The sequence below is a fragment of the Elephas maximus genome, chromosome 24 (assembly GCF_024166365.1).
Source record: "Elephas maximus indicus isolate mEleMax1 chromosome 24, mEleMax1 primary haplotype, whole genome shotgun sequence".
NCBI lineage: Eukaryota > Metazoa > Chordata > Mammalia > Proboscidea > Elephantidae > Elephas > Elephas maximus.
The window spans coordinates 35,672,848-35,744,936 of NC_064842.1; the positions used below are offsets into that span (position 1 = coordinate 35,672,848).

The 72,089-nt window shown below is 40.4% G+C and overlaps 1 protein-coding gene and 1 pseudogene across 2 annotated transcripts; one reads left to right on the forward strand and one right to left on the reverse strand.

Moving 5' to 3' along the window:
- Nucleotides 1-10,490: 10,490 nt before the first annotated feature.
- Nucleotides 10,491-11,246, forward strand: LOC126067065 (serine/threonine-protein phosphatase 2A 55 kDa regulatory subunit B delta isoform-like; annotated as a pseudogene).
- Nucleotides 11,247-30,931: 19,685 nt separating this feature from the next.
- On the reverse strand, nucleotides 30,932-51,038 carry TNFSF4 (TNF superfamily member 4). 2 transcript variants are annotated; one of them, XM_049868665.1, is made up of 3 exons: nucleotides 50,765-51,038; nucleotides 33,239-33,290; nucleotides 30,932-31,746 (listed from the first exon to the last, which is right to left on the reverse strand). In XM_049868665.1, the coding sequence occupies exons 1-3, from the start codon at nucleotides 50,915-50,917 to the stop codon at nucleotides 31,397-31,399; spliced, it is 555 nt and encodes a 184-aa protein (XP_049724622.1). In that variant the 5' UTR covers nucleotides 50,918-51,038; the 3' UTR covers nucleotides 30,932-31,396. The 2 variants fall into 2 exon arrangements, with proteins under 2 accessions (XP_049724622.1, XP_049724623.1); XM_049868666.1 differs by having other exon boundaries at nucleotides 33,239-33,280; nucleotides 50,758-51,038.
- Nucleotides 51,039-72,089: the final 21,051 nt, after the last annotated feature.

Below are 72,089 nucleotides of genomic sequence, written 5' to 3' on the forward strand. Positions count from 1 at the left end.
TGTGAATGCAATTCAATCCATAACAACTTCCCATGCTTGATACATGCTGTTTCCACAAACATTTGTGTAACCGTCACATTTGAAATTAGGACACCACTGGAGAGTAAGTTTCTGAAAAACCATCCAAAGTCATATGATCCAAGCTTTGCCACTCTCTCATCATGCACCCACTCCTACCTAGTGCCTTATCAGGAGCTGGCCCACAGAATGTACCCAGCTCGGTCCTTGCTTGCCACTCCCATGTCTCAGAGTCACTGCCCACTCAAATGCCGATCCCCAAAGCACTGCTAGCTTCCAAGTTCTTGTTCATGATTTCCTGAAGGAAGATTCCTTAACACCAAAGTGTAAGTAATGAGGATGGATCATAAATGAGCTGCTGATGTAACTTGTGACATTAGATATACAATGGTGGTTCTGAGGAGCTCTTGAGACCAAGGTGAACCATCACCAGGTCTGGACTAGCATTGATGACCCCTTCCTCTGTAAGTTAGTCTGTTCTTCCTCATACGAATTTCTTCTAACGTACTGTACTTGTACTGGAGTAGTGTAAAACTGGACTAGTATAAAAACCAATTGGCACTGAGTTGACTCTGACTCATGGTAACCCCATGTGTGTCAGAGTAGAACAGTGCTCCATAGGGTTTTCAATGGCTGATTTTTTGGATATAGATCACCAGGCCTTTCTTCTGAGGCACCTCGGGACGGACTCGAACCTCCAACCTTTGGTTAGCAGCCAAGGGCGTTAACTGTCTATATTGCCCAGGGACCCCTTCCTAACAAGAGGGAAGTTACTCTGCTGAGTATGGTGCCTCTTTTTTGCGGTGTGGCTTTCCCTTAAATGTTTGCTCATCTTTGTATTTGGGAGCTTGTTTTTTGGCCTGCCTATTCTGGTTGCATTCACTTGCCTATGGTGATCATGGGAGAAGAGCAGAACATGAATCCAGACCTTGCCTTGCTTCTCTGCTTCCAGCACACACACAATGCTTTACCTGTGGGCAGATGTCACTGCTGCCCACTGCTTAGCACAGCAGCCTAATTAGTCCAAATACAGCAAGCCAATTCAGGATCCTGATGAAGACTCCAGCATCCCCTCCCACTTCTCGTACCTGTGGACTCTGGGCTTAGAGGCCCCCCAACCACTCTTATCTCCACAGTTATTTTCTCCTGCTTATAATTTGGTTTATAAGGATGGGTTTCTCTGTAGTTTGGATCAAGTATGCATTTTATCTTTCTAATATATCTATCTTAAAATTTCATGCCCACTGAACGTAGTAACTATCTCTGTCTATCTGGCTAGTGTTTATTACGAATCAGTAGTCCCTTAATCTCTGGTTTTCATAATGCTTTATAATTTATAAAACTCCTTTGATTATCTCATGTAATTCTCACAATAATTATGCTATGAAATTTTACAAATGAGGACAGTGCAATTCAGAGAGGTTTAGTGGCTTATGCAAAGTCACAGACCCATAAATGCAGGGCACTTTATAGTGTATGTGTAGGTCATAGAATGCTCAGAATGCACAGAGTCAAACCCATCCCTGCTTCCCACTAGAACAACTATCCTCCCAGGAAGACTCACATTCCAATTAAATTAACCCCTCAACCATGTTGACTAAAACTCCTAATTTAAGTCTCTCTCCATAGTTAAATTTTCAGTACCCCCAATGCTTCTTTCTATAATACTTTAGCTACAAAGAACTCTTCTTTATCTTACTAATGCCAATCAATTGTTAGCATCTACCTGGAGCACTAGGTTAACAAGGGTTATGAAGCTAACTTGGGCACAGCAGCAATGTCTGATCAGCAATGTCTGCCATGCAGTACAGGGGATGGTGACAGTCTGAGACACTTAGACCTACTCTTTCCCACTCACCCTGCCTCCATCTTTCCTCACCATCAGGTCAAGTTTCCATCCGTGGGTGTGGGACTCAAATATATTGGGTGGATCTGATGAAAAGAGTACAACCTACTTTTCGACTTGGCATTTTTGCCTATTGTTCCACAACAACTTTTAAAGGATTTGGCTGACTTTGACCATATTTGCTACAGCTTCAAAGGAAACAAGGCACGTGATAAACTTTATTCATATCTCGGTCTTTTCTGACATTGGCCAGGAGGGGAGGAGTGGGTGACTGTTGATAAAACCTTTACAATTTGTACATCTTCAGGAATTTTTAAAGAAACATGAGTAAAAGCTGATATATAAGTCTTCAATATGCAGTTTCCCTGGTTGTCAGTTCCAAACTTAAATTTTAAAATTTTAGAATTATATCTGAGTACCTGAATTTTTTCCACCTTAAAAGGGGGAAGTTTAGGAAGTATTCCTTTATATGGTGGCAGAACATAAAGTCAGAGAAATGAAGAACTGATTTTTCAAACTCTTAAAACTTACCTGTTTTGTTTGGTCAGTCGTAGAGGGTGGGCATTTCATTCCTAGGTCAAATCATAAGAATCACTGGAAATTCCAGGGCCTCTAAGTAACATTTTTTTTGTGTTATCTTAAACTCACAAAATCACCCAAGTAAATTATAAGCAGTATAGATCACTCTGGAACAACAAATATTTCAGTCCCTCGCTAGAAGCGGACCCCAAGATAGGCTAACTTTTTTTTTTTTAATAATTTTTATTGAGCTTTAAGTGAACGTTTACAAATCAAGTCAGTCTGTCACATATACGCTTATATACACCTTACTCCATACTCCCACTTATTCTCCCTGTAATGAGTCAGCCCTTCCAGTCTCTCCTTTCGTGACAGTTTTGCCAGTTTCTAACACTCTCTACCCTCCTGTCTCCCCTCCAGACAGGAGATGCCAACACAGTCTCAAGTGTCCACCTGATACAAGTAGCTCACTCTTCATCAGCATCTCTCTCCAACCCATTGTCCAGTCCCTTCCATGTCTGATGAGTTGTCTTCAGGAATGGTTCCTGTCCTGGGCCAACAGAAGGTTTGGGGACCATGACTGCCGGGATTCCTCTAGTCTCAGTCAGACCATTAAGTCTGGTCTTTTTATGAGAATTTGGGGTCCGCGTCCCACTGATCTCCTGCTCCCTCAGGGGTTCTCTGTTGTGTTCCCTGTCAGGGCAGTCATCGGTTGTGGCCAGGCACCATCTAGTTCTTCTGGTCTCAGGATGATGTAAGTCTCTGGTTCATGTGGCCCTTTCTGTCTCTTGGGCTCATAGTTATTGTGTGACCTTGGTGTTCTTCATTCTGCTTTGATCCAGGTGGGTTGAGACCAATGGATGCATCTTAGATGGCCGCTTCTTAGCATTTAAGACCCCAGACACCTCATTTCAAAGTGGGATGCAGAATGTTTTCATAATAGAATTATTTTGCCAATTGACTTAGGAGTCCCCTTAAGCCATAGTCCCCAAACCCCCGCCCTTGCCCCACTGACCTTTGAAGCATTCATTTTATCCCAGAAACTTCTTTACTTTTGGTCCAGTCCAGCTGAGCTGACCTTCCGTGTATTGAGTATTGTCCTTCCCTTCACCTAAAGTAGTTCTTATCTACTAACTAATCAGTAAATAACCCTCTCCCACCCTTCCTCCCTCCCCCATCTTGTAACCACAAAAGTATGTGTTCTTCTCAGTTTATACCATTTCTCAAGATCTTATAATACTGGTCTTATACAATATTTGTCCTTTTGCAACTGACTAATTTCACTCAGCATAACGCCTTCCAGGTTCCTCCATGTTATGAAATGTTTCACAGATTCCTCACTAATCTTTATCAATGCGTAGTATTCCATTGTGTGGATATATCACAATTTATTTAACCATTCATCCGTTGATGGACACCTTGGTTGCTTCCAGCTTTTTGCTATTGTAAACAGAGCTGCAATAAACATGCGTGTGCATATATCTGTTCGTGTAAAGGCTCTTGTTTCTCTAGGGTATATTCCGAAGAGTGGGATTTCTGGGTTGTATGGTAGTTCTATTTCTAACTTTTTAAGAAAACGCCAGATAGATTTCCAAAATGGTTGTACCATTTTACATTCCCACCAGCAGTGCGTAAGAGTTCCAATCACTCCAACAATTACTATTTTGTGTTTTTTGGATTAATGCCAGCTTGTTGGAGTGAGATGGAATCTCATCGTAGTTTTCATTTGCATTTCTCTAATGGCTAACGATCAAGAGCATTTTCTCATGTATCTGTTAGCTGCCTGAGTATCTTCTTTAGTGAAGTGTGTGTTCATATCCTTTGCCCACTTCTTGATTGAGTTGTTTGTCTTTTTGTGGTTGAGTTTTAACAGAATCATATAGATTTTAGAGATCAGGCGCTGGTCGGAGATGTCATAGCTGGAAATTCTTTCCCAATCTGTAGGTGGTCTTTTTACTCTTTTGGTGAAGTCTTTAGACCAGCATAGGTGTTTGATTTTTAGGAGCTCCCGGTTATCTGGTTTCTCTTCGTCATTTTTGGTAATGTTTTGTATTCTGTTTATGCCTTGTATTAGGGCTCCTAACATTGCCCCTATTTTTTCTTCCATGATCTTTAACATTTTAGTCTTTATGTTTAGGTCTTTGATCCACTTGGAGTTAGTTTTTTGTGCATAGTGTGAGGTATGGGTCCTGTTTCATTTTTTGCAAATGGCTATCCAGTTATGCCAGCAGCATTTGTTGAAAAGACTATCTTTTCCCCAATTAACCGACACTGGGCCTTTGTCAAATATCAGCTGCTCATGTGTGGATGGATTTATAAGATAGGCTAACTTTTGACAAGTTATTATTTCTTCAGAAAGGAGATGAAGAGCATGAAAGCGTGAGAAACTACGGCAAACTAGAAAAAGGTCAACCTTGCGCAAAGTTTTAGTAATATCAGCGAGTGTCTGGCACAGGACAATGCACTCCTCCAGACCAGTTACTCAATCCTGAAAAAGCCAGATGATTTGGGTCCCATTTGGTTTAAATTAGAGACAATGTTTTCTCTGAAGAAATACTCATCCTGACTGAATTTCCCTCTAAGCCATGGTGTGTGGGAGAACAGGAGGAAGAGTGGAGAGTGGATTCGATAAAGACAAATCACAGACAAAAGTGGAAATCTGCCACCTTCACCTACCTCTCAGGAATAGGAGGCTATCACGCAGTATCAAATGAATAGAAAGGGCCATCCATTTCTTTCATAGGAGCTAAATTCTGACTCCTTTTTATAGGCACAATGGTCCATTTAGAAGCAGCTCATTGGGATGAATCCATGGTTTTCACTCTGGTGTGAATTTATCCACCCTTTCATTCATTCATTCACTTTTCACCATATATTTACTGAATGACTATTAGTACCAGGATTCCTACTGAATGTTAGGGATAAAGTTGTGGGCACACTACAGCATTTGCCCTCACTGAACCTAAGACCCAGTGAAGAAAGATAAGTAATTGAGACATTCCAATTGATACTAGACAAGACATAAAGTACAGGGTGTTTTATGGGATTATAAAGAAAGGATATCTTTCCAGGCCTAGAATAAAAAAGAAGCCTTCCTGGAATATGCAGAAATTAAGACTCGAAAGAAAAGCAGGCATTAACCACTCAGAGGTAAAGAAGAAAATATTTTAGTCAGAGACAACAATGTACAAGTTTGTGGAATTGAAAGTGATTTATTCTGCTTGAGATGTAGGTGTTCAAGGATTGAGGGCAAAACTGGGTAAGCACAGTAGAAGATGAGGCTGAATAGATCAGCAGGAACCAGGCCATGAAGCCGTGGGTACTATTTAGAAATCATATGTGGCTATGAGAAAGAGGAACCACCAAAACAATGATCTATTTTTCCTTCATGTAGAAGTCCAGGAGTAGGCAGTCCAGCCTACCTCCATGATGAAGAAACCATCAAAGATCCCAGTTCATGCGAGTTTTCAGCTCTGACATCTTTAATGCAAGACTTCTCTTCATAAGACTACTTTATGGTCTCAAGATGACCACTTCAACTTTAGTTAATATTCCTTCCAGGCAAGGAGATGGAAGAGGAGAAGACCAATAGGTTACAGTTCCCCCAAGTCAATCCCCTTTTAATGAGCTTTTCTGGATGCCACATTCAAAACTTTGGTTTATCTCTGATTAGCCAGAATTTAGCCATATAACCATTCTCATCTGCAATGGGTGTTGGGGAATACAGTCTCTTAGATGAGAACAATTGATTTCCCTAGCAAATTCAGGATCATTTTAGCAAGAAAGGGGGAGAAAAAGATATTAAAGGGAATTAACAGTCTATGCTATGCCACACTATGTTAACTTCTGAAGGCAATAGAGGGTCATTCAAGCATTTTAAGCCAAGAAGTGGCATTGTCAAATTTGTATTTTTGAAAGTACATCTTGATTGCTGCATAGGGACAGGACTGGAAGGGACATATTTGGTGGCAGGGAGACATGTTAGGAGGAAGTTAAATAAACTCAGGCAATAGATGGTGGTGGCCAATAAACATGATTTGATAGGAATAGGAAGTGAGACCAGGAGAAAACAATGAGCATGAAGGAGTAAAGTCTTTGTTGACACCAAAGACAAACCTCATCCACTGTTATAGATTGATTTGTGTCTCCAAAAAGATATGTTGAAGTCCTAACCCCTGTACCTATAAACGTGACCTTACTTGGAAATAGGGTTTTTCTTTTGTTTCAGTTAGGTTAAATGAGGTTGGGGGAGGGGGGACAATAGTGGTTCAGTGGTAAAATTCTCACCTATTCCTGGCCAATGCACCTCATGTATAGCCACCACCCATCTGTCAGTGGAGGTTTGCATGTTGCCATGATGCTAAACAGGTTACAGCAGCACTTCCAGACTAAGATAGAAGGTATGAAAAAGAAGAAAGTAGATTTATGGTATGATTCCTTGGTGCTCTGAGATTATAAACTTGGCGAGTGGCTCTATGTATAGTCGATTTCTCGTTCTCACCAAGTATATTAGTAAGACAATGTTAGCTACTGTAAAAGAAAAATCTCTGTATCTCAGTGACTTAAAATACTGGGCATTTCTTGCTACTTTGGCCCAAACAGATGTTCCTTATTGGTAACTAAAGAGTTTGTTGTTTAAAAACTCAAGCTGAAGAAGGCTCCCAACTTGCCCTTGAGGTCAATATCCAGGCAGATAGGAGAAGTGCATAGAGAACTTCAAGTGGAATGGGCCACACCTCACATTCCATTGGCTAGAACTCTGCCACATGGCCACACCTAACTGCAAGGGTGACTGGGAGTTCAAGAAAGAAAATAAAACAGATTTAGTTATAAGCGCATAGTCTCTACTATTGTAAAACTTAGTTTTCTCATTTGTAAAGCAATGTCTGTTTTTTTGTTTGTTTGTTTTTTAGCTTTAAGTCCATAGCATTTTCAATAATAAAAAGCTACAGACTTGGCACTTCATACAGGACATGGAGTCTTCACTGTTCGCTAATAATATAAGATACTCCATTTAGCTTATTCATTTTGCTTGCAAAACCATAAACTCGTGTCTCTCTCTACTTCCTTTAGAGGTTTTCATGTCTTTGCTTCTGTGAAATAATAAGATCCTATAAAACAGAGACAGCTGTTTGTATGGATAGTAACTAAAAATTATTAAACACCTTCAAAACATCATGAATTGCGAACTGTTTGGTGCCTCATGTAATCCTCACAACAATCCAATGAGGTAGGTTTCATTACCCCTATTTATAAGGAATCACATCACCAGGGAAGACCAATCCCTAGAAAAGGGTATCGTGTTTGATAAAGTAGAGGTCAGCAACAATGAGGGAAAGCCTCAGTGAGAAAGATTGACACAATAGCCACAACAACGGGATCAAACATACCAACGATCATGAAGGTGGCGCAGGACCAGGCAACATTTTGTTCTGGTGTACACATGAGTCGGAGCCAACTTGACTGCAACTAACAACAACCTATAAGGATGGCAATGTGAGGGAAGGTATAAGAGGGGAAGGGGCTACAGTTTAGTAATTAACCAAAGGACAAAGCTGATAAAAAAAAAAAAAAAATTAAGTGGTGGTAAATGCCCAGCTTAAACTCAAGTTTTCATTGATTCCAAATCTTGGATGTTTTATACCAACTATATTATCCTGCAGCCTTTCTACTTCCTAGAATCCTAGAACGTTTTGTACAGTGTTGGGCACATGGCGAAAGAAATGGAACAAATATTTGTTTCAGTACATTGCATTTTATATGCCCTCAAGTTCAATAAATCTCTAGTGTAAATCTATGTTCTTTAAGGTCACTTATATTGTCCTTTCCTTGATTTCTGCTCTTCATGCTGCTTTGTGTTTGCTTCTCCCTCACTTGCATTCATTCCCTTGTTCCTTTTCTTGATGCTTCCAATGGCCATCCCAGCCCCTCACCCTCTATCCCAAGGAAGAAGCTTTCATTTAGAAAGTTATAGTCCACCTTATGCCACCGCTTAGCCTATTGGGAATGTCTGGCAAAGGTCCTATGAAGAAATTTACTCTAATTTGAGAGAGATTCTCATCTTATTTAACTTTATGGAAAAAACTATTAGTTCAGAGCCAGACATTGTGGAACGTGGACCTGGGCCCAACTGTCTTCATGTCTAGACTTACTTGGGATATAACTTTTTCCAGGCTCATTGGCTAGATTTTATTTCTTCCACCAAGGTGCCTGTTGAATGGTACATGAGTTCAGTTTTCATCTGACACTAAACTCACAGGATAATCTGCCAAGCCAGCAGAAAGTCATTTTTTTTTTTGGTCTAAGACCAGCTGGCTGCAGCCTTCTCTCACAAATGTCTTGTGTTGTAAACAAATGACTGGGCTACAGATTCAAAATGAATACTACAGCTTCCTTGTTACAGGTACCTTGTTCTGTGTATAAGGAAGTTGTGGTAGGTAATTATTAATGATGTAATTGCTTCTTTGTGTGTAGATAATCATGGTTTATGAGGCTTGACTAACAAATTATATAATAAGAACTAACTACATTCAGAGAACAGTAAGATCATGGGCACTTTGGGAGCTATTTCCACACTGCAAGCCGATGGCGCAAATGGTTAAGTATTTGGCTGCTAATCAAAAGATTGGCAGTTCAAGTCCCACCCGGAGGTGTCTGAGAAGAAAATCCTGGAAATCTACTTCTGAGAAATCAGCCTCTGGAATCCCTATGGAGCACAGCCCTATTCTGACACACATAGGGTCTCCATGAGTAAGAATATACTTGACGGCAACTAGTAGTGGTTAAAAAAAAAAAAAAAAAGTGCTATCAACCAAAAAGAGAGTCACCAGGGGGCAGGACCTGAGCTTACAGAAGGAACACTTCTCTATTTAACGAAGAGATATTATTAACGGGGATACTCTATCCTTCAGATGTTACATCACTTTGGGAAAGAGAAAATGTCAGCCCAGTATAAGAATTTGATTAACAATATCAATGTTCTATCTCTATACCAGCTAGGTATCTGCAAGATAAATCATTTATTTATTCACACACACACACGAAGAAAAAACTCTTGGGGAACTTTATGTGTTTGAAGATGAGAAGCTCATCTTCAAGGTTCTTGAGAAAAAAACTTTCATCAAATCATCCTCTAAAATAGAAGGCAATTAGTACCATAAATGAGGTACATGATGTGTAATGGGAATTCAAGGAAAGGGAAAGACTTCTTCTTCCTAGTGGAATTAAAGATCGCATGGAGGAGTTTTGTCTGAGCTGAAACTTGAATAATGAGTAGGGTTGGAAGATACTGAGGTAGGGGAAGGTGATTTTGGCAGAAAAGAACAGCAAGAACAAAGGTATTGAATCAGGCAAGTGGGAAAGGGGTATGACCAATAAAAAGTAGTACCGTTTCCTAAATGTATGAAGCAAAGATTAGGCCAAGAACTTCTATTTTCAATGCTATGGCTTACTATTTAGCCTGAATAACCCTCCATTAAAAGCAATTGAAAATTTCGGATAAGATATTTTAATTGTTTTCATTGTAAGATGATTATAAACAGAGAATCCTCAGACATAAACCCAAAAGAAAGCAGGAATCTAGAGAAGTAGGTCTAATTTTCATTCTAGAGTCATTTGCTGAACCCTAGTGACTTTGAGCATCTGTTTTGATGACCAGGGGGAGTAGAGGGAACAGGAGACAGAGTTTAGGGCTCACCCAAGGTGAAGATTCTAAAAGGAGATCTACAAAAAAAGGCAGAAGCTAGACCCCAAAGAATACACCCATGGGGTTAGAAAAAGAAATTGGCAACATTGTTATTACAGAGAGTGTTAGCTTCCAATCTTGTATTTTTAAATAAATATAAACCAAAACCCATTGCCATCAAGTTGATCCCGACTCATAGCGACCCTCTAGGACAGAGTAGAACTGCCCCATGGGGTTTCCGAGGAGCACCTGGTGGATTTAACCTGCCAAAATTTTGGTTAGCAGCCAGGCTCTTAACCACTTTGCCTCCATGGTTCCAGCCCTAAACCAAAAAAAAGAAAAGAAAAAAACCCAAACCTGTTGCCATTAAGTCATTTCTGACTCATAGCCCTTAGGGATCCCAATATTGAAGCCCATGTTCCTATGATAGAAGCAAGCCCTCATGAAATTTTGCAAAAGCACACATACATTGCATAAATTTCATTTCAACAAAGTAATGATTCTGAACACATCTTTCTGCAGATAACTTTAGAATTAATGTATGGCATTTAGAAAGCACAGGTAGAAATGTTAACATCGTAGACATGTTACATTGCTGACATGAAGTGATAACTAAGAACTTGGAGACTTTGTGAAACGGGTTTTCGGGGCTGTGAAACACACATTCTAAATTTTTTTAAGAACCCAGAGATTCCAACAGCAGATTATTCTTTTCATAAACAATTTCTTCCATATATGATGTAAAACTTAGTCATAGTGGTCAATGAATGGTGACAAGTTAAAGTAAGAGACCTGAATATGAAAAATAGGCCTGTTGAGACATATCTGGTTTATGAGATTCTTCAAAATAAGCTTTCTTCTCTGTATGAAAATGACTACATTCTTGACAAGTTTGAGCACTTCTGAAATGGTTCTAATAGTACCATTATGGCTGGGTCAAACAACAACTTTGTTTTAAAGTTTGCTAGAAATACAGGAAGGGATATTACATTGGAAACTTCAAGAGAAAACATTTTAAAGACCCAGAAAGTATATACAGGTGATAAAAGAAAAAAAGTACTCCTTGACACTCTGAACTTCAATAAGAAGGTTCTTCACAAGGCTAGCCACTCAATGGAGAATATTTTTGCTATATCTGCCACCAGTCATTTGTTCATATTCCAGGACAAAATCAACTAAATAAGCTAAGCTGAGAACCAAGTCTTAACACACAGTTAAGTCCAGTCATTTTTCTATAAAAGAAAGTGCATTGTTGCTCTCTATTAAAAGCAGGGACGCATTTACTTCTGTTTATAGCTAAAGGCCACCATTCATCTGTCAGCTTGTCATATTTTGGTAGCTTGCATGTTGCTGTGATGCTGGAAGTTATGCCATTCGTATTTCTAACACCAGCAGGGTCAACCATACTGGACAGGTTTCAGCGGAGCATTCCGGCTAAGACAAACTAAGAAGAAGGACCTGACAGTCTACTTCTGAAAACTCTCCAGTGAAAACATTATGAATATATACATATACATATATATACATACATGTACACTTCAGAGATTTTACTTCCCTAGGGAACCCAGCCTATCACAATATCACTCACAAGTAAAATTTTGCTGAAGATAATTCAAAAATGGTTGCAGCAGTACATCAATAGAGAACTGTCAGAAATTCAAGCCGGATTCAGAAGAGGATGTAGAATGAGAAATACCATCTCTGATGTCAGATGGTTCTTGGCTGAAAGCAGAAAATGGCAGAAAGATGTTTATCTGTGTTTAATTGATTATGCAAAGCCATTTGACTATGTGGATCACAGCAAATTATGGACAGCACATCAAAGAATGGGAATTACAGAACACTTAACTGTGCTTATGGGGAAACTGTACAGAGAACAAGAGGCAGTCGTTTGAAATGAACAAGGAGATAGTATGCGGATTAAAATCAGGAAAAGTATGCATCAGGGTTCTATTCTCCTCTTACCATACTTATTCAACCTGTATGTGGAAAAAATAATCCAAGAAGCTGTACTATATGAAGAAGAATGTGGCATCAGGATTAGAGGAAGACTCATTAACAACCTGCAATATGCAGATGACACAACCTTGCTTGCTGAAACCAAAGAGAACTCGAAGCACTTACTGATGAAGATCAAAGACTATAGAGTCCAGCCTTATTACACATCAACATAAAGAAAACAAAAATTCTCACAACTGGACCAATAAGCAACATCATGATAAACAGAGAAAAATTGAAGTTATCGAGAATTTCATTTTACTTGGATTCATAATCAAGGCCCATGGGAGCAGCAGTCAAGAAGTCAAACAACGTATTGCATTAGGCAGATTTGCTGCAAAAGACCTCTTTTAAAGTGTTACAAAGCAAAGATGTCACTTTGAGGACAAAGGCGCACCTGACCCAAGCCATGGCATTTTCAATAGCCTAATTTGCATGCAAAACCTGGACAATGAATAAAGAAAACCGAAGAAGAATTGATGCCTTTGAGTTATGGTGTTGGCAAAGAATTTTGAATGTACCGTGGACTGCCAGAAGAATGAAAAAATCTATCTTGGAAGAAATACAGCCAGAATGCTCCTTAGAAGTAAGGATGGCGAGACTTTGTGTCATATGTTTGGACATGTTATCAAGAGGGACCAGTACCTGGAGAAGGACATCATGCTTGGTTAAACAAAAAACAAGAAGACTCTCAATGAGATGGATTGACGAAGTGACTGCAACAGTGGATTTAAACATAGCAGTGATTGTGAGGATGGCGCAGGACCAGGCAGTGTTTCATTCTATTGTAATAGGGTCACTATGAGACAGAACCAATGTGATGGCAACTAACAACATCAGTAAAGGAGAGAAGCTGATTTGATTCCACAGTGTAGTTTTTTCTTTAGTGAGGTGAGACATGAGTTATAACCACTCAGGTGAAAAATCCACTCAAAGCAGAATTGAGCGGATAGTGCTCACTGAAAGCTATTATTCAAAATAAATTTATTTATCCTGAGCCTTATTTCCAAAAAACAAACAAACAAAAAACCCATTGCTGTCGAATTGGTTCTGACTCATAGCAACCCTATAGGACAGACGAGAACTGCCCCATGGGGTTTCCAAGGAACAGCTGGTAAATTCAAACTGCCAACATTTTGGTTACCAGGCAAGCTCTTAACCACTGTACCACCAGGGCCCCTATTTCCTATAGACCCAAAAATTAACTTTCAAGAGAAAAGTTGTTGTCAAATATGCTTCTGTCTTACTCTCCAAATCTTTTTCCTTTCTCCGCCATAATACTTGAGGCCTCAAATATATGTTGTGTTTTACCTAGCCACATACCTTCTCTGTCTTCACCTGGCTTCAGGTTGCTTAACCACTGATGCTCAGATGGGGCCTGACTGGGGTTAGCCATCATGTTTCTCACATGCCCACCTGCTGTATCTACAATCACACCTCATGGTGTAACCACCTAATAAAAATAACAAACTATAATCATCTTTTTATTGTGTATAATGAAATTATACAGGAATATTCTTTGGAACAGTTTGAAATATTTCCGTCCTTAATTGGCAGAACAGTGGAATATGTGCAGTACTTCAAACACTAAATTTATCTATGCTCAAAGAACCATGACTTTTTTTGTAACAGTTTCATTGAGATATAATTCACCTACCATACAACTCACCCATTTAAAGTGTACAGTTCAGTGGTTTTTAGTGTACTCAGAGTTGTGCAGCCATATAGCAATAAAATTTTAGAACATTTTCATCGCCCTAAAAAGAAATCCTGTAACCTGTAGCTATCACCCCCAAATCTCCATTCCCTTCCCATATCTACTCCCAGCCCTAGGCAACCAATAATGTACTTTCTGTCTCTCTATATTTGCCTATTCTGGGCATTTATATAAATGAAACTATGATATGGTCTTTTATGCGTGGCTTCTTGTCAAGGCCCATCCACGTTGTAGCATGCATCAGTACTTCATTCTTTTTACGACTGAATAATATTGCATTGTATGGGTATACCACATTTTGTTTGGCTGTTCGTTATTTGATGGACATTTGGGTTGTTTCTGCTTTTTGGCTATTATAAGTAACCCTGCTATAAACATTCCTGTACAACCTTTTGTGCTGATACGTTTTCATTTCTCTTGGGTATATACCTAGGACTGAATTACAGTCAAATGCTTAAATTTTATTTAGCATTTTTAGGAATCATTACACTGTTTTCCTAAGTAACTGAACTATTTTACATTCTCACCAGCAGTGTACAAGGGCTCGTTTTCTCACATCCTTGCCGACGTTTGTTATTATCTGCCTTTTTTACTATAGTATCCTAATGTGTTTGAGGTGGGTATCTCGTTTGGGTTTTGATTTGTATTTTTCCAATGACTAATGATATTGAGCTTCTTTTCATATACTTATTTGTACACCTTCTTTGGAGAAATATCTATTCAGATCCTTTTCTCATTTTTAATCCGGTATTTATCTTTTTATTATTGAGTTGTAAAAGCTCTTTATATATTCTAGATGTAAATCCTTTATAAGATACACGATTTTAAAATATGTATTTCCATTCTGCTTTTTGTCTTTTCACTTGCTTTTTTTTTTAGTAATGTATTTGTTTAAAAAAAAGTTTTTTTTATTGTATTTTAGATAAAGGTTTACAGAGCAAACTAGTTTCTCATTAAACAATTAATACTTATATTGTTTTGTGGCATTGGTTGCCAACCCCACAATGCGTCAACACTCTCCCCTTCTCAACCTTTGGTTCCCCATTACCAGCTTTCCTGTCTCCTCCTGCCCTCTCATCCCTGCCCCCAGGTCGTATGCCCATTTTGTCTCCTTTTGTTTTATGGGCCTGTCTAATCTTTGGCTGAAGGGTGAGCCTCAGGACTGATTTCATTACTGAGCTGAAATGGTGTCCATGGGCCATACTCGGGGTTTCTCCAGTCTCTGTCAGACCAGTAAGTCTGGTCTTTTTGTGTGTGTGTGAGTTAGAATTTTGTTCTACATTTTTCTCCAGCTCTGTCTGGGACTCTCTATTGTGATCCCTGTCAGAGCAGTCAGTGGTGGTAGCTGAGCACCACCTAGTTGTGCTGGACTTAGACTGGTGGAGCCTGTGGTAGTTGTGGTCCATTAGTCCTTTGGACTAATCTTTCCCTTGTGTCTTTGTTTTTCTTCATTGTTCTTGCTCCAGACTGGGTGAGACCAGTGGAGTACCTTAGGTGGCCACTCATGAACTTTTAAGACCCCAGGCTCTACTCACCAAGGTAGAATGTAGAACATTTTCTTTATAAAATATGTTATGCTAATTGAGCTAGGTATTCCTAGAGACCATGGTCCCCACAGCCCTCAGCCCAGTAATTCGGCCCCTCAGGGAGTTTGGATGTGTCTATGGAGCTTCCATGACCTTGCCTTGTACAAGTTGTGCTGGCTTCCCCAGTGTTGTGTACTGTCTTACCTTTCATGAAAGTTACCACTTATCTATCGTCTACTTAGTGTTTTCTTTTCACTTTCTTGATAGTGTCCTTTGAAGCACAAAGATTTTAAATTTTGATGAAGTCTAATTTATCTATTTTTTTCTTTTGTTGCTTGTGTCTTTGATATCATATCAAAGAAACCATTGGCAAATCCAAGGTCATGAAGATTTAGCCTCTGTTTTCTTTTAAGACTTTTGTCATTTTAGCTCTTACATTTAGATTGATGATCCATTTTCAGTTAATTTTTGTATATGGTGTGAGATAGAGATCCAACTTCATTCTTTTACATGTGGCTGTCCAGTTGTCTTCCCCCAGTACCATTTTTTGTAAAGATTATTCTTTCCCCATTAAATAATCTTGTCACTCTTTTTGAAGAGTTGAAGAGCTAATTGCCTGTATATATATGTAAGGGTTAATATCTGAACTCTGTTTTTTATTCCATTGATCTATAGGTCTATCCTTATGCCAGTATCACACTGTCTGATTACTGTAGTTTTGTATAAGTTTTCAAATTTTATTCTTCTTTTTTTTCCCCTTGTGAGATTATTTTGGCAATTCTGAGTCCCTTGAGTTTTTACCTGAATTTTAGCATTAGTTTGTCAATACCTGAAAATAAGCTAGCTGGAATTTGATAGGAATTGCATTAACTCTTCAGATCAATTGGGTAGTATTGCCATATTAGCAATATTAAGTCTTTCTTTTTTTTTTTTTTTTTTTTCGTTTCTCTAGAAATACTACAATACACTAGATAGAAGCCCTGCTGGCACGGTGGTTAAGCACACGGCTGCTAATCAAAAGGTCAGCAGGTTGAACACACCAGCTTCTCCATGGGAGAAAGATGTGGCAATCTGCTTCTGTAAAGATTTACAGCCTTGGAAACCCTGTGGGGCAGTTCTAACCTGTCCTATAGGGTCGCTATGCGTTGAGATCAACTCAATGGCAATGGATTTGGTTTTGGTTTTGGTTTTGATACACTTGATAAGATTTGGGAAAAGCCTTTTCTAAAACGCTCTCTGTGAAAGAAAATTGCAAAAAGTACTTAACAAAATTGCTGCTAAGAAATTAGCATCTGGTTTAACGTATGCCTCAAATTCACTACGACTGAATACTTATGTACTTCTTTTTTAAATCTTTTTAAAATACTTTGGGTTAAGATATATTTTTAAATATTGCTAAAGTTACAGGCATGGTGAGCTTCACATTTCATTTCAAACCAGCAGAATTAAACAATTTTAACTATTATGTGATGTCATCAGTTTCTTGGTGGTTTATTTTAAAAGTAAAATCTTTGATATCAAGTATCCAGCTTTCTCAAGACAAAAAACATAGAGGTGTAAAAATGTTAAAATGGTGGGAACCTGCTTATCTGGAATTTCAAAAATGAATCAAAATCGTGTGTGTGGGTGGGTGGGTGTGGGTGTGTGGGTGTGGCTGAAGGAGATTGGAAGACCTGGGGCTTACACACCAGGTGCAATGGTCAAAAGCTCAATTGCTAACCAAAAGGTCAGCAGTTAAAATCCACCAGCCACTCCTTGGAAACTCTATGGGGCAGTTCTACTGTATCCTATAGGGTCGCTATGAGTCAGAATCAACTGGACAGTAAATTTTTTTTTAATTTCAATGATAATAAATACGGAAAAACAAAATGTCTGTCATTAGCCTAATTTAATGTAATAGAATGTCACTCTGGTTCACATTAAGAAAAGTTAGAACTTAAAAGTACATTTATTTTAATATAAAACTAATTCTTATATTGTATATTGTTGTATCATAATTCATAAATTCTGAGATATGAAATAGAGTTGTCAAGGGATTAGTTAGCCCTATCCCTTAAGAAAAAGCAGTTCTAGTAAGATGTGATTCTACATATTTTGATTCAAAGAGTATGGCAAATTTCGTTTAACTTGAAAAAACAAACAAAATATTAGCAAATGTAATCTAGCAACGATGAAAATGAAAATTATGACCAAATTGGATTTTCCTCCTTACTGAAAGTTGTTTAACATCAGAAAATTAATACAATTTACCACATTAGTGGGTAAAAGAAGAAAAAAAATTATCTCAATAGATGCAAAAGATTAAGAAAATTGAATATCTTCTTATGATTAAAAAAAAAGTAACCTAATTATACTAGAAAGAAAATGTTTTTATGCGATAAGAAGTACCTACAAAGAACCTATAGCAAATATCATACACAATGGTGAATCACTAAAAGCATTCCCTTTAAAATTAGAAACAAAATAAAGGTGCCTACTGTCACTATTTTTATCTAACATTTTATGGTAGCCAGTAAAGACAAGGGAAAAAAAGTATAAGTAATAAAAAAAAAAAAAAAACTAGAATGCAGTATAATTCTCGCCTTTTAGGGACCTAGGTTCGATTCCTGGCCAGTCTACCTCATGCACAGCCCCAATTCATCTGTCAGTGGAAGCTTGTGTGTTGATACGATGCTGAACAGGTTTCAGCAGAGCTTTCAGACTAAGATGGGCTAGGAAGAAAGGCCTGGAGATCTACTTCTGAAAATCAGCCTATAAAAACCTCATGAACCACAACAGTTTGACAACACCCAAATCATGAGGGTGGCATAGGACCAAGCAGCTTTTTGTTCTGTTGTGCAAGGAACCCTGGTTTGGGGGTTGACTCCACAACAGTTAACAACAAGAGAATGCCAAGTTATTTCCTAAAGTAGGAATACTCATTCACATTCCTACCATCAGTTTATAAGAGTTTTGCTTGTTTTATATCCTCATTAACACTAGGTATTTTCAGACTCTACCAGTAGTTATGATGCTGTTAATAACAACTGGTATTATTAGATTCTTTGATGAAATCCCAAAATGGTCCACAAATAAATAATTTGAAGGATCAAAGACTAACAAGATTTCTGTAAACAAAATTGATTTAAAATGGCAACTGCATTTCTATATGCCATCAACAAATGTTTTGAAAACAATGAAAAGATACCATTTACAATAGCAAAAAACATATAATATACTTAGGAATAAAACTAACAAAAATGTTTGAGATATTTATGAATAAAACATAAAACTTTATTGAAAAAATTAAAGAAGACCTAAATTAATGAAGAGAAATCCTATATATTCATAGACCTGAAATTAAAAGATTATAAAACTGTCAATACTCCCCCCAAAAAATTGATCCATAGAGCCCATGCAGTTCCAATCAAAATCACCACCGACTTTTGTTTTGTCATTATTGCTGTTGTTATTATCTTATAAAACTTGTCAACCAAATTCTAAAATGTATCTGGAAGAATAAAAGGGTCATGAATAGCCAACACCCTCTCCAGGAAAAATAAATAAACATAAAGGGAAACACCTATAAGATGTTAAAAAGACACTATAAATTAAAACATATAGTAATTAAGACAGTGTGATATCACCACAAAAAAAAAAAATGAATAGAACACAACAGTGAATCTGAAATCAGATCCACACATATGTGGAAATTTGAGTGTTGACACAGCTGATCCTGTAGATCTTTAAGGGGAAGATGATCTTTATAGTTATCACTTCCAAGCATTTCTTTATAGTTTGCACCCAAGTATGCATCTCCAGACTCAAGAATTTAGTTTTGCCCATCGAAAAAAATACTCCAAGTCCTTAATTTACAGAATTCCTTTCTATCTCTTTTACTTTTCTTAGAATATATTTGTTGAAGAAACCTGACAGGTTGACCTGTATAGTTTCCCATAATTTGATTTTTGCAAATTGCTTAATCACGATGCAGTTATGTTTCTCTATCCTTCGTATTTCCTGCAAATGGACAGCTGGTTCTAGAGGCTTATTCAATCCTTTTAGCAAGACTATAGTTCAGGCGTAGGCAAACTAATGTCTACTGATTAAATACTGATTTTGTAAATAACGTCTTATTAGAACATAGACACACCCATTTGTTTAAGTTCCATCCGTGGCTGCTTTTTTCACCCTACAAAGGCGGAGTTGAGAAGTTGGGACAGAAACCATATGGACCACAAACCCTGAAATATCTACTGTCTGATCTCTTACCAAAAAAGTTTGCCAGTCCCTGATATAGGTGGTTTTGTGTTTTGTTTTGTCTGAAGGCACATGATGCCTGGATTTAGGAACAATTGATGCTCACTGCCTAGTGGTGCCATTAATTCATTCATTAAAATTCATTCGTTACAGGTAGTAAAATGATGATATTCTAATTCTATTTTTTTTTCACTTATTAGTTGCCGTGCTTTTATAAAGATGGTTGGCTCCCTATCATCCTCTGAAAATGACCGATTAGCTTCTTTTAATATCAAAATGAACTCATGGATTTAAAACATTTATGAGAGGTTATAGTTAATTTCAGTTACTACCCTTTTTGAACCTCAAAATTACTTGTCATTGGCCAATGGTAGCCTCCTCAAGTTGAGTTCTGAGTCTTTTGATATGATTTTTAGTAGTCTTTGATAACTTCTTTAGTCTGTGATATGATAAGATGTTCTAGGTTCATCTTGTACATTTACTGCTCCAGACCTATAATCAGACATTTCTCCAAGAAGCTCCAGGTTATTTTAATAGGCTAGTAGCTTTTCAACACCTGATGATTTGTTCAATGTAAGCAAGCTGAAATCTCACCATCCTCATTTCTAAGGAGCCCGTGTCATCAGGAAAGACCAATCTCTAGAGAAGGACATCATGGTTGGTAAAGCAGAGGGTCAACAAAATGAGGAAAACCTTCAATAAAATGGCTTGATACAATACTGAAAACTATGGAGTCACGTACACCAACTGTCATGGGAATGGCATAGGAAGGATGGGGCAATGTTTCATTATTTTACACATAAAAGAATACACTGAGTGCGTTGAGTTGCTGTCATGGATTGAATTGTATCCCCTCAAAATGTCTGTCAAATTAGCTGGGCCATGATTCTCAGTATTGTGTGATTGTTTCCACCACTTTATGTGATTTTTCTATATGTTGTAAATCGTATCACTATGATGTATTAAGATGGATTAGTGGCAGTTATATTGATGAGATCTACAAGATTAGATAATGTCTTGAGCCAATTTCTTTTGAGATATAAAAGAGAGAAGCTAGCAGAGACATGGGGACCTCATACCACCAAGAAAGGAATGCTAAGAGTAGAGCAAGTCCTTTGGACCTGAGGTTACTGTGCTGAGATGCTCCCAGGCCATGGGAAGACTGAGGACAAGGACCTTCCTCCAGAGCAGGCAGAGAGAAAAAGCCTTCCCCTGGAGCTGGACTTCTAGCCTACTGGACTGTGAGAGAACAAACTTCTCTTTGTTAAAACCATCCACTTGTGGTATTTCTGTTATAGCAGCACTAGATGGCTATGAGAGTTGCCAACTTGATGGCAACTAACTACACAACAACAATTTCAAGACCACAATCTGAGCATTAGGGTAGCTGATTCCCTCAGTTCATCATTATTTTTGGTCTCTTCAATGTACAGTTAGGAAACACACATACACACACATATTTAGACATACATATTTAAGACAAAATATCTCATGAGTTCATAGTGCTACTTGCAGTTCAAATTCAGGACTACAAGGTCTTGCATTTAACCTCTTGGTATTGTATCTCTATATCCTTTCTTCCACATTAAGAATCCTAGTTTGCAAGTACATTGGGATGATAAATTAGAATATCTTATAATTACTCATTTACACTATTCCACATTACACACATCATACTTCAGAATAACAATACTAATGTATCCACCATCAATGCAATTAGGAAGAACAGTTTAAAATACATTTTTTAATACACTGTCTCCATCTCCCCTCACCCATTTTTAGAGTTATACTATACCTACATTATTAAAAAAAAAAAAAAATTTTTTTTTTTTTTTACATTATTAGAGAATGTAGCCACAAGTTTGCGGTAATTTGTTACAGAAGCAACAGGAAACTGATTCAAGGTTATTGTCAGAGCCTGATGATAACCTTTTTGCCTAGATGCCCAAAGGATTTTTTTCTCTTTTTTATTTTTTTGAAGTTCAGTAATTTTACTGTACTGTATATTTGGAGCCTTGGTGGCGTAGTGGTTAAGAGCTTGGCTGCTAACCAAAAGGTCGGCAGTTCAAATCCATCAGCTGCTCCTTGTAAACACTACAGGGCAGTTCTACTCTGTCCTATAGGGTCACTATGGGTCGGAATTGACTCAGCAGCAACGGGTATATGGGTATCTTGATATTAGTCACTCAGGATCAGTATTCTCAGGTATGTACTCTGTATTTTCAATATGTGGTTTCAAATATTTTTTAATTTCAGAAAAGTTTTCTGAATTAGAGTATTTAGCACTCTGTTATACTGGTTTTCTTTAAGGACCCCTATTATCTTGTATTTTGGATCTTCTTTGCCTGCTTTCGTTATTGTCACTTTCTTTTAAACACTGGAACTCAATAAGACCAACTGGAGTCCACATCTGTCTCTAAGCACCATCAACTTTAATAACACCGGTGACTTGCAAGAGAAATTGGACACCTTTGCCACAGAGCTGCACACATGCCTGGCCCAGAATTTGGAGAAGTTGAATGAGGAGACACAAAAGGAAATAGAGGAGCTGTGTGTTTAGGTGTTTCCCTACAACAACTAGGTCAGCCAGCAGATCACCAGCAATGTGTATGAACTGCCATGTGCCTGGCACTGTACTCCAACCTCCAGAGTGTAAAAATGCCTGATTCTTAACTTCCACCTTCCAAATCCCATGCAAAGTTTTCCCTGTAACCAAACAGGGAAGAGAATGCAAAGAATTATAGTTCTAGCTTAGTTATATTGAATTTGTACTAAGCTACTAAAATTCACTTCTTGTCAGCTTGGCATCCTTACAAATCTCTTTAATCATATTTAATTCCAAATGAAGACAATAGTGAAATGATGCTTCCACATGGTGCAGTTCAAAGCTCTCAGCTGCTAACTGAAAGGTCAGTGGTTCAAGTGCACCAGCTACTCCACAGAAGAAAGATGTGGCAGTCTCCTGTAAAGATTTACAGCCTAGGAAACCCTATGGGGCAGTTCCACTTTGTCCTATAGGGTGGCTATGGGACAGAACCCACTCGATGGCAACAGGTTTAATACATCTTGTAAAACCAAAAGCATGTTAACCCTCTCCTCCAAATAAGATAAAAATTTATTTTACCCATCTTTGGATTTTTTTTTTTTTTTTTTGGATGATGTCCATTCCTCTTCCAGCTGCGTCACACTTGCCCTTTGATATCCTGTAACTTAAAATACAAGGTGTAAAACTAACTACTATTAATGCATGTTATATTAGTGGCAGAGGAATGGGAATGTAGAAGGAAAAAATTGGCTAATGTATATATAAATATAGTCACATCAAAATAAGAAATAAAACTTTTACAGTCCTCATTTCTGATGGGTTATTTGTGGCACATGCTGGGGCCAACAGAGCAGTCAGTGCAGGGCACGTTCCAACAGGTCATGCCTCTGATGCTCAGGGGTGCAATGTTCAGCACACAGTGCAGGTAGGCAGGAGGGAGAGTGGAGATTGTGATGTGTGGAGCTAATGTGCATATGGGAAAGAAGAGAGAGAAACAGGAGCCAAAAAAAAAAAAAAAGTGCTGAGGGAGACTGCCATTGAAGTGGAGAGATGAGAAACCAAGAAATGAAGAAAAACAGGAGAAAAATAAATAAATATTTTAAAATAGAAAAAAAAAAAGAAATGCCCCCAAGGATCCCACCAGCAACCAGGGAAGTGGCTCCCAGGCCTCAAAGCACAGCCCATCTAGAAGGAGTGGAGATGGCACATAGTGCCAGGTATTCAGGAGACAGGAAAAGAAGGAAAGTAGAGATGAGAAACTGAGAAATGAAGAAAAACAAAAAGTAAAAATTAATGACTTAAAAAAAAAAAAAAGAAAAGGCCTCCAGGGATCCCACCGACGCAGCTGCGCAAACCGGAGAAGTGGCTCTGGCTTCTAAGCCGTGCAGTACAACCTGGCTAGAAGGGGCAGAGATGGTATTCAGGAGACAGGAAAAGAAGGTAAGTAGAGAGAGACAAAAAATTGAGAAATGAAGAAAAGGAAAAAAGAAAACAACCGACAACAAAAAAGGCCCCAGGGATCCCACCAGTGTGGCAGCATGGACTGGGGAAGCAGTTCCTCAGTCCAAAGAGCGCTTCAGAGCCTGTCAAGAAGAAGCAAAAATGGCACACAGAGCCAGGTGTCCGAGAGAAAGGAGGGGGAGAAGGTAAGAGGCAGGGAAGAAACCAAAAGAAGCTAAAAAAAGCAACAAAGAAATGGTACAGAAGTAGCCACCTGGTGTGGGTATGGGTGGGACAAATCCATGCAGCACAGAGCCAGTGAGTGCCTCCTGGGCTGCAGTTGCTCAGCCCACCGGGAAGTGGTGGAGGCCGAGCAGGGAGAGGAAAGGTAGGGAGTGGGAAAGCATGTATCACTGGTTACAGGACGCTCTGTCTCCTGCTGGGTGCTCCGTGAAACTGCTTTCCTGTACTCCCTGTCTGCTGATCTCTGACAGGAGTCCAAGATGGTGAATCTGTGCTGTGTTAACCTATAGAGGACCTCTGTTCATATCTCTCTTCCCTCTCTGTTCTCTGTCAGTTTCTTATTCCATTTAGTGTTTGGTTGAGTTCTTTATCTCTTCGTTTGACACTTAGGGTTCAAGGATTGATGTTTGTCTCTGTTTTACTTAGTTTTTTGGGCCTTTACTGTGGTGGGACAGTGTGGTACTTCTGTCTATAGTGCCATGTTGGCTCCACCTCTGTGTATATCTTTTGCCAAAAGTGTTAAAAAAAAAAAAACTTCTAACTTTTAGCTATTTCTCTTCCAGTGAAAGTAATTCAAAGCTTTTTGTTTGACTGACAAGAGAATCAGGTGTTCATATGAATGGAGTCAAAGCGAAAAATGGCATTGGCAAGAATTTAGACTCCTTCCCCAAAGCCTGATAAATTCTATTTATCCTCTATATTTAAAAAGGAGCCCTGGTGGCACAGTGGTTAAGAGCTTGGCTGCTAACTGAAAGGTCAGAAGTTCAAATCCACCAGTTGCTTCTTGGAAACCCTGTGGGGCAATTCTACTCTGTCCTGTAGGTTCGCTGTGAGTCAGAATAGGCTCGACAGCAACAGGTTTGGGGTTTTTTTGTTTTTCCTTTTTATACATGAAACTCTATTTGGCACTTACTTTCTGCCTTGTGGAGTAAATGACTTTTATAAATTAATGATATTTATTATGTATTGCCATCACCCAACCGTCACTTTGTTGTACCTTGGTGGCTTGTGTGTTGCTATGATGCTGGAAGCTATGTGCCAGTATTTCAAATACCAGCAGGGTCACTCATGGTAGACAAGTTTCAGTGAAGCTTCCAGACTAAGATAGACTAGGAGGAAAGGCCTGGTAATCTACTTCCAAAAATTAGCTCCCTAGGTTGGAAGGTACTCAAAACACACAGTGGCTACAAGAGTGGACTCAAGCATACCAATGAGTGTGAAGATGGTGCAGGACTGGGCAACACTGTTCTATTGTCACAGGAGTTGGGGTAAACTCAATGGCAACTAACAACAATTATGTGTTGATACCAGCTATGTTCCAGGCAATATACTAAGCACTCTACATGAATTCTCTTTTATGTTCACAATAACCCAGGAGGTATGTATTAATACCCCAGTTAACAGATGAGGAAAATAAGGTTCAGAGTGGTTCAAAAAAAACTTGCCCAAGATCACCAGATGTGAATGGCAGAGCCAAGATTTGAAAATGGGCTCCAAAATCTTTACACTATGGCATCCTGACTCATTTTGTTTGTTCACTGGGTTCATTCATTCAACTAATGTGTATCATCTTCCGAACCAGGCCAGAACTCCCTGAGGCAAGTAAGTTTGCATAGTGAAATAATCTAAAGTAGAATTAATGAGAAAGGTCATAGAAGTCATAGTCCACACAGCCTTGTGGGCAGGGACATGGAGAAGGAAGAAAATAGGATGACATGAAGGCTTCTGGCTTCAGGAATGATTATGATGCATTTAACCGACATGAATCAGGAGAAGGGGTGGGCCTGGTGAGGAAGATTAGGAGTTCTGTTGCTGAGTTTGAGACACCCATTACATCCATGTGGTAGAGCTGTCCAAAGGCAGGATAACCAATTAGTTAACCGGTTGCCATCGAGTCAATTCTGACTTATGGCGACCCCATGTGTCAGAGTAGAGCTGTGCCCATAGGGTTTCCAATGGCTGATTTTTTGGAAGTAGATTTCCCGGCCTTTCTTCCAAAGTGCCTCTGGGTGGACATGAACCTCCAACCTTTTGGTTAGCAGCTGAGCACATTAGCCATTTACACCACCCAAGGAGGGTAGCAGTGATTAAGAGCATGGTCTTTGGTGTCAGCTCTCCCTGGCCTTGAATCTCAGCTCCAGCACTTAGAAGCTGCATGCCTTTGGTCAAATTACTTCACCTCTCTGAGTCTTAGTTTCTCATGTGTTAAATATTAATAATAATACCTACCTCAAGCAGTTGTTGGGAGGATAAAAATAAGAAATCCATATAAAAATGCCACTATGATGCCTGGCACTCAACAAATAGTATTTTATTACTAATAAATCAGACGATCTCAATAAATATGGCACCAAAGTGGAAGATACCTGCGCTGGAGGATGTTTTTAGAAATCATTGGTGTATGAGCAGTGGCTGAAAGCATACGAAGCAATATATTGGCAAGTATATAGCACAAAGATCACAAACTCAAATGCCTCAGGCCCACGCAGCAAATGAGTGAAGTGAGTTGGTTGTAAGCACATTTGCACATTGCACTAGTGTTTGGAACACTAGGGAAATGGAGAGTATACAGCCTGTCCTAAAGGGAACAGCTACCACTCAACTTGAGATGGTTGTTGCCATGCCAAAATTGGGCCCAGCATCACCAGATCTACTGTTTTTTCCCAAGGAAGCCTGAAATATCCAAACGTTTAAATGTCAGGAACTAAATTCAACTTTACAAACAAATAATACACAAGGATAGGTCACATTGTACCCTGTTGGCTGCCAGTTTGTGGCATCTAATGTAGAGAAAGAAGAGGGTTAAGGGTGGAGCCCTGAAGAACGTCAGCATTAAAGAGTTGCACAGAGTAAGAGGAGGGGTGGAGCTGACCAAGAAAGGTAAAGAGCAGAGAGAGAGAGAAAGAGAGGACTAGAATAGGATGAAGTAAAAGAAGCCAAAGAAAAGGAGTGTTTGAAGGAGAGGGTCATCAACAGTATCAAAGGTGACCCAGGGATCACTGTTGCTAAACTATACCATAAAAGCCAATTAAGAGTTTTGGCTTCTACGAGGCAAGGTCATGGTAGCTCCATAGACACATCCAAACTGCCTGAGTGGCCAAATTGCTGGGCTAAGAGTTGTGGGGACCATGGTCTCAGGGAACATCTAGCTCAATTGGTATACTGTAGTTTATACTACTTTGGTGAGTAGCATCTGGGGCCTTAAAAGCCTGTGAGCAGCCATCAGGATATTCCACTGGTCTCACCCCTTCAGGAGCAAAGAAGAATGAAGAAAACTAAAGACACAACAGAAAGATTAGTCCAAAGGACTAATGGACCACAACTACCACGGCTTCCACCAGACAGAGTCCAGCACAACTAGATGGTGCCTGGCTACCACCACTGACTTCTTTGACAGGGATCACAATAGACAGTCCCAGACAGAGCTGGAGAAAAAGGTAGAACAAAATTCTAATAAAAAAGAAAGACCAGACTTGCTGGCCTGACAGAGACTGGAGAAACCCTGAGATTACGGCCCCCAGACACCCTTTCAGCTCAGTAACGAGGTCACTTCTGTGGTTCACCCTTCAGCCAAAGACTGAACAGGCCCAGGGAACAAAACAAGACTAAAGGGGCACACCAGCCCCGGGGCAGGGGCTGGATGGCAGGAGGGAACAGGAAAGCTGGTAATAGGGAACCCAGGGTTGAGAAGGGAGAGTGTTGACATGTTGCAGGGTTGTTAACCAATGTCATACAAAAATGTGCGTACAGTTTGATGAGAAACTAGTTTGTTCTGTAAACCTTCATCTAAAGTTCAATAAAAAAATAAAAGAGTTTTGGCTTCTTCTCAAAACTGGAAATGTAACTACTACTAAGGAGAAGGGACTTAATGCTCAAATCATTATCCCAAGGTAAGAAATGAGGCAAGAAGCCCTTAAAACCAAAACCAAACCCAGTGCCATTGAGTCGATTCCGACTCATAGCGACCCTATAAGGCAGAGTAGAACTGCCCGATGGAGTTTCTGGAAGGAAAAAACAGGGCATGGTAGAATTTTATTTGAGCCATGGCCCTGGAGACTTCCAGTGAATGTTCCATCAAAAGCAGAGATGGACTTTGCCGTCCTTCACCTGGACATAGCTCTGATGTCGAAAATTGAAGGCAGGAGGTAAATCAGAAAGCCTGTCTCATTCTTCCCCCATTACTCATGCTAATCAGAAGGTGGAGAAGGATAAATAAAAACTCCAACACTAATCAGCAGTGAATTCCAAGATCTTTTATTTATTTCCATGTAAATATCAATATTATTATTAGCTATATTATTAATATCAATATTAATACTCTCTGAGAACCAGTAAAGCACTAAGTACAAAATTATGGCTTAGAATTAGGGGACCTGCCCAATATGCTTAAAAACAAATTAGGATTTGGACCAAGGCTGGATTCCAATCAGCTGTTCTCTAAATAAAAAGTCACTAAGTAGTAACTGGCAACTGCTCTCGAAGGAATCACCAAGAAGACGAAGGGAAGGTGTTAGCTTGTTAGAGGGGGGAAAAAAAATCCCACGTAGTAAAAAGAGAAGCTTATACCTCTTGAATCATGGCAACCAGTATATAGAAATTTAATACGTGCATTCACAGCCAGCCCTTTGAGCACAAGATTCCAAAATGTCAGAGGCTTAAAGGTCCCCTGGTCCAGCTCTCATTTAACGAGAGGAAACTGGGATCCAGGAAATGGAAATTATGTGCCCTAGGTCACCTGGCTAGTTTGTGATTGAGTCAAAATTAGAACTCAAATCTCCTGCCTTCTTACTCAGTTCTCCTTGTACACGACTATGCCATATCCAAAGAAGAGTTAATTACCCCTTTGGAGGACACAACTTAAAGGAAATCTGACACAGAATATGCATGCTTTGATGGGCTGGAAGGTGGGGGAGTAGGGCTGGCGCATGGCAGAAACATCCCTGAGTGGCTGAAGGAGGTCAGCATGCAAAAAGAGGCCAGGCACGCCTAAAAGGTCTGGGTGCCTGTGAGGTGGGGCCATGGTGCCAAAGACAAACTTAACCCACAGAATAGTTATGCTTAGACCCGGCACGGGCACATGCATGAGAAAGACAGAAATTCCAAACTTAAAAAAGTAAACATACATTTTCTTAAATATTACCTATAGTCACAAACCTTAACTTATTCAGATATCACTCACTGAGCAACTTCAATTCTGTAGAATACAGTCAATACTCAATAACAAAGAAGTAAATAACTACAAACACACTCTCTCTCACACACACAGACACACACACGTGCATATAAATTCTCTGAGTAGCCAAGACAGGCATTACAAAGTTCTTGCTCAGAATAATCAACGTAAAGCATCCAGCTCAGTGCCAAGGCATAGGCCCTGCAGAAATGTTTAGCTATTATTATGAATATTTGAGTGTCTTGATAGCCACCCAGAGCTTGGCTATGTGTAGATTACACACTATATTTTTTATTCAGGTTCTTTTGATTTAGCATTTTTATTTAGCTTCTCTCCATAATGGATAAAATAGAAGAATCATATCGTTGGGGGTGGACACTTAAGAGGAGATAAAAGAAACTGTCTCAAGCTGACAAAACACCCAAATGTAACTGGGGCCATTTAGTGTAGAGGCAAACAGCCCCCACCTTTCTGTAGATCCTGGAGACATCACAATATTGCAGCATAGCACAATAACTATGATGGCAGAGAATCATCCAGAAAGACTCAACTATGTGTCACGCACTCTATTTCAAACGGTAGGGAAGCATTTACTATAATTAAAAGTTCTTTTTAATCAATAAATTTAAATTTATAAAAGTTTTGGCACTTACAGAACTTATAAATCATCCATAAATTTGAGTTATGAAAAAAATCACGTTCATCCATAACACCATAAATATGATTTGCTGTTGTTAGCTGGTTGCTGTCAAGTCAATTCTGACTCATGACAATCCCATGTGTGCAGAGTAGAACTGCTCCATAGGGTTCTCAAGGCTGTGAGAAGATCACCAGGCCTGTCTTCCAAGGCACCTCTGGGTGGGTTTGAACCACCAACCTTTCAGCGAGTAGTAGAGCACTTAACTGTTTGCACCACCCAGGGACCGCATAAATAGGATAAACTGTTTCAAATTAAAGGGAACATTTAAGCTAAGTGTAAGGGGATCCTGTTCCGTGAGGCCTTAGTATTGGCTGATTACCACTAGTCGCCAACTAGCTGATTCCCATTTGTGGCAACCCCGTGTGTGTCAGAGTAGGATTGTGAGCCATAGGATTTTCGATGGCTGATTTTTTTTGGAGGTAGATCGCCAGACCTTTCTTCCAAGGCACCTCTGGGCAGACTTGAACCTCCAACCTTTTGGTTAGCAGCCAAGCATGTTAACTATTTGCACCACCCAGGTATTCCTATTGGCTAATTACAGGTTCTCTATTTTTAGTTATCAATGTGAGATCAGATATGGAATTTTACTATCTCTAGACAGAATTATCTTTCCTAAGGTACAGTAGCTCCTTAGGGCTTTTTGACACAAAGTTGCATTTGTTAATAGAAATCGCATCATTTTTTGAAAATAGCCTTGAAAACCTTATGAAGCAGCTCTGTTCTACATTTGTGGGGTTACAATGAGTCAGAATGACTAGACGGCAACTAACAACAATAGCAATGTGGTATATGTGTACAAGGCATGATGCTGAGAGTGTTATCTCAGCATAAACAGGACGACGAGTATGTGTGGTTTTGCCTATCTCTAGTAAGGAATGCGTTTCCTCCCCAGACTACATGCTTAAATTCCTATTGCCTTTCACCATGAGAGGTCCAGTATCACAGCTATCCTGTGTGATAAAGATAACCTTGCAATAAATTATCTCGCTCCCTGTTTAGAAAATTCCCTCTTGATTTGCTCTAAGTCAGTAGTTGGGCTTTACACAGCATCACGTCCCCTGATGGTTCTTGGAGGGGAAGTTTCTATTAAGAAGGTTTGGAGGAAGGGACAGCAAAGTAGTAAAGGGAAAAAAAAAAAGAGCACGGAGTATTCCTTAAACAGATATCTTTATCAAGTCCTGAGAGCTGTTCACAAGTTGATTTTCCTTTTGAACTCTGCCAAATGGAGAGGTATTTAGACAAAATGCAAACTGAGACCAATTAACCTTGACAGGTAGCTTTGGCTCCCAGGGGCTGGTCCACATCACCTCTGGCAGATTCATAAACACCCTTCTTGCTCTGCTTCATTTTGACAAGGTCAGATGGTGAATTTCCAGCAAATGGCCATTGAGTGTCTTTTCTAATGAAGTGAGTTTATTATGATGATTTCCTGACCAATGACAACAATGTGCTTTGAGGAAGAGGTGCTTATTTTCTCATTGCCACGAAGGTGCTCAATGGGGTCCAGGCATTCATGGGGAGAAGGGCTAGGTGATTTAGAAGATATTAGGATAAATAAGGTTAACCGGTATGCAAAGAAGTTTTAAATATCCCTGAGGAGCGGGGGTCATCTGCTTCTGGTCATATCCCCTGTGGCCATGGGGGTGCTAGGCTGGGGCATCTCCTCCACTCACAAGGAAGATCAGTCTCCTGTCCACCCCCAGCTTGGCTTCATGCTGGTATTTGGCTTAGGTGCTGCCATCAGATCCTCACTGGACACAGAATTCACCAGGATTTTGATGGATGAGAATCAGTTCCCCACCATTCACCTGGATGTCTTCACAGGAGGTATTATGACTGGTCAGATTCAAGTAGACTTTGTCCTTGAAAGCCAGATAGGCCACCGTGACAGTGTCGATAAACTTGACTTTGGTCAGAGGGAGGAGGGGCTCCCGACCCTTCCGGTATAAAAGGCTGAGGCTGACCTCCTGGGAGAAGTAGCCCTTCAGGGAGATGAGATAAAACCCATCACAGCTGATGATGATGGAGTTGTCTTGCACCTTCATGGTTTCCTGGTTGTTTGGGGATGTGAGGATGAAACCTTTCTCGTTATCACACCCTGGGGAGGGGAGGGGACAAGAAGAAAAAAAAGAATGATTCCTAAGTACAGCACTGGGAAGCAACCTTTCAATATGACTAGTCAGGTGAGAAGAAAGTGATACGGAAAGACATTGAGAAGAGTGAAAGCAAGAGAGCACTGTGTATCTACATATGGGTTGGAGCCTGTTTTATCTGTGAAATGGAAGAGGAAGAAAAGCTGATGCTTCTTGTGGGCAAGGGAGTCTTATGTATGGCTGAGTTGGGAGCGAAATAATTATAGCAATTGTCACAACAGTCAGGAAAGAGAGCTTGGAGGTTTCCTGGTTTCTTAGAACCAGGAGGCACTGGCGATATCAGTGCTTCTTTTCTTGCTCAGTGGATGGACTATGTCAAAGAGTAACAGGAGTGTCCCTTGTCCTGAGTCTGCACACCACTGCTACTTAGAAGCTTCAATCGAAGCAACAGTTCTTACCCATTCTCTATCCTCCCTCCACTTGACCCTGGAGTGAAAATCTTTCACATGTCCTGGACACTGGACTTACAACAGTGTTTACTACTGGCCTTGGCCAGCAGTCACTTAAGCCTAACAATACAGCTTCACATATCACTGCTACCTCCTTATTGCTAGTGTATGTGTGTGTGTGTGTGTGTGCTTCTCAGGTAACTTGGGAAAAGTCACTATTACAGGAGAAAGAACAGAAAGAGGAGGAGGCAGAGTAATGACTTTGATAGATTTGTGTGGGGTCAGTTCAATCTAAGTGTAAGCCAAAAAGCCAAAATTTCTTTTCTCTATCAGCTCCAACATTATCCTGAATGCCCAAGCAACTGCGTTTTGGACTCCCTGCTTTGGCCCATTTCCCTCAGTAATGGGAAAAAATAGGTCTCCACTGCTGGCTAGAATTCAATAATTCTTGCTTCATACCAAGCCCTGAGGGCATAGTTTGAATTAAAGATAAGGACCAGTTATGGAGGGCAGGATATAGTTCACTTCAGGCTCAGGAGGACTTAATCAACATATGAATATTCATATAGGAACCACCAATGATTGTCACGGTATAATCATAGATCTAAACAGTGCTCTCCTGATAGGTAAAGTATCAACTTGCCTTCATGTCTAGAGCCTCCCCCAACCCCATTAACGTATAATTTGTCCTAGAATGGAATTATCAGGAAATGATGTGTCAGACAGATCTGTAGGAAATAAAACCTTTGTCTTCTTACCTGAAAAATGGGAATAATTCCTATCTCAAAATGTTCCTAGGAAAATTAAGTGAGGCATATAAGGTAATTAGCACAATGGCCAGCATATATTTTGTTCCTAATTAATCTCCTTTTCTTCTTTATCCAGCCCTCTTTGTCTCTAATGAAAATAACAAGGTGAACTCCAACAATTACAGAATATATTGCTTCCACAGCAGAAGGGAGAAAGTTTGTACTCTGGAGGAAAGTAAGAGCCTGAAGAGAAGATTCTTTTAAAAACGTGAATTCATTAAACTTTTGACAATACTTACTGGTAAACTGTACTCTGATACTTTGAATTGGAGGATACTGAGCTGGTGGCACCTGAGGGAGAAAAAAAATTTCTTTTTAGAAAAAATGAACAAATGGAATTGGCAAGTCATAGACAATGAAGCAGAAATCCGGTGGCCCATACAGAGAAATTCCAAAAGGGTTTTGCACTAAACAAGAACTTGACAAAAGACTATTTTTCCTGTGAAGTTTAGACCCACACTTCCCAGCCACTCATCTTTCTTTCCTATAATATCTGTTAAGACTATCCCGCTCCTTTACTCAAGCATCTGAGATCTGTCCTCAGTTCTGCCAGACAATACATCCTTTAGTATATTGTTTTGACTCCCTCAGCCCCAATTTCCCATATTGGAATAACAGAGCACTGAAAATTCATCTTGTTAAAAAATCCATTCAGTCATAGAGCTCTCCACATGAAGAAGTTTCTGACCAATCAATCCGTCATAGCCACAGAATCCCAGAATGCACTTAGAGTAAATTCCAGAAGCTTCCTGGTTACTCGCTCATTTACTGTAATATAGGAATAAGGCGGTCCTACTTTCAGGGAACACAGGCAATAAAAACTGGTCCAGTCCTTAAGAGTATACTTTATTTGGGTGTAGCTCTTCTTTAGGTGGGGTCTACCCCTTCTCTTCAAAGGCGTGGAAAATCCAATTTGAACCAAGTGAGTATTCAACAGCAAGAAAGGAAGTGAAACAATAGATAAAACGCCTATAGTAATGTGTTGGCTTAAATAACAAAGAAAGTCAATATGGAGCAAACTCCAAGATATACTAAGTAAAAACAGCAAAGAGCAAAATCATGTGTACGGTATATTCCCATTTGTGTTTAAAAATGGCAATAATGCTTGTATGGGCATTGACTGTATCTCAAAGAATACATGAGAAACTGGTCACTAAAGTTGCCTCTGGAGACAGGAATTAGAACCTTGAGGTCAAGAGTGGGAGAGACCCCTTACTTTTCATGGTCTACTTTTTTATATTTTAAAAATGTTGTGCCATATATTTATATCGCATACACAAAAAAGAGATAGAAAAAAACAAAAAGCAATGCTTATTGTGCCTGCCAAGACAGCAGTCCCTCCCCCAAGTTATTTTTGGCGAGTTGTCCTGACCAAAGGTGCGGTGAGGGGTTTGTTTACATATCCTAGAGAGTGGAATCCCTGCTTCCCACTCTTCCTGGCACACTAACTAGTAGCCGCAAGCAAGAGGATTCCATTAGGGACTGCCCACACAGATGAGGAAACCCCTACTTCCCTTATAAGTACAGTCCCAGCCTTACCAAGCCGAAACCAACGGGCAGCGTAGGAAGAAGGCACAGCAGTTCTGAGGCCAGTGGCTGGCCTCAGGACCCACATTGGCATAATATCCTCAGCACATGGAAAGATATGTTGACTTGGGTAAAAATGGGAATCTTTGGCTCTCTCCTCTCTGTGAATTGTTTGTGTCAGCTGAATTAGTGTTCTTTGTGCTTAAGGCAGTGTTCTGGAGAAAGACCTCTCAGAAGGCATATTACCCTCTCACCATAATCCCCTGGGTAAATAAATGACCCCCTGACTCTGGGTCAGCATGAATCGCCACCTTGTTAAAATCAGAAGCAGCCTGTGGGGCAGCACAAAGAGTACAGGGCTCAGCATCCAGCAACCTGAGTTCTAATACCAGGCAGCCAGGTACTGTGTATCATAGGCAAGTTACATACCCTCTTTAGACTTCAGTGTTCTTATCTCTAAAAATTACTACAAGATCTCAGGCATCTCTTTCAGCATTTACTTTCCATGATTTAGATTTTATAAGTTCCAACGTGTTACCACCCGTCTGTTAGTTTGTTGTCTGGTGGTGATTTGCATGTGATTTGCATGTTACTATGATGTTGGTCATGCTATGACCCTATGATATAAGGTCGCTGTAAGTCAGAATCAACTCAACGGCATCTTTTTTTTTTTTTTTTTATGATGCTGGACGCTATTCTGCCAGTGTATCAGACACCAGCAGAGTCATCCATGGTGGCCAAGTTTCAGCAGAGCTTCCAGACTAAAACAGACTAGGAAGAAAGGCCTGATGACCCACTTCCAAAATTAGCCAATGAAAATCTGTGGATCACAACAGAATATTGTCAGATATAGTGCTGGAAGATGAGCCCCCTGGGTTGGAAGGCACTATACAACAGACACGACAATGGACTCGAACACACCAATGATCATGAAGATGGCACAGAACTGGGTAACATTTTGTTCTGTTATCCATAAGGTCACAATGAGTCAGAGCCAACTAAACAGCAACTAACAACAAGTTGCAATTTTGAGTCAATTTTAATACAAGAGAAAAACGGGAGTCCTTTCTTATCTCCCAGTTAACTTCAAGCTCCCTGATCTTCAAAGTCCTTGAGATTATTTGACTGGCTTTACAAAAATCTCCAAAAAGTTTCTGAAAATTAAAAAAATTCCCAACTTCTAAAGGGCCCTAATAAAATAGGGACGGTAGTGGCCAAGCTGACATCCTCTGAGACCAAGATGTTGACAGGCAGAAAGCAAAGGCACATGTGACTTCCTCTCTTCGATTGGTCTACTGGAACTCAGCCTCAGGCCTCCTTGTTCCTTTTCCTGAAGGTCACCAGGGGGTAGAAATTTGCATATTCTCAAAAGTCTCTCACTAGCATCAATGCTGTCAAATCTAGGTAATGTCCTAAAGTAGAAAAACATGGTCCTTCCTCTTACTCCCTGCCCTGCTACCACTTCCCCCCTTACCCTCCACACCTGATTATCTCATGCTGACTACCCACTGCCCAGAAACACTCCCACAGTGCCCAATTCAAGGCCTTCCATGGTTTGGCTCCAAACTGTTTGTCAAGCTTTACAGCCATACATATCCTTTCCCTGTCTTACGATCTAGACAATTATTCGCTTTAATCTCCTTGTCTTTGGATAGAGGGCTTGGCAGGATGGGACAAATAGCATAGGCTTTGGAGTCAGATTCAGTTCAGATTCGGACTTCTCCAATTTTGTGAATTCGGAAATGTTATATGCCATTTCTGAGCTTAGTTTTCTTACTTGTTAAAATAAGGCATAATACGTACTGTCATTGGGATCTCCCAGGAGATGACTGTGCTGTTTAAAGAGGATAACATATGTGAAACCAGCTCATCTGGCACCTGATAAACCTTCAAAATTGCTTGATTCCTTTGTTCTTTCCACCAAGAATGTTCTAGCTATCCCTTGCCTGGCACATGGTAAGCACTGGAAACCACTTGCTTCCTTTGTTGTCTCCACCAAGAATGTTCTATCTGTCTCTGCCGATCAAATTCTTACTACTTTCCAGGCCTAAATCAAATCCCTGATTTTTGGTTTCTGTACTCCCCTAGCAAGTATTTTGAATAAGTCTAATGGCATTTACCACCTACTGATTTATAATACAGCCATTGGATACATTCCTCATCTCCTCCACCAGACTTAGCTGTGCGGCCTTGGAAAAGTTACATCGCCTTGCTAATCTTCAGTTTCCTTATATGAAAAATGGAGATAACAAAAATCTATATCTCTGAGGATTATTGTGAGGATTGAATGAGATAATGTATATGAATTTTCAGCACCCTGTCTGGAAGTTTGTAAGGAGTTGATTAATGTCAGCTATTACTCTATATGTACATTGAAGATAAGATCCATGTCATGTTCACAATTTATCCTACATAACATTATGTACCACCACCCATCTGTCAGTTTGTCTTACTGTGTTGGTTTGCATGTTGCTATGATGATGAAAGTTATGCCACCAATATTTCAAATACCAGTAAGGTCATCCATGGTGATGGTTTCAGCCAAGTTTCCAGACTAAGCGCAACTACGAAAAAAGGCCTGGAGATCTACTTCCAGTGAAAATCCTATGGATCACAACAGAACATTACTGTCCAGTACAGTGCTGGAGATGGTGTATGACCAAGCAACATTTTGTTCTGTTATACTCATGTTCCCATGAGTTGGAGCCAACATGACAGCAACTGACAACAACACTATGTAAGTTTTACATATTTATAGAATGAAGAAATAAATAAAAAAAAAAATTGCCAAAATCATCAAGTACCTAAAATATCAGCCCTCTAGGTCTCTATGATCCCAAAAAATAGTACCAAAGGATCTGGGCTTCATAAGAAAGATGACCAGAAAATTACCTTCATGTACAGACACACTTTTTGTATACTAAGAAAAGCAAAATCCCAAGGTCTTCTCAAAATACTGAAACAAAACGGAAAATATCAAAGGCCCAGGAAGGCTTCTATGTGAGTACAAGCTATAGGATAAAGCAGCTTCAATCTGGAAAGTCTGAAGAGCCCACACCATTGTCAAAGGTGAAATGTAAATTCCTCCCATAAGTCTCTACACCAGAATCAAAGTCCAACTTGAAGTTTGATGAGATGGTCTCAGAAGCATGAAAGTGTATAAAAGAAAACATCTTCTAGTTGAATCTTACACTTTACAAATGAGGAATTTAAGGCCAGTAGAATTGTAGGAATTTGGCTCCTGCCCTCCACTTCGGTACACTTTTCTTTATACCACAAAAGTAATTTTTATTCCTCCAGTGCAAATTTGAATTGAGGAGAAAGTGATATGAAAACTAGAGTAACATCCTATTCCTTGTATTCACTTCAGCGCCAGTCCTGGAGAAGAGAAGAAACTGCCTTGAACTGGCCACCCGGCAGTCTCACAATGACCTCATGATGAGAATACATGGGGAAAGCCAGAGTCCAGGCTTCCTTTCTGAGTTTGAGGGACTGTCATACAAGAAGCCAAGAAAACAGGAACAACTGAACACCCAGTAGGCACTTCATATATGAGCATATGTCCCATCTAGGAGCAACTGATGATGCAATGGAAAGGTCTGCCAGCCTGATGGTTCTCAAATTCTAATGTGCGTTAGAATCTCCCGGAAAATGTGTAGAAAGAGCAGATGGCTCAGTGACCCAATGACTCATTCCCAGAGACTCTGATTCAAAAGGTCTGGGTGGACCCAGGAATCCGCATTTTTACAGGTACTCAAAGTTCAGCATTTGAGAATCACTTCACTACACTGTGAACTCCCAAAGGCTTGAATCCAGGGAATGTATCTTTTTCCATGCCCTGTGCAATAGCTGTCTCAAAGCTGGCACTCAAGAAATGTTTGCTCTACTGGAAGTATTATTCAGTGGTTCACTGAATAATACGGTTGTCATATTACTCAGTAGTTTGGTTGGCAGAAGCATCAACAATTATTGAATACCTGCTATTGTGGCAGGTATTACTCTTAACTCCGGCAACACAAAGGAAGAGAACACACAATCCTTCTTTTTGAACAAACGTATACTCCAGTCAGGGAAATTGTCCCTCTACTTAAAAAGATAAAGGTAATCTTCGATAAATGCACAATGAGAAGTGTCCATAGGCAATGCGTGTCATACTGTTCCAGAGAGTAGAAAAGTCATCGTAGGCTGTGGCAGCTAAGAAAGATTCACCAGGAAGGAAAGATTTAGACTTAGGTGTTGAAAAACACAAGACCCAGATAAACAAAAGGCATAACATAATTAGCTGGAGGAAATGTCTAGAAATGGGACCATGCTTTATGTGTTTAAGAAAAAGAATAAGAACTTGCTGAGCACTTAAAACATGGCATTTACTGAGCTAGGCCCTTCCAAATCCATTACCTCATTTGCTGCCCAAAACAACCCCTGAAACAGGAGTAATAATTACCTATTTTAAAGACAGGAAAATGAGAATCATTGTTCAGAACTTGCTCAGGAACCAACAGGTATTAACTTGACTTTGATCAAAGGCTAGGACTCTTTTTATGATAATGTGTCTCCTCTTTATCCTTTACTATCTTAGGAGTAAAGAATCTCTTGAAATGCATTCAACTGAGAGTCCAAGATTAATATGAATTATTTTCATCATCAGTACTAGACAAGATGAAGTTATCACTTTTTGGATCGCTCTCAAAATACTCAAATATATCTTAAAACGCCCAAAAATTCTCCTCCAGAAAGAGCTCCTCAGCCAACCCCATAGGGTCATTTGTATAGTTCAGGTTGGCAAAATCATTAACTTGGTTCTGATTAGATACAGCTGTCCTGGCAAGGGGCAGCAGACCCATGGATGATTACAAAGTAGGCTGCAAGCAAGAACTGCAAAGAAGAGTCTTATTAGGTCCTTTTCTGGCCCCTCTCAGTGCCTCAAGCTCTGAGCTCTCTAAGAACATTGCTGGGAAATATTTGATGTCTGCCATTTTGCCAGTAGCCAGTACTGTGTACTCAAGAAGGTATGTGATACTTGTTTTAAAAGCTCATCTTTAGAGAGTGTGAGCTTCCAATTCAGACTCACTGGGATGTGGCATGGGGTTGCCCACTTTGTACTCATTTAGCATTTATCCTGGAGGGGCAATCTGAGACAGAAGGGAATGATACACATCAAGTATGAAACCAGGAAGTGGGCTCTGCATTCATTATGTGGGCCTTGCTTTTCCTCACTTGATACTAGGCCACAATGTCAAGGTCCTGGGAGGGGGTGAGAACAGGGAGTGAGTCAGTGGAGGATGGCGGGGAAAGAGATCTGTGACGGGGACTCCCCAGTTCACCATGAGCCTCTGCTAGGATGTGGCTTCTCCTCTCCCCACTTTGGGCTTCATGTCAATCAGAAGAGATCTGAGAGATGGTGAAAACACATCTCACGAGCTCCCAGGGTATATTTCAAGCGGCCTCTGAAAAAGAAGATAGAATTTTTCACACTTACCCACTACAGTAGCTAAGAAGATTGATTTTTTTCCCTAGGATTTACTGTGTCCTCAGTTCTCCACGGAAACTGCCCTTCACAAAGTTATGGGCCCCCCCTCTTCTAACCAAGGAATTTCAGAACCCCACCCAGGGAGAAAGAGAAACAAACAGGAAAAAAGAGCAAACCCTGGTTCTTTGGCCAGGGAGTCCTCCATGCTCAGAAAACCTTATCCCAAAGGTTCTATTTCTCACAGACAAGATACTATGTTACCTTGAAAACCTCATTAAATAAAGAATTTGTTGGGATTAATGAACCCAAAGAAAATCTGTTTTAATTAATATCCAAAACCTTCTCTTTCTCCATCCCTACTCTTCATCATCCCTGCCAGTTCCTTTTGGTTGCAACTTCTCTCTTAACCTCCACCCTCCTCTCCAAGGCACAGTCTCTTCAATCTAATACTGTCCTCTTTCTAACCACGTCCACCCTTCTTGTCAAATCTACTTAGAAATGGCTATATGAGTCTTCCATCAGAGGTCTCCATTTAAAGACCCATTCCTCTCTATCTCAGAAAACAAACTGTGGATTCATTGTCCCTAATGCTCAGTTGTTGACAGATTCCTAGGAGAAACTCATGTATTCATGTAAACAACCAAATTAGCCAAAATCATCCATGCAGCATGAACACACCTTCAAACTTATGTGATGAACCCAAAGCACCAAATCTTTATATCCTTAGAGAGAATATTCTCATATAGCTGGGTTTCCCTTCCTATATTAACTGGGGAAGTACTCAAAGTACACTGACAAAGAAGTCTGCCAAAACAGTTCTGAGAAATCCCTTCTTCACCCCAGTGATTGGGGAAGTCTCCACCATAATATCCTTGTACCAGCTTAGTCTCTAAGCATCTAGAACAATAAGTTTACAACGTAGTCACTGCATCACCCCACAACCTGCCATGCCTCAAACATAATGGCACTCAGTAAATAAATGTTTTCTGAACAAAGATAGAGTTTAGCCCCTTAGGCTACACCTGGAGTTTAACCACCGATTGCATGGTCACATAACATCTGATGCTGATTCTAGGCTGCACCATACATTTCTCAAGGCTTTTTAAATTGCCCCATTCATCTTTGAGTACAAAGGAAGCAGCAGAATTATTATAGTCAATATTTTTCCATTTGAAGTCACTCATTGCCCATCTCATTTGCTATATAAAAAGAAGTGACCATTGCTTTAGGAAGACAAGCTAGTACAGTGAACAAGGCATTAGGCTGGGAGCAGGGACACCTGGTTCTGGTCTTGGACAAGAACAAGTCCTTTTCCTACCTCAGTCCTTAATTCTTCTCATTATCCAGCCTCAGTTAAGGTGGTTGGAATAATGTCTAAAGATCCCTTCCATTTCAGAGACTAGACAAATCACACTATTAGAAAGGGAAACCCCAATGGATTGGGCAGTAAGGTTTGAAAGAAGACTTTTTCAACACAATAGACTCCTCTGCTATAACAAGAGCAGCAGACCTCCTCCTCCCCACGTGGTTCCTCTGGTGGTTAATGATCAATCAAGATTATCCCTAGAGTGTGTCTGCAATGAAGCTCTTACCTCATTTGCATTTAAACAGCTCCCATCAAGACACCTAAATAATTCTGAACATTCACTCTGGTACGAACTGAGGCTAATAACTGTAAAAACCATCCCAGAATAGCAGTGGGATGATGGTGCTGCTGCTGCTGCTGCTGGTGGTGACAATGATGATGACATTTTAAGCTAAAGCCTTTCTGTTGATTAATGGAAGGGAAACCAAGTGGCTGCACGTAAAAGAAAAGTATGCTCCTTATAACCCCAATTGAGAAACTAATATTGAAGCTGGTAGGTAGCTTTTTGTGGAGCTTCCCGTTGCTGGACAGAAAAACAACTTAGGTACCAAGGCCCTAGGCACTGAAGCACTATATCCCCGCCCCTTGGTTATTCAGCACTAATCAAATACTATGTTGTTGCTTTCATCTGCCTTCATTTCCCACTGGGATACAAGCTCTGGGAGGGCAAGGAGGACTATGTCCATCTTGCTTATCATTGTTCTCTCAGTTCCTGGCAGCTGGCTGGCACTCCATACGTACTGTTGAATAAGTGGTTGAGTAGTTATTTGCATACAGTGTGCTAATCATACTATGACGTAGAAATAATTCTTAGAATCAGAGTATAATAGAACTAGAAACGTCCTGGGAGATTATATAGTCTAATCGCCTTACTGTTTACAAAAAGGAAAATAAAGTTCAAAGAGAATAAATGAAATCAGTGCCAGAATCCAGGTCTTCTTCCTTTTCTATGAATATATCACACATGCAATGCTCTGACTGTTTTATACAAATAGCCTCTAAGGTATTATACTGTTGTCAAAGTGTCACGGATCATGTTATCTACATCTGTGTAAGTGGACTCAAATCTCTTTTAAAAAAAAGTCTCTCATATAAATCTTTTCCCCAGTTTTTCATAAAGGAACAAATGTCAGAAAAGAAAGCAAATTTTAAAAACAGCCAACGAACATTCTTAAAGCTCAGAGTCGTGACATCAAGGCTGAGTGTAATAGAATAAGGACGGCCTGGAATTTAGGCCTGGTCTCGATTTCTGATCTTGAATTTTCTGTGCAGAACTAGGGAAGTTTCTATGTTTCAAACTTCCTCATCCGTAAAACCGCACACAAATATCTGTCCAATCTTCCTCCAAGTTTGTTAACAGTGAGTAAGTGAGCACAGAAGTAAGGAAAAGTGCCACAAAAACAAGGAACTATTACTGCCAGTACATTCATACCACTCACCCTTCCCCCTGCATTACCCATCCCCCCAAAAAAGCTCTGCATTCCCAGACACCAGACATTTAGTCTTCATTGTACCAGTGAGCATACACAAGCCCAGATTAAGACTCTCAGAGGTCTTGGAAGCTGAAAACATTAAGCACCCAACACACAAGCAATTCGAACTGTATTCTAAATTACATAATTACATAAAGTGTTTTATGACTTATTTTATAATCCAATGAGGTTTTTATACTATCTGTTGATGACTGTTTTGATATTGCTTCAGAGTTGTTTATAATATTGTTATTTTCATCTTGATCTTGTTTGACTCTGCTTCTCTGGTGCTCTAGACTCAGGCCCTGGCTGCCAGCAGGGGAGCGCAGCCCCGTGCCTACGTCACTTAAACTATTGTACCCCTCAGTTCGCCAGGTGCGCAATGCAATACTTTGGCAATGAAGATTTTCTATACTCTTAATAAATTAGTATTAGAAGAATTAAAGTTTGAGTTTGTCCATCTTTCTGTCATTCAGGATGTATTTATAAATAGTGTTTCCACGCTATCAGAGCTAGACCGATATTTTCAAATTAATAGACCACCTAAGGTGCACTTCGAGGAGTCCTGCTGGCCCAGTGGCTCCAACCCACCAGTAGCTCCACAGGAGAAAGATGTGGCAGCCTGCTTCTGTAAACATTACAGCCTTGGAAACCCTTGGGCAGTTCTATTCTGTGCAGTCAAAGAATATTGGATATTGGAGAAGAATATTGAATACACCGGGGACAGCCAGAAGAATGAACAAAACTGTCTTGGACATGTTATCAGGAGGGACCAGTCCCTGGAGAAGGACCTCATACTTGGTGAAGTAAAGGGTCAGCAAAAAAGAGGAAGACGCTCAATGAGACAGACTGACCCAGTGGCTACAATGGGCTCAAACACAGCAATGATTGTGAGGATTGCGCAGGACCAGGTAGTATTTTGTTCTGCTGTACCTAGGGTCGTTATAGTCGCAGTCGACTCGACGGCAATGGTTTCGGAATGTGGCTTCCGAATGAGAAGTCCACAGAAAAGGGAAGAATTGTAAAACTATCCCAGTCATATCCCCAATGTTTCTAGTATTGTGGAACAGGGACCACCAGACCATATGCCTCTTCTGAGTATAATTTTCTGTCCTGTTTGTCAGCCAAGTAAGTCATTTGACAACTAGATGAAATATTTCAAAGTAGAGAGAGAGATAGCTCAGCCATGTGTTCTAAGTTTGTAGTCTTAGATCTCTGGACCACTTTCCAGACAACCTAAAAAGCAGACACAGAGCCTAAGAATGCTTCATACCCTCATAAATTATCTCCTTCATTCTTCCTCCTCTATGCAGCCACGTGCTTTTCATTAGAAATCTATGTTCAGAATGTTAGAACTATTCCAAAGCTTTTTTTTTTTTTTAGTCCTAAGAATGACAGTAGAGAAATCAAGGTCCGTAAACTTAAGATTAAGCTTAACCATGATATGCTTTCTGAGGTATGAGTTATGGCATGTGTGTGTGTTTACAAGGTAAGCATTTTGGTAGCAGTATACTATGGAAGCATGTTACTGATTAATAATACTCTTCTTAACGTTTACAAAGCTCTGTAATACAACTTTTGATCCTACAACAGTCAAATAAGATATATAGGAATGGTATTATCCACCACCCCCACTCCCACTTTCAATTTTGGAAATAATTCAACTGAGACTCAGGGAATTCCAGGGAAGCTAAAAGTCTGGACAGGACCAGAATCCCCTGATTCCTGGTCCAGTGCACTCTCTTCTATACCTCGGTGACTCCCCCAAAGTCTGAGACTTTTTTTCTTTGTTTGTTTGTTTGTTTTTGGTATAAGAAAGTTTTTCAATACCTTCATCTGAAAAGATGTAGATACCAAAAGCATGGGTGGTTACAAACAAATTATACAAAGCATAGGTTATTGGGGAGTTGGGTTTTGTCCCAAACTCCACCTCATATTTCATTCTGATTCACAGTGGCCCTACAGGACAGAGCAGAACTGCCCCCATGGTATTTCTGAGGCTATAAATTTTTACAGAAGCAGACTGCCACCTCTTTCTCCCCTGGGGCAGCTGGTGGGTTCAAACCACTGACATTTTGGTTAGCTGCTGAGCACTTAACGATTTTGCCACCAGGGCTCCTATTTCATCTATGACTGTGGGAAAATAACCTTTCTACTTTGTAACTCTGGTTTTTTCACTCACTAAATAGGAATATCAACATTGTACACAGGTCCTCCAACCCAAAGGGCTCCAGAATATTGACTTTCATTTTCTATGAAGGGAGAATCCCTCACGCAGGGAGAGCCCTTCAGGGACTCTGAGGGTGAAGGACACGAAAGTAATTACTATTAAAAAAAATAGAGTTGGAAGGGCAGGGGTGTGAGCCCCTATTCAAGGCTGGGCCTGCTCCGTGCTGATAGCTACAGGCTGAAATCAGAGAAGTACCAAAAACCAACCAATCCAATTAGTGTTAAGTCAATTACTACTCATGGTAGTCCCAGGTGTTGCAGAGTGGAACTGTGCTCCATAGGGTTTTCAAGGCTAAGATCTTTTGGGAGCAGATCACCAGGGCTTTCTTTCAAGGTGTCTCTGGGTGGGTTCACACTGCCAAGCTTTCAGTTAGTAGATGAGTGCTTAATAGGGAGATTCTATTCCTAGGTCTATACCAAGAGCCTTTCTGCTGCCTTCTCAACTCTCCTCTGTTCGTGTCTGTATGTGTGGATGTGTGTGACATTTACCAGGATGATCCACATCCAAATTTTTCTGTTCTATTGTGAGTACTTGGGTCAGAATGTATGTCTAGATTTTCTATTTATTAAATATTTACTGTGTAAATAGGAAACAATATTCCAAAGAAACCAAACCCTTTAGCATCAAGTCGATTTCAACTCATAGCGACCCTATAAGACACAGTAAAAATGCCACATAAAATTTCTAAGGAGCGGCAGGTGGATTCCAACTGCCAACCTGTTTGTTAGCAGCCCAGCTCTTAACCACAGCGCCACCAGGGCTCCAGAAAAATTATTAGGGCCCTCCCCTCACCCCCGATGTTTTTCATCCTTTTATGTGTGGATGGGCAATTGATTTCCTGAGAAAAGTTGTTTAATCCTAACTCCTCTTTTTTTTTTCCTCAGGGGGAAAAAGGATAGCGCTTTTAAAAGATGCCAGAAAATGGTTAGTTTTACTGTGGTGCCCCCTAGTGACGTATGAAATTAGGTTCACTTTCTGTCTTTGCCAACATATGCCGGGATAACAAAAGCAAAATTTGGAGAAGCAACGTTTTCGTCATTTTCTTTGTATTTTTTTTTGCATAGAATGGAATGAAGTATGATCTCTTAGCATAACATACAAGACCCTTTGTAATCTGTCCTGGCCTAGGTTTTCACCGTCTTCTTCCACTACTTTTCCCATGAACACTCTACTCCAGCCATTTTGAATAACTTGCTGTTGCCTAGAAAGCCTTCTGCCCCCAACCCACCCCTATTTCTCATCTATTTAAAGAATTTCTATTCCTCCTTCTACTATCAGCTCAAGCATTACCTCCCCCCACCTCCAGCTTTTTCTGACTCTCCGAAGACTTAAGAGTTCCCCTGCTCTCCTCTCATTTTCCCATCGCACCTTGAACATGTCTGCCCCCATTCTGCAATAGGACTGAGTTCAAAGAGTTCAAAAGCCTTATATTATGAAGGCATGTTTGTGTCTCCAATGCCTCAAATGGTACCTCGCCCAAGTAAAAACTCAATGGAATGAATTTGAGAAAGGATACTTTTAATTGCTAACAGGAAGAACACTAGTCTAGAAGTCAGGAGTTTCTAATTAACTATGTATGTGATCATGAACAATCCACTCACCCTTTTGGGTTTCTGTTTCCTAATCTGTAAATAACCTCTGCCTACTACTTGCTCAGAAGACCTGATGGTGCCCTGGTTAAAGAACTAGGCTGTTAATTGAAAGGTCGGCCATTGGAACCCACCAGCAGCTCTGTGGGAGAAAGATGTGGCGGTCTGCTTCCATAAAGATTTACAACCTTGGAAACCCTATAGGTCAGTTCTACTCTGTCCTATTGGGCCATATGAGTTGGAATCGACTCAAGAGCAGTGGGTAGGTAATACTTGCTCAAATATGCAACAATTTTACACATTTTCATTAATACCTCTTTTAAGAGCCTCAAAATACTTTGTGAGAAATCAGTTCAATACTTCAGATGTTTCTTTTTAATTCCCACAGATTTGCTTATGAAATACAAATTCAATTGTGTTTGAAATAATCTTATTTGCATATATTTCAAAAAAAAAAAAAAGAATTTCTTAAAAACAGATTACAGGGAGAGACACCTAAATTGAACTAATCCGAGACAAGATTTGTTAGGCAAGCTTCTCTTTCTCCTCCAAAATAATACCAAAAAAAAGGTCCAAGTTATAGCCTGAATCTTCTCAAGAACACGTGAATTCTAATTCTGGCTGTCACTGACACAGAACCAGTCAACTTGCTTTCCAGGCACTTCCATTTCTGTTTTTCCCAGCAGTAAAGCAGTATAAGAATGTACATATACATATAACAGCAGAATAAGCTGAAGAATTCTCACCAGAAGCACTGACATATATAAAGTGCTATAATTTTAAGGTGATAAAGATCCTGAAAGCACCATGAGTCAACAGCCCAGGGGCTCACAGAAAAAATTTACAACACTTTTTCACCTTATAAGTCAGCCTTCTTTTTTTTTTTTTTTCTTTTTTGCTCTTGTTCCGCAGCTAAAGTTCCAGATACAACTAGAAGCCGGTTACTTTAAACTGCAGGCCCAATAAATATCCAAACACTGTATACTGTTTTTGTTTAACCAAAGCAGTTAATTTTATAACTTGTGTCATGGATATTCTTGAAGGGTGATAACTTCTTCCCTCTTTCTAAGCAAGATATGTTGTCAACTCAGAATAAGTTGTTTAGATATGTACGTAGTATATAAATTAATATATGTGTGCAAATTTTATTTCCCCTAGTTCCTTGTTAAGAACCAGGAAAACCCACAGATTTATACACAAAAATCTATTGAACTGCTCATTTATTTTTTGTATTTCTCAAATCTTCATACCCATTCTACGTATATATAAACTCCATACTTACAAGTTATTAAGCTGGAAGATATTTTACGGACCATCTGAACTAACCATTTCATGTTAACCAAAAACCCACTGCCGTCGAGTCGATTCCGACTCATAGCAACCCTATAGGACAGAGTAGAACTGCCCCATAGAGTTTCCAAGGAGCGCCTGGCGGATTTGAACTGCTGACCTCTTGGTTAGCAGCCGTAGCACTTAACCACTACGCCACCAGGGTTTCAAGGCCTAAAGAGGGAAGTGAATTATAATTCACTTCCCTCTATGAGGGTGGATAGGGTCTTTTTTCTCCTTTTTTTTTTTCTTTCTGGCATCTCAAAAATGAAAGCTTCTGTTTTCCACATATCTAAATAAAACTTTAACCCAGTGATGAGAAAACAAAGGTTAGTTAAGTAAATTGACTGGAAAACTGACAGCTAAGTGGAGTTTAATAGCTTTATCTGTATTTGTACAGAGCCATGCAGGTAGACAATTACTTTATAAGGCTAAAAATAAAATGTAAGAAATAAGGAAAAAAGCATTATTATCTTCCAAATACCTTTTTCCTATAATAGAGGGGATAATAGGTATACAATGAGCATTTTAGCTCTACTTGACCCCTACACACATCATCGAGACACACTTCTTAAAACAACAGAGGGTTGATCTTCATTACCATCAACACCACCTACCCCATCCCTCAACTGAAATTCCAACAAGCCTTGTAGGTGGGCTTGAAAAGGCTACCAGTCTGTGCCCCTTTTTCAGCAGATACTCTATGACACCTCTCTCTCGTTCGCTCTCTCTCACACACACACCACTCGTATCTGACGAAGTTCCAAGAAGCACAGATGCAACCAGTCTGTGCTATCCTGCCCCGTAATAAAGTATATGTCATTAAATATACAGACCCATTGTGTTGCCTTGGATCCTATAACATTCTGAAAAATTGTTAGCTAAAACAGTCTAGCAAAAAATAAAAAATAAAAGATTTTTAAGTTAATGCCCAGTGAAGAATTTCATCTATCTGGGCCAGAAATATTTCTGTATCCCCAGTACATGAGAACAAGTTTCTTCAGCAAAAAGTTTTAATGCACCTCGTATCTCTTTGCTTCCATTTCTGCAAAACTTGCCTGTTCTTTCCTGGAAAAAGCTAATTCTCTTCCAGAGGTGTATCTTGAGTTCTAGAGTCCTGGAAGCCAGCACTCAGCTTTCTTTTCCAGCGCCGTCACAAAACTGATGGGCGACTTGCCAGAAGGGACGCCTCTCCCTCTCAGTACCCCCTGGGCATCAAGCTTCCGTGGGCGGCCCCTGCCACCAGCTGGCTATGATACATCTATGTTTCACATTTTGCTCCCTTCTGCTCAGAGCCCTACTGCAATTGGTTAGCCTTTTTGTCCTGTCGTTTTATCATCCCACGGTGTAAGGAAGTATGTAACACTGTGGTTGTTTGAAATAACGCTTTAAAGCTCCCAGACCTGGTGAATGCACCCAGCTATTCTATTTTAGGTTACGGTGTTTGTTTTCTTCTCGGAAGAGCCCAATTCCGGTCTCTGCCCCGGGCATCCTGCCACGGACATGTTACTCCTTCCCCGCGTTCCCTCTCCTCAAATAGCCTACTTTGATTTCACTGCCCCCCACGGTTCTGCACTAAGAGCAGCCAACGAGTGGAGTGGTGAGTTGAGGATGGGAGAGTGGCCGGGTTAACCAGTCTAGAGATGGGAGCATGACCCCGCTACACCTGTAGTTTGTAGACGCAAGCACTCACCGCAGTACTGCGGTCACAACCAAAGTCCCACCAGCCTCCTTGCACTGCAAACGCTCAGTTCCTGTGGGCAGAGACATGACCAGACATCTGGCAGCACTCTGCTCGTCTTGTCCTGCCTTACTCTGGGGTAGCCAGTTTGGGACAGGGCCATCAGGAAGACAAGCTCCTACTGTCTAACTTCTACCAGGAAGAGACTTTTCCAACCCCAAAGCAGCCAGCCAGGAAACAAGAATTATCTGACTAACTCCAACAAGGGAACTTGAATATTGATTTTTTTCTTTTCAGTGGAGTCTCCTGCCCTCAAGAACTTCCTTCAAGACCTAATAATGTTTGTATATCTGAACAAATAAGAGAAATAATATTAAAGGAGGATGCATGGGACTAGAATAAAGAGAAGGAAAAATGGGAAGAATATCTTAATTAAGTGGGAAAAATACTAGAAAAATTACCTCCCACTGCATGATGTATGGGACATACTGGAAAAAATACCAAGTGATGTCTTTACATTGTGATTGATAGAGACAGACTGTTAGAAACAATATCTGATTTCATTGTTGGACTAAATGTTTCAACATGTGCATATACACATATGCACACGCACACACACCCCTGCCATTGAAATGATTTAATATTGATATTTTGGTCATTCTTAAAAAAAAAAAATCTCCTTTTATATATATGGAGTTTATTAATATGATGGAAAAGTGAAACTGGTCCTTAATTTCCTTTTTATATTAATTCCCTGATCAGACACACTAGAAGCAAGGTGGATAAACCAAGTACATCAGTGATTCAAAATCAAGTTCATGAAGGAATGCCAGGATCCTTGAGTTGCAAAGAAAAAGAGAATAATCTCAAAGTAGTGCCCCTGCCCTACCTCCATTCTGCCCGGCCACTGCCACCACTGAAAAGAAGGAAGGAAAGGAGAGACAGAAGGGTGTTTGACCACACTTTACAATTGCTAAGGGCGGGGGGGAGGGAACCACCTCTCACAATTTTGGCATCAGATCATTTCCAAGTGACTGCAGCTGTTAGAGCTGCCATTAGCAGGAGCTGGAGGGAATAAATATGCCCGGCAATGCGTCTTACCTGAGAAGTATAAAAGTGCAGGCAGACGTAGGTGAGGCACAGCAGCAGCCCGAGCCACTGAATCACAGAGGCCACCAGCAAGAGCTTGTTCTTCCCGAATCTCAGCCTTGGCACATTTCCCACATTCTCGTCCAGAGGTGGGACCCCTTCCATCTTCACAATCTGGATGCAGGGAAGATAAAAGCTGCAGCAAGGGGAACCTGGGGGAGGGCTAACCTCTTCCCCACAAAAGAGGAGAGGAAGGCAAAACAAAGAGTATCAATCAGAAAATACACACAGGTCCCAGGACCAGAGATAAAAGGCGATTGAAAGAACAGAGACAACTCTCTCAGTTTTAACGCTTCAGCTTTTGCAGGCAGGCGGGGGAACTTCTTTGTGACTAATCTAAATTTCCCCTTTACTTTCTTTCTTTTTTTTTTTTTTTTTTCCTCTGGGCTAACAGGGAGTTGTTTTTGTGGCATTCCAGTTTAGATTTGAGTGAACATGAAATGACAACGATAAAAGTGTGCTATTTTCTTAATTTCTCATTGTGCCCGCTACTGGATTGTGGGTCACCTGTAAAGCTAAAAATCATTGTCCATTGACATAGGGTCTCATATATCCAACCCTGAAGTGTCTCAGAGAAGAGATATAAGGAAAATGCCAACCTAGATCCTTGCCTACATTTTACCAGGTAATTAAGGATTGAACCCATTTTACAGATTCAGAAAACAAAGCACACGCAGACCATTCTTGAAGCACAGAAGAGAAAATGGGATGGCAAATCACGAAGAAAGAAAGGAGTCCTCTAGATACGGACCATTACATTGCAACGAACAAACTGCTATTTGTTAAGCAACTACTATGTGTCAGACACTGTGCTAGACAAACTTGCAATCTTTTTCCTCATTTAATCCTCTGAGGCAAATTCAGTAAACACTTTACATTATTAGTTTTAAACCTGCCAGAACAGGAAACAAACAGAAGAGTATTCTGATTTTTTCCCCTATCCTACATGTTACCTTTGCCTCATATTTAATTTTTGCATGAATGAACAAATGAATAGATTCAAATAAGCTTTGAAGGTGGTTCCTTTCCTTGAGGTCAGAGCTGGTTCAGAACTTTAAACGTAGGAGTAATCGACTGATAGACGCTGCTCGTCCTTTACTGTTGAAATAAAGATAGGTATGATGAAATTACTTGAAAATGCTTGTTCAAATCTGCAAATATCTGGAGTCAGCATTACGAAGGCAGTGCTGTGTTTGGATGACATAGGGCTGCGGGGTAGGGACTGTTTAAGATAGAATCTGCCCCTGTTCTGTGGGTGTGTTTGTCTCTCTTACAGCCCCAAGAGTCACTCAAGAAATATTTAAAGAAAGAACGGAAGGGAGTATATTTGGATATAACAATATGAGATGTTATGTGCAACTTCATTTTGTAGAAGACGGATAAAACCCGTTGCTGTTGAGTCAATTTCGACTCATAGCGACCCTAGAGGACAGAGTAGAGCTGCCTCATGCAGTTTCCAAGGAGCACCTGGTGGATTCGAACTGGTGACCTTTTGGTTAGCAGCCGGAGCTGTTCACCACTACACCACCAGGGTTTCCTAGAAGATGGATATGAGGCATATTTAAAAGAGAAACAATTTGTGGGAAATGGAAAGTACATTCACTTTTACCATATGGATCAATTAAAATATGGATTAATACCCTTTTTACAGTAATTATGTCTTGCATTTGGAGAACACATTGCTCTTCAGAAGTTCAAGTTTTTACCTGACAGATACGGTAACTACAGCACAACATTATAGAATACAAGCCAAAGCTGGAAATTAAGCCTCCATCTAAGCTTATCTCTAAAGAGTTATTCCCAGGAGCTATGTACCTGTAACAGTAGGATGTGAGGGTGTGAAGAGAAAGACCACAAGAGAAAAAAAAAAAAAGTGTGCACAGCCCAATTCTTGTGTAATAGTTAACAGTCATAACTAAACATTAAATCAGTAACTATTTACTCATTTATTTTCAAAAAATGACTAAAAGAGTCACAGCCAAAGAGCGTAAAATACTATCGGAAACTGTAGAGATGAGCTGCAAAAGAAATAGTGAAAACTATTACTGATGAAAATCATGGGAAATATTTTTAATTGACTGTCAAAAGGACAAAAAAAGTCATCTATAAAGCACATACTTTTGCCTTGATCTGCATTCCTTCTCACCTCTAATGCCGTGGTTTCTATGAAGAGAAAATGATACTGTTTTTCCCCATAGACAATGAGAACCATGCAGCAGAATGATTTTCCATTCTTGTGTCGTCCCAAGAAAGCGCAAGGTCAACTATGCCAAAATTTATGCACATCTAGGACACACCCCCCCCCGCCCCCCATCTCCTTGTCTTGGCCTCCTACTACCAGTTTTTATTGTTGTTGTTGTTGAAGTTTTGGAAACCCTGGTGGCGTAGTGGTTAAGTGCTATGGCTGCTAACCAAAGGGTTGGCAGTTCAAATCTTCCAGGTACTCCTTGGAAACTCTATGGGGCAGTTCTACCCTGTCCTACAGGGTCGCTATGAGTTGGAATCGACTCGACGGGACTGGATTTGGTTTTTTTTTTTTTTTTTTTTTATTTGTTGAAGCTTAAGCGATATTTTGTAATTCAACTGTTTCTTTTTTTAATTGAACACATTCTCACAGCTGCTTCGATATGTAAATAAATAAAGTTGTGCTGGAAGTTCCAGGCAAGACCTTTTGATAGCTTACATGAGCATTTCAAAGGTCATCATTGGGCAGATGTAGCATTTTGAACAAATGACACCACCATCAGTAAGATCATTCATGGCATCTCTATTTTGGTTAGGTGAACAGAGCCCTCTATCCTCCAAGTTGAAATCTTTTTAAAGAGATCAAGTACATCCCCTAAATCAATGGACAGTTGATTTTTTAAGCATCTCACAAAGATCAAATACATGATATAATATGTTCATTTCCCAGGACTGCTGTAACAAAATACTACAAATTAGGTAGCATGTAAGAACAGAAATTTATTATCTCATAGTTCTAGATGCTAGCGGTCTAAATTCAGAGTGTCAGTAGGACCGCGTTCTCTCTGAGTGCTTTAGGGGAAGATTGTTTCTTGTTCCTCCAGGTTCTGGTAGCTCGAGGCATTTCTTGGCATTCCTCAGCTTATAGGTGCATCTTCACATGGCAGTCTTCCCTATGTGTCTCTGTGTTTTGTTTTTGTTTTTTTTCCTCTCTTATAAGGACACTGTTCAAATTGAATTGGGATCCATCCTATTCCAGGATGACCTCAAGCTAACTTAACTGATAACATCTTCAGAAACCCTATTTCCAAACAAAGTCACACTCACAGGTACTACGGGTTAGGACTTCAGCATATCTTTTGAGGGGACACAATTCAATCCATAACAGTCTGCCCTCTGACCCCCAAAATTCATGTCCTTCCCACATGCAAAATACCCCATCCCAACATCTTCAAAAGTCTTAGCCCATTCCAGCATCAACTCTAAGTGTAAAATCTCACCTTCTAAATCTAAATCAGGGATGGGTGAAACTCTGGTTGTGGTCCATCCTGGGGCAAAATTCTTCTCCATTGGTGGACCTGTGAATACAGGTTATTTGCTGCCAAAATACAATGGTGGTACAGGCACAGGGTAGATATTCCTATTCCAAAAGGGAGAAATTGAAGAAAAGAACGGGTCATACCAGACAGAGCAAACCAGGCTTGCAATAAAGCCTCAGGAAGTAAAATAAGCTAAAGAAATGATCTTCCCCTAGATCATTAACTTCCTAAATGAATAGCCATTTCAAGACTACAGAAAAGTATGGAAAATAAAACCTTTGTCAAATGACAGAATACCTCATTTTCAAAAAGCAGCGAAATCTTGATTTTTTGGGGGGGGGTAGTAAAATCTATGCTTTTCACGTGTTGCTGAGTCAAGTTGTCATTTTTCCATTCAACAAGCATGAACCCAGTGCCTACCTACTGGTGCTAGAGTAAAAGACACAGACCAGCTAGATTATCAGTGCTCAAGGAGGTCACAGACAGGGAGGCAGACTAGCCTGGAAGTGCTGGGACCGAGGAGGCTTTGCAGAAAGAAGGGTGTGTGGAGGTGGGCTCTGGGTCAGACTGGAGTTAGCGAAGCTTCCTTGAATCAATTCAAGTAAACCTCAGAGAAACCATACACAGTCTGGCTATCTGAGAGAGGCAGCGAGGTAGGTGGTTGCTGCACAGAGAGTAAGGGAGTCGCAAGTGCACCAACCACTTGCGGAGCTGCATCTGGAGATAGGATGGTGAAGAAGAGTGACCAGAGAAGAGGCTGAGACGGAGCTGTCATGAAAGTGGTTTCGGTTTCAAGTCAGGGACTTTGGACTTTATCCTGAAGTCACTGGGGAAACATGGAAATGTTTAAGCAGAATGTGATATGTCTTAAAAAAAAAAAAATCACTCTGGCTGAATGCAATAGAATTGGCAAGGTGAGACCAAGGAGACCAGCCAGGAGACTGTCCCAGAGCATTCTGTGCCAGCCGATGGAGTGAATGGGATCGGAAATCCCAACTCTGCACTCGGTTCTCCAAGATCTTCATTCTGGCCCTGGATGCTTCCTCCTACAAGAAGGGCACCTTTATCTTTCCACAAAGCTGTGCTCTGTTTCCCAAACCCAAAGTAAGGGGCCATATCCACCCAGATAAAGACACTTTCTCTAATTAGCAAACCCATAGAGGGCACTTTGTTCTAGTTCAAATGTAGCAATAGGGAAGCCCTTGGGCTTGCAATTATTTAAGTAAAAAATAATAAGATTCCTGGCCACTTCACCTCATGAACAACCACCTCCTGTCAGTAGTAGCTTGCATGTTGCTATGATGCTGAACAGGTTTCAGCAGAGCTTCCAGAATAAAATGGACTAGGAAGAAAGGCCCGGCTATCTACTTCCAAAAATCAGCCAATGAAAACGTTATGGATCACAATGGTTTGAACCGCCACTGATCGTGGAGATGGTGTAGGACCGGCAGCATTTGGAGCCAACTCAACAGCAGCTAACAACAATAAACTAAGTCAGAGAAGAAAGAATATTGACAGTGGCTGCTCATTCACCAAATATTTTGAGGACTTACTCTGTGCCAGCTTCTGAACAAACAAAAGGAGTCAGGTCAAAGCTGTGCTCTGGGACAGGTGATAGAGTGATATGGGAGATGATGGGAACAATTTCAAATGTCAAAAGTCTGATTTGTCATCTGCCTTCTCAACCTGCTCTTCATCCTGATGTCCCTGTCTTGGTTAGTGTTTCACCACTCCAGGGTCTCAAGAACCCGAAATCCACTTTGATTCTTCACTGCCCTCCATCAGTCATCAAGCTTTGTAGGGCTATCCCTGCAAAACAGTTCATACTTTCCTCCTCCTTGCCTTTCTTATTGCTTCTGATCCAAGTCCTATTACTCCTCACTTGAGCTCCTGAATTAAACTTCCTGTGTTCTGCCTGCTTCCATTATCATTGATCTCCAATCCCTCTGTTTTAGGAGTTGTCTTAAATCCATTGGTGATCATGAACCTAACAAGGGTTCCCACCACACACAGAAAAAAGTCGAAATGCCTTAGCTTGGCTCTCAAGTCACTCTATGATGGAGCCCCAACGCTCCTCTCCAAACTTAGCAAAAACCAAAACCCAATGCCGTTGGGTAGATTCCAACTCATAGCAACCCTACAGGACAAGGCAGAACTGCCCCCATGGGGTTTCCAAGGTTGTAAATCTTTACAGAAGCAGACTGCCACATCTTCCCCCAGAACAGCTGGTGGGTTCAAACTGCTGACCTTTCAGTTAGTACCTAAGCACTTGAACACTGTGCCACCAGGGCTCCTAACTTATCTCCCTGCATTTCCTGATTATTTCTGATGTTTGCTCTGTCTCAAATATCTCTGCCTCCATCTCTGACGATCCAAACCCTACACACTGTCTCCCCCATAAAGAGCTTCTTTGTGAGGTTGTGAGCTTGCAGTGTTTCAGAAGAGTCTAAACAAAAACTCCAGCCTTGGGCAGGGGATTGAAAGAATCAGTGGTCCCAAAGCCTAGTTGGTCAGCAGAATCACTAGGAAAGCTTTTGGAAGATTCAGATTACTAATCCCTTCACTCTGGAAATTCTTACGAAGTAGGTTTGGAGTGGGACCTTATGAATCCGTATTTCTAGAAGCTTCCATAAGAGCCAGATTTGTAAATCTCTCTTCAAATGACCACTAAAGCCTCTTTCACCATTACATTTCTATGATTCTAAGCTTTCCCTGGGCCTCTCTCTGGTATTATATTTATATCTTTTTCAGTCTCCCCCATGATGTGGCATGTTCCTGAGATCAGGAGTCCTGTATTATACTCATTCACAGGGCCAGAATAGGCTTCCTATGAAGATTCTGCTGCGGTAGATCTGAAGCATGCTATTTATAGGACCAGACAAGAATGAGAGTCTAAACAAAACTGAAAATGGCATTATTGAATACAGAAGTCTCCTGGTATCTGGACTTTGATCTGAGATGTGAAAGATTAGCAAACCTGAAATGTGTACTTTTCATTGAAACCGGATGTGCAGCATTTGTTCAAATGCAAATATGAATATGAACAGCTCAAATATGAAATATGAGCTGGAGTTTTCTGCAGTGATATTCCATTTGGGTTTCAGACTCATCAGCCCCTCCCTTGTCATCCTTTCCTCTTTTGTTTTCGTATTGCGTGGTATTTATTCTATCTTGAAGTGACCACTGACAGCTACTGGAAGGCATGATAATCAATTCTAAAATTTGTGGCACAACCTCCCACTAAAATTTTTCTCTCTGTGGAAATATACATGCAAAATACCACACTGTTATGGAAAGGAAATGTCTAGACAGACTTTTGGCACTCACAAATTTAATTTTTTTCTCAGTATCAAGATACATAAATTTTTAAGTACATTTTTGATTCATAATAGAACATAGGCAATTTTTTTAAATCAACTTTATCGAATATAATCTATGTGCATTTAAAGTGTACAATTAGATGACGTTTGACAGTTATATACACTCATGAAACCACCATCACAATCAAGACATAGAACTTTCTCATCGTATCCAAAAGGCAATTTTCTTCAAATAGTAATTATTCTAAAAGCAATTACTTGGAGTCCGTGGGTGGTACAAATGGTAAACACACTTGGCTGCTAATTGGGAGGTCCAAGACTCGAGTCCACGGAAGAAAAGCCTGGAGATCTACTTCTGAAACATCAGCCATTGAAAATCCAATGGCATATAGTTCTGCTCTGAAACGCATGGAGTTGCCACGAGTTGAATTTAACTCAATGGCAACTGGTTTTCTTACTGATTCTGAAAGAAAAGGCACAAGAGACACTAATCAGAATTTGTCATTTAAAAAGATTTGTACCTACATGAAGTTGAAAAGCACTGAGCTAACACATTAGCCAAAAAAGAGAGAGAGAGAAAGAGCTGAAGTAGACTGAGGGACTGAGGGCAAATCCCCGGCAAGCCACCAGAAATTTCCTTCCAGGACGGTATCTTGCATCTTAAGCCCCACCTACCTCCTCAGTGCTCAGCAGTGGCAGGGCTCTCCCTGCTCAGGGACCTACCTATATCTATGCATTCAACTTCCCTTCTGCCCTTCTCCAGTCCAGGGGACCTTTACTTCTTCTGCATGACAAGAAAACCATGCAGTTACTCATCAAACATTTTTCCAAATCTTTATGTTTGCTAGGCACCCTCTGTGCTCTCCCCTGAGCCTGGGCTTTTGAAACCCAAAGGTCAGAATCCTTCCCTCTGCCTTGTGCTAGCACATTCATTCCTTCCCTCCAGATAATGAACATAGATTAACCAAGTGGGGACAAGGCGTAAAAGGAAACAACCTGGGGGAGAAATCGATTATTAATTCTAAAATATTGCTCTACCACATGTTTGAATGAAATAGCTCTTTCTGATCAGAGACTGAAGTGGGATGGCAAGAAGTCTGCATCTCTCACTCCCTACACTACTTTTTGGAGTTCCTGGGTGAAGCAAACCATTAACACACTCAGCTGCTAACTGAAAGGTTTAACCCACCCAATGGTACCTCAGAAGAAAGGCCTCACAATCTGCTTCTGAGAGGTCACAGCCATGAAAACCCAGTGGAGCAGAGTTCTACTCTGTACACATGGGGTCACCATGAGTTGGAATTGACTGGAGGGAAACTAAGTTAAGGTAGGTGGTACTTATAAGTTTTGGGGATATGCCCTAACTGCAAAAACCACATGTGTGCACGCACACACACACACACACACGCACACACACACACAAATGCAACTTTCAGATCAGTTCAGGGAATTTCTCCAGACTTCTCCTTTCTATTTCTTGCTGTTCTTTGGTGCTGCTGCAGCTCCTCTCCCTGTCCTTCCTCTATTGGCTCACAATTCTCAACTTATCCTGGTTAAACTTGGAACCTATATCACAACTTCCTGCTTCATCTCTAACCCAGAAGTCCCAGAGAATGCTCTCCTAGGAATTGTCCAGGCTCCAGATTCCCCAAATCACTGTGTCCCAGTGCTCAGCCCCGCTCTCCACCATACCACTGTCCCTCTGCTCTGAGCTCAGTCTGGGGAAAATGGATTAGGCACTGCTTTTAGCAAAGATCATGGTCTGCTCTGTGTCAGCCACACATGTATGTGCTTGTCTCCCTTGATGGAGAGAGACCAGCCCCATTCATCTTCACATGTCCCTGCTCTCCCTCAGCACCCACTCATGGCTGTGCTCAGTACATGCATTGGATTGGATTGAGGGCTAGAATTTCATGCCATTTCTTCAGAGCATTCATGCTTCTCTGCTTCTACCTTTCCAGCTACCATGGCTCCGCCTTGTCCTTCTTTGATCCCATCTTGGTATTATTCTTGACACTCTGGGCTAGGACTCAGAAGACCCATATTTGAATCAAAGCTTTGCGACTTCTCATTGGACAAGTTATTTAACCCCCCAGCTCTTATTTCCTCATCCACTACGTATGTATATACACAAATATAGACAGAGGTAGAGAGAAAACGGTACCTAACACATAGTAGCATTCAATAATTGTTAGTTGTCATTATTTGTATCATTGTTACAGCTTGAGAGTGACCATGGTGAGAGTTTTTATACCATGGAAATCGGTAAACAGTACAAACTAGGGCTTTTTTTTTTTTTTCCAAATTGCTGCTTTACCAGCACACCATAGGCTAGTGTCACATGTAGAAATTATAATATTTTGGATCTATTAGGTTAAGTAAAGCATTGTTGAAATTGATTTCACCTCTTTATTTTTACTTTATATGTATATATGGCTACTAGATATTGTTCAATTACATCGTGGCTCACATATATTTCTACTGGGCAGTACCGGGCTAGATAGATTCTGACTCACACGGTGGCACAGCCCCATCCCACCCCTCGGAGTAATCCCCAGGTATTTCTGGGCATCCCTGGGGGAACTCACATGCTCCACAAATTGGTCCAGATTGATGCTCGTCACCTCTGTCAGCAGGGGCAGGTTCCCTCCACAGCTACTAGAAATAACTACTTTCAGCACCCAAGAGCCCAAAACCTTGCAGTTTCCAGGAGAAAGGGTCAGCTCAGTGCCCAAAATGATAAAACCCCAAGTCTTATACTCAGGAGTCCCCTCTTCTTTTACACTCCCCTCTCCAGTCACTAAGATCCCATCTCCTGTCCCCAGCCCAGACATGAGGGACTAAATTCTCTAACGTACAAAAAAAAAACTCCCTTTAATATTTCTTCCCCATCCCCAAACCTCAACCCACCTCTAACACTTACATTGTAATAAAAAAAAAACTAGTTGTGTTTGAGTCTCTTCTGACTTATGGCAACCTCACGTGTGTCAGAGTAGAACTGTGCTCCATGGGGTGTTCAGAGGCTGATCCTTTGAAAGTGGATTGTGAGGCCTTTCTTGCAAAGCGCCACTGGGTTGATGGACTCAGACCTCCCACCTCTCGATTAGCAGTAGAGCACTTAGCTGTTTGTGCCACCAGGGACTCCACATTATAGTAAAGCTCCACAATAATGTGTAAAAAAAAAATGTGGACTTCCTTTATTGCAAGCCTAGTAAAAAGTAGTATTTTTCCTATTGCTCTATGAATTACTGCTTAGAAAAATAAAATGGTAAAAAGCATTTACTTATTGCCTTTTAGTAGATGAATAATGAAAAAATTAATATTAAAACATTGATTCTGACTCATAGCAACCCTAAAGGACAGACGAAAACTGCCCCATAGGTTTCCCAATGCTTAATTTTTATGGAAGCAGACTGCTTCCATCTTTCTCCTTCAGAGCATCTGGTTGGTTTGAACTGGCAACCTTTTGGTTAGCAGCCGAGCACTTTAATCACTTCACCACCAGGGCTCCTAGTAAGAAACATCCAACTTATATAACTGGCCATATGCTGAACTGAGAAAGTCCCAAGTAATCATAAAATTGTCACTTTCTAACCTTCCTCTGCCCTCCCACTGCCACCAAAAAAGAAATTGAGCAACAGGACTCCCCTTAAGAATAAGGGCTGAGCAGCGCATGGGCGCAAACAGCCAATTGTGTTATATCCAAATTCCCTCTCCCTGCACGTGGGTGGAAACCCCAGCGGTGTAGTGGTTAAGTGCTATGGCTGCTAACCAAGAGGTTGGCAGTTCGAATCCGCCAGCCGCTCCTTGGAAACTCTGTGGGGCAGTTCTACCCTGTCCTATAGGGTCGCTATGAGTCGGAATTGACTCGACAGCAGTGCGTTTAGCTTTTGGTTTTGGGTACGGGTAGTTCTCATGGGGGTTTTACTCCTCAATAGTCTAGTAAGAAATACTTGCTTTTAGACGTTTTCACAACACCTGGACTTCCCCCAAGGAAATGAGTGATTTACCTCAAAAGGCCATTTGATCACCTTACCAAAACAACAACAAAAATTTTGTTCAAGATGACGCTTCTTTGCGATAGAAACTGCTAACGAATAGTTAGCAAAAAAGTTAAAAAAAAAAAAAAAAAGTGAAATTCCTTCCAAAGATAAAACTTCTTTGTCTGAGTTGCATTTTAAGACTCAGAAGAATGTTTCTTGGCAACAACTTGAGGGGCAGCTACAAGATAAAGGAGATGGGCTGTTTTGACAGCATGAGGTAGGTGCCAGACGCCAAGCTTTGAATCTTGCTTACTTTGTTCATTTAAGTACTCATTCTTAAAAACTATTTATTTTCAAGAAATAAAAGCAGACACAGTCCCTACTCTAGAGTTTGCATTCTAGTTGCAGAAAACAGATAATAAACTTGGGCACACGCACACACACACACACACACATACACACACAAAAACCTGTTGTCATTGAATCAATTCCAACTCATGGTGACTCTGTGTGCTATAGAGTAGAACTATGCTCCAAAGGGTTTTCTTGGCTGTAATCTTTTCGGAAGCAAATCACCAAGACTTTCTTCTGCAGCACTGTTGGGTGGGCTCAAACCACCAACCCTTAGGTTAGTAGTTGACAGCAAACCATTTGCACCACCCAGGAACCTTAAACTAGTGCACAGACAAAAGAATTACAGGTAGTGATTAAATGTTGTGACACGCCTCCCACCCCCCAAAAATAAACTTACTGGGTAATGATATAGACAATGAGGAGAAGGGTCACCACCTTGGTAAGTGTCATTGAAGGCCTGTTGGAGGAGGTAATATTTGAGCAGAGCCTTCACATGGATCAGCCTCACAAAGAGAGGGGAAGTACTTTCCAGGCAGCAGTGCCAGTAAGTACAGGAGCCCTAATATGAGAAGAGTTTGCCGTGTTTGAAGAAAAGAAAGTGGCTACAATGGAGTCAGGCAGGAGTTAACAGGAAGCAAATGATGGGGCAAGACATTAGCAGGTAGTCGGGGCTAGGCTGAGTATAGACTCTGGGTCATGCTACAATATGACAATGGATTCTATGGAAAGCCATTGGAAGGTTTCAAATAGGAGAGTGATTTCCAGCAGAAGAGTGATGTCAGATTTGTGATCTTAAAAGCTAGTTCACTCTGGCTTGTGTGTGGTGAACTAATTACCACTAAATATTAAAAATACAAAAATTATTAAATATATTCAAAATATATTTAATAATAATAAACAGTATTAGTGGGGCATGAGTTAAATCAGGGAGACCAGTTTAGAGTCTACTGGCACTAGTCCAGGCAAGATGTGTCATGCCTTGGCTTCTGGGGTTGGGGCAATGGAGATGATGACAAATCATCAGACTCCATATATACTTTGGAGATACTGCGATAAGACTTACTAGACTAGATAAGGCAAATGAAGGAAATCAAGGAATAGACAATGACTTCTGAGTCATTGACCTGAGAAACTGTGTAGTGGTGACATTAACTGAGAAGAAGGGGAAGAATGAGGAGGAACGGGTAGGGTAGGCGCAGTTTGCAAATCAAGAGCTCTGTCTCGCACAGCTCTTCATTTAAGCATCACAGTAATTCTCGGAGGGTCATTTTATTTCCACCATTTTACAGATGAGAAAACTAAAGCACAAAGAGGCTTATTAACTAAAGCACAAAGAGGTTTTTTAACAAGGACACTTGGCTAACTCACTCTATGTGATATTTTCCCTTACACAACAGCACAGAGCTTAAGATTGCAGGATTCTAATGCTAGGATCCCCATTTACTGGTTGTGTGATGCTTTGGCAAGACACTTAATTTCTCTAAGCCTTGATTTTTCTCCTCTTGAAAATGAGAATAATAATAACTATTAATAACGATAATAGCCACACAGGGTTTGTGTGAGGATTAAGTGAGATGAAGTAGGCAAGGTACGTGGCATAGCATATTAACAAATGTTCAGCAAATGTTAGCTATTATTATAGTCAGTCACCTCTAAAGCTAGAAATAGAGTAGGATTATACTGCCAGATTTACTCCAACTGAAAGAGCCTGTCTAGAACTTGTATTGGGCTCCCTGAGCGGTGCAAACGGTTAATGCGCTCAGCTGCTTGCCAAAAGGTTGGAGGCTCGAGTCCACCCAGAGGTACCTTGGAAGAAAGGCTTCTGGAAAAAAAAAAAAAAAAATCAGACACTTAAAATCCTACGGAGCACAGTTCTAGTCTGGCACACATTGAATCAGAATGGTCACCATGAGTCAGAATTACCTCAACAGCAATGACTATGACATGTGTTTCCTTCCTCCAATTGGCCTTCGACTTCTGACCCAAGCAGGGCGGATTACCCATTAAGCAAGTTATGCGTGGGTTTACTTGTGTGTACTTACTAACCTGTAGTGAACAATTTCATCTGTTTTTCACCACATCAACGATGTAGCGAAACCCATGTGGAATTGTTCACTACAAATTAGTACTTAAACACCAGTAAACCCACGCGTACCTTGTTTAATGTAAAGCAGTGTGTGTCTTGCTTACTGGTTAATCCGCCCCAGCATCCAAGTCTTAACTTCTCATCATTATGGTTGCACAGCATAAGGAGAACTTTATTGCCTGTGATGGATACTCTCTGACATCTAAAAGTCATGAAAGGAGGGGGCATCTGGGAAGATGCATGGGGAGCATTAAGTGAAACCTAAAATAAAGACTGACTAAGTAAAGGAAAAGCCAGGGGCAAAAGACAAGATATAAAAACTCCACTGAAGGGGTGTGAAATGACCAAAGAGAAAAAGTCCCAACCTAAATCAGGGAAAGTTAGTTGCATCAGTGAAAAAAGAAATAAATATAACTACACCCCATACAATCAGGCAGTAGAGATCTTGATACTGGAAAGACAAAGATGAGGAGTATTCCAGAGCATTTCTCCCAGGCTGACCTCAGAGGAATAACTTCTCAGAAATTAACAAGAGGAGAGATTTCAGCTGAAGGGCCAGGAAAGTTTCTACCTTGTTCCCACCCGTTGCTGCAGCCCCCCTCCCATCCCAGTGTACACTGTCGCATAAGAGCACATTTATTGACTCATCTCTTCTCTGTTAGGGCATGTCCCTTGGCCGGAATGAACAACAGTGAAAAATCAGTGCCTATTTGGGGGGGCAGGGGAGGGGTTGATCATTCCGAAAAGGTCACCAGAAATAGTGCCTTTTCAATACTTTTTAAAGATAAAATGAGGATGGGATCATTATGACTGGTATGAAAAGCTATTAGAGGAAGCAGCGTAAAAGCAAGGCCATGCTAAGACACGCAGAAATGGATAGTCAAAGTGTGATGCCTTTTTTTTTTTTTTTTCCAGAAATGTGGTCCCCACCTCACCCTGCATTCAGCCCCATAGCAGTCAGGCTTTCTCCAGGTACACATCTGGGGTGGGGTCCCTGTCTCCTGCAGGCTGGGGAGACAGTCTAGCATAATGATTAAGAGCAAGACCTCTGGAGATAGTCTGTTTGAGTCTGAATCCCAGCTTGCCTCAAGCTTCCTAGTGATGATGGAAGAATTCCTGGAGTTACTGACCAAGTTACTTAACTTTTGTAAGCCTTGGTTTCCTCATTAATACATTTGAAAAAAAATGACAATAATTGCATCTGGTACCTAACTTCATGAGGTTGCTGTGAGATGTCAATGACATAATGTATGTAAATTACCTGGCACATAGATTTTAATAAACATTTACATTCATTATATTATTACCTGGTTTCATTCTGGATGGATCAGCCTTTCCCCCCCCCCCCCCCCCACCTGTCTGTCAGGAATTTGTTCCTCTCCAGTCCATTCCTGTTGCTTGCTACCACTCTGGAAAATAATATTTATTGAGCAACCACTAAGTACCAAGAACTTTTTGGCTAAAGAAGATATTGGAAAAACCATTGAATAAAGTCTCAAGAAAAGAAAAACAGAGAGAAGATCAAGCCAAGGAGGATTTCAGAAGTTTGCTAGAAGAGATGCATCAGTGAAGAGGGCTAAGAAAGACCAACCCTAGTTCTATTCATACTCTGGAAAAGGTTAGGGAACTTTTAATACATCTTAAAGAATTGTGATTTTCCTGTGTGCATCATTTTGTTCCCCTTTCTTTCTTTTTCCAGGATGCATCATACAAACCTAGACAATCAGAAAAACTGTGAGTTGGTTGGAAACAAGTGAGGAAAGGGAGAAACTCTACTGTGTCTTGTTTCAGCAAGAGCTCCCCAGGGAAAGAATAGGTGGTGCCCAGAAGACGACAGCAGGCCAGTCAATCCTGGACACCCCCAGATGATGAAGAAAATGTGAACCAGGGGGTTACCTGGGGGGATGCCTGTCAATACAACAGCGACTCTGGAGGGATATGCCCCAGCCTGAAGCCCCCAGGTGGTTTCCTCTTCATAGAAGGCAGCCTGGGATGGCATCTAGAATGCTAGAGTGGGAGGCAGAAACCCCTAAGTAGCATTAACGTAATTTATTGTCCAAACTGGAACACTTAGCAAGTGAAAGTAAGGACTATTAATAATAATGATACATCAACAGGCAAACACCAGTACTGTACAGGGAAGCCAAGACTTGGTCACCCTAGTCAGTGCCCATTGTCCTATTCTACTCATAAATACAAATTAGAAGACTAGAAGATACATGCTGGTGGACAAAGAAAAAAACAAAAGGTGGGGAAACGGGGAGAGTGGGTGGGGAAAAAGATTTGTTTTCATGCTACTGGTAGGCCAGGGTTCTACAGACTATAGTCATGATCTTATGTAATCCACACCAAAGCCCTGCAAAGTGGGAATTACAGGGGAAATGATGTAGCTGGAATGTGAACTCAAGACTATCTGCAGCTACAACACTTAGTCTTCTGTTGCCTCATGCCACCTCCTTGGTCTCAGCACGCATTGCCTCAACGTAGGACATAATGATGATGTCGATGTTCTTCTTGTTGTTTGTTGCCATCAAGTCAGCACCAACTCATAGCAATGTCATGCACAATGGAACAAAATGTCCAATCCTGCCATACCCATGATCAGTTGCAAATTGGGCTACCGTGACCCACATGGGTTTCAATTGCTGATTTTTGGAAGTAGATCACCAAGCCTTTCTTCCCAGGTTGTCTTAATCTGGAAGCTCTGCTGAAACCTGTTCAATATCATAGCAACATGCAAGCCTCCAGTGACAGATAAGTCGGGGCTGCACACAAGGTGCATTGGCTGGGAACTGAACCTGATCTCCTGCATGAAAGGAGAGAATTCTACCACTGAAATACCACTACCCCTATACAATGATGATAGCTGTTCTTACTGAGTGCTTTGAAAACTCTGTGCTGGATACTTTGCATTTGGTAGCTAATTAAATCATCAAAAACCTTAGAAATGAGTAAACCTAAGGCTGAGAGAGATTAAGTAATCTGCCCAAGGTCTCACACTGGTAGCTGGTGGAGCCAAAGTTTGAAGTGAGGTCTGTTTGCTTTTAAAACCAGTGTTCTCACTCACTGTTGTTAGTTGCCATTGAGCCAGTTCTGACTCATGGAGACCCCACATGTGCAAAATAGAACTACCCCAGTGGGTTTTCAAAGCTGTGACCTTTTGGAAGTAGATCACCAGGCCTGTCTTCCATGGTGCCTCTGGGTGGATTCAAACTGTCAACAAACTTAACCATTTTTGCCACCCAGTGACTCCTCACTAATCCAAGAAAAAAAAAAGACCACTGCCATCGAGTCAATTTCAACTCATAGAGACCTGTAGGCAGAGCAGAACTGCCCCATAGGGTTTCCAAGGAGCTTCTGCTGGATTCGAACTGCCAACCTTTTGGTTAGCACCACCAGCACTCTGACGCCTCACTAGGCTGTATAAAAGAGTAATGTAATTAAACTGAGCACCAAGGAGTGGGTTTGCAGCACTGTGTAGCACAAGAACACAAGAGAAAAAGAGAGACAGAGAGAATGGCCACAGAAGTCAATTTTCCCACTCAAACCTTGGTCCAATCCGGGCCTATCTTCCCTATAACCTAGACATTCTGCACACCTTGTTCCTTGACACCCCCTTGCAATTAATTGGCCACACTGTTCTACAATTGCCTCTGCTTCCTCCCTTTCTATCCATAAACTGCTCTTCATTATAGTTTGGTTAAATTTCTGCATTCTCCATTAAGCTCTCCCAGAATGAACCATCCTTTGTCTGGTACTATTAGCGCTTCCCACCACAAGTCTTTCAGTTTGTCATACTGTGATGGCTTTCCTGTTGCTCTGATGCTGGAAGTTATGCCACTGGTATTTCAGAACAAGGAGGGTCATCCATGGTGGACAGGTTTCAGCAGAGCTTCCAGACTAAAACAGACTAGGAAGAAGGTCCTGGTAATGTAGTTCTAAAAAAGCACGGGCCGATGAAAACTTTATGAATGGTAGCAGAACATTGTCTGATAATTGTGCCTGAAGATGAGTCTCTCAGGTTGGAAGGCATTCAAAATATGACTGAGGAAGAACTGTAGAGAAGACATTAATGATGGGGATGAAATAAAACTTTCGGGGCCTTTATTTGCTGATGTTGCAGGACTCAAAATGAGAAGAAACAGCTGTAAACATCCACTAATAATCAGAACCTAGAATGAACAAAGTGTGAATCTAGGAAAATTAAAAAAAAAAAAATAGATGTCAAAAATGAAATGGAATGCTTGAAGATAGATATCCTGGGCATTAGTGTGCTGAAATGGACTGGTATGAGCGATGTTGAACTGGACAATCATATAGTCTACTATGCCAGGAATGATAAATTGAAGAGGTATGGTGTCTTATTCATTATCAAAAAGAACATTTCAAGATCAGTCCGAAAATACAATGCTCTCAATGATAGCATAATACCCCTAAACCTACAAAGAATACCAGTTAATATGACTATTATTCAAATGTACACACCAACCACTAATGCCAAAAATGAAGAAATTAAATATTTTGACCAATTTCTGCGGTCTGAAATTGATCAAACATGCAATCAGGATGCATTGATAATTACCGGTAATAGGAATGGAAAAGTGGGAAACAGAGAAAAAGGATCAGTAGTTGGAAAATATGGCCTTGGTGATAGACACAATGCCTGAGATCACATGATAGAATTTTGCAAGACCAATGACGTATTCATTGGAAATAGCTTTTTTCATCAACATGAATGGTGACTGTATGTGTGTACCTCACCAGAAGGAATACACGGGAATCAAATCAACTACATCTCTGCAAAGAGACACAATGGAGAACCTCAATATCATCAGTCAGAACAAGGCCAGGAGCGAACTCTGGGACAGATTATCAACTGCTCATACGAAAGTTCACGTTGAAACTGAAGAAAATTAGAACAAATTCATGAGAGCCAAAGTATATACTGAATTTAGAGACTATTCAAGAATAGATTTGAGAGACAGGAGGCGGGGCCAAGATGGCGGACTAGGCAGACGCTACCTCGGATCCCTCTTGCAACAAAGACACGGAAAAACAAGTGAATCGATCACGTACATAAAAATCTACGAACCCTGAACAACAAACACAGATTTAGAGACGGAGAACGAACTAATATGGGGAAGCAGCGATTGTTTTCAGAGCCTGGAGCCAGCGTACCAGTCAGGTACGGCACAAGAACAGAGAGCTGCTCCACCCCCCTGAACTAACACCGGGAGGGGGCCCAGCCGGTTCGCGCGGGTGGCGTGGCGACGCAGCTGGTGGGAAAAGTCCCCGGGAGGCAGTGACTGGTCTCGGAGCGGGGAGAGCAGCGTCCCAGCCAGGGAACCGTCTCCCCGGGATTTGGACTGGACACAGCAGATTTTCTGGACAAACTAGTTTCCCACTGATGGCTCGGAGACAGCAATCCATATCAAACCACTTAAAGAAGCAGACCATGACAGCTTCTACAACCCCCCAAATAAAAGAATCAAAATCTTTCCCAAATGAAGATACAATCCTGGAATTATCAGATACAGAATATAAAAAACTAATTTACAGAATGCTTCAAGACATGACAAACGAAATAAGGCAAACTGCAGAAAAAGCCAAGGAACACACTGATAAAACTGTTGAAGAACTCAAAAAGATTATTCAAGAACATAGTGGAAAAATTAATAAGTTGCAAGAATCCATAGAGAGACAGCATGTAGAAATCCAAAAGATTAACAATAAAATTACAGAATTAGACAACGCAATAGGAAGTCAGAGGAGCAGACTCGAGCAATTAGAATGCAGACTGGGACATCTGGAGGACCAGGGAATCAACACCAACATAGCTGAAAAAAAAATCAGATAAAAGAATTAAAAAAAAATGAAGAAACCCTAAGAATCATGTGGGACTCTATCAAGAAGGATAACCTGCGGGTGATTGGAGTCCCAGAACAGGAAGGGACAACAGAAAACACAGAGAAAATAGTTGAAGATCTGCTGACAGACAACTTCCCTGACATCACGAAAGACGAAAGGATATCTATCCAAGATGCTCATCGAACCCCATTTAAGATTGATCCAAAAAGAAAAACACCAAGACATATTATCATCAAACTCGCCAAAACCAAAGATAAAGAGAAAATTTTAAAAGCAGCCAGGGAGAAAAGAAAGGTTTCCTTCAAGGGAGAATCAATAAGAATAAGTTCAGACTACTCAGCAGAAACCATGCAGGCAAGAAGGGAATGTGACGACATATACAGAACACTGAAGGAGAAAAACTGCCAGCCAAGGATCATATATCCAGCAAAACTCTCTCTGAAATATGAAGGCAAAATTAAGATACTTACAGATAAACACAAGTTTAGAGAATTTGCAAAAACCAAACCAAAGCTACAAGAAATACTAAAGGATATTGTTTGGTCAGAAAACCAATAATATCAGATATCAGCACAACACAAGGACACAAAACAGAACGTCCTGATATCAACTCAAACAGGGAAGTCACAAAAACAAACAAATTAAGATTAATTAAAAAAAAAAATACGCATAACAGGGAATCATGGAATTCAATAGGTAAAAGATCACAATAATCAAAGAGGGACTAAATACAGGAGGCATTGAACGGCCATATGGACAGTGATACAAGGCGATATAGAACAATACAAGTTAGGTTTTTACTTAGAAAAATAGGGGTAAATAATAAGGTAACCACAAAGAGGTATAACAACTCCATAACTCAAGATAAAAGCCAAGAAAAACGTAACGACTCAAATAACACAAAGTCCAGCACTATGAAAATGAGGATCTCACAATTTACTAAGAAAAATGTCTCAGCACAAAAAAGTATGTGGAAAAATGAAATTGTCAACAACACACATAAAAAGGCATCAAAATGACAGCACTAAAAACTTATTTATCTATAATTACGCTGAATGTAAATGGACTAAATGCAACAATAAAGAGACAGAGAGTCACAGACTGGATAAAGAAACACGATCCATCTATTTGCTGCCTACAAGAGACACACCTTAGACTTAGAGACACAAACAAACTAAAACTCAAAGGATGGAAAAAAATATATCAAGCAAACAATAAGCAAAAAAAGAAGAGGAGTAGCGATATTAATTTCTGACAAAATAGACTTAAGACTTAAATCCACCACAAAGGATAAAGAAGGACACTACAGAATGATAAAAGGGACAATTGATCAGGAAGACATAACCATATTAAATATTTATGCACCCAATGACAGGGCTGCAAGATACATAAATCAAATTTTAACAGAATTGAAAAGTGAGATAGATACCTCCACAATTATAGTAGGAGACTTCAACATACCACTTTTGGAGAAGGACAGGACATCCAGTAAGAAGCTCAATAGAGACACGGAAGACCTACTTACAACAATCAACCAACTTGACCTCATTGACTTATACAGAACTCTCCACCCAACTGCTGCAAATCATACTTTTTTTTCTAGTGCACATGGAACATTCTCTAGAATAGACCACATATTAGGTCATAAAACAAACCTTTGCAGAGTCCAAAACATCGAAATATTACAAAGCATCTTCTCAGACCACAAGACAATAAAAGTAGAAATCAATAACAGAAAAACTAGGGAAAAGAAATCAAATACTTGGAAACTGAACAATACCCTCCTGAAAAAAGACTGGGTTATAGAAGACATCAAGGAGGGAATAAGAAAATTCCTAGAAAGCAACGAGAATGAAAATACTTCCTATCAAAACCTCTGGGACACAGCAAAAGCAGTGCTCAGAGGCCAATTTATATCGATAAATGCACACATACAAAAAGAAGAAAGAGCCAAAATCAGAGAACTGTCCCTACAACTTGAACAAATAGAAAGTGAGCAACAAAAGAATCCATCAGGCACCAGAAGAAAACAAATAATAAAAATTAGAGCTGAACTAAATGAATTAGAGAACAGAAAAACAATCAAAAGAATTAACAAAGCCAAAAGCTGGTTCTTTGAAAAAATTAACAAAATTGATAAACCATTGGCTAGACTGACTAAAG

What these genes read in the sequence shown, in the direction of transcription:
- TNFSF4 (XM_049868665.1), bottom strand. Translation starts at nt 50,917, where the DNA reads ATGGAAGGGGTCCCACCTCTGGACGAGAATGTGGGAAATGTGCCAAGG. An exon ending in TGCACTTTTATACTTCTCAG is followed by an intron (nt 33,291 to 50,764) that starts GTAAGACGCATT and finishes TTTCTCCCTCAG; the next exon opens with GTGCCACCAGCTCAGTATCC. An exon ending in TATCAGAGTACAGTTTACCA is followed by an intron (nt 31,747 to 33,238) that starts GTAAGTATTGTC and finishes TCCCCTCCCCAG; the next exon opens with GGTGTGATAACGAGAAAGGT.